The following is a 72,089-nucleotide window of genomic DNA, read 5'->3' on the forward strand; positions in this document are numbered from 1 at the left end:
TTTTTCCCTCCAAATTTTTGAGGGTTGTAAAAGTGAATGCCCTTTATAAATACGGTCACTTTCTCCCACAAAAGAACAAAATCTGACTAAAACCAAGTTCAATAAATACACCAAAATTTCTTCCTCAATTCAGCATTAAAGAACAAAAAAACAGGGGACTTAATGGCTTCAGATCAAGAGGATGACGATTTCCTCGGTTTTTCTGATGATGAAGGCGACGGCATTAACTCCGATTCTGACTCGGAGGAAGGTGATGATGCTGCTGACTTGGTACAAGCTTCTCAAAATACTGCTGCTGAATTTGGGGACATTGGGTTTAATGAAGATGTACCAAACAGCACTGAATATGTACAGCAAGTACCAGAAGGGGAAGGGGAAGGGCAGCAGCAAACTACCAACTTTCAAGAGGTACCATTTCTTTTTGATTTGAACTTTCCACCACCATCAGATAATGCATCACCAATTCATCATCAAACAGCAACACAAAGAACAGATCATCATAAGCCTAGGACTCCTAGAATAAATAATGAATTGAGGCTTGAAATTTTGGTGTACCTGCTGAATAGAAAAATTCTAGATTCAGAAACTCTGTTGTATAGGGCAATAAGGGATGCAGTCATAGAATATGGTTACACCAGAAAAACCATAGGCAAAATATGGGACAAAGCAAAGAAACAGAAGGCAGCAATGAATTCATATATTGTGCAAAGCCAATATCACAGATGTGGAAGGAAAAAGGTTCAAGTCTCCTATGACTCAATTACACAAATAGGCATGGGGGACAGAACATGCATCGTAGATCTTGCAAGAATGCTGAATTTGGGACCAACAACAGTATGGAGGCTCATCAAGAGGAAAATTATAAAGCCACACTCAAGTCCCTTGCATCCAGGCATTTCAGAAGCATGCAAAATGGCAAGGATAAGGTGGGCAATCAGACTGATAATGGACTACACTATACCACAAGAACCAACATATTACAGCATGTATGACTTCATTCATATTGATGAGAAGTGGTTTTATTTGACTCAAAAAAACCAGAGAGTTTATCTTGCAAACAATGAACCCTATCCACACAGAAGTGCAAGTTCAAGAACCAAGATACCAAAATTCATGTTCATGGCAGCAGTAGCCAGACCAAGGTGGGGTGAAAATGGGGAATGTGAATTTGATGGTAAAATAGGCATATTTCCATTCACAATTGCAATTGCAGCCAAGAGGACATCAAAAAACAGACTCAAGGGGACCATTGAAACAAAGCCAGTGGAGTCTGTAAATCAAATAGAGACAAGGGCAATGATGATCAACAAGCTACTTCCAGCAATCAAGGCTAAGTGGCCACCACATGAAGGGGAAAAGGTCATCTATATCATTCAAGATAATGCAAAGGCACATATATTGCAAAATGATCCTGAATGGCAACTACACTACAAACAAGATGGGTTCACTTTTGTGTTGACTCAACAGCCAGCAAACAGTCCAGATTACAACATCTTGGACTTGGGATTTTTCAGGTCAATACAATCACTTATGCACAAGAAAATGCCTAAAACTGTGGAGGACTTAAGTGGAGCAGTGTATGATTCTTTTAATGAGTTGCATCCTAAGACATTGTCTAATGTGTGGATGACATTACAGTTTGTTTCTAATGAGATTCTAAAACACAAAGGCAACAATGATTACCAACTTCCACACAACAAGAAGAAGATTTTAGAAGATGAAGGCAGACTGCCAGAGCAAGTCAAGGCACCTATATGGGCAGTTAATGAATGCATGCAACTCTATGATGAATGGAAAGCAAACCAGTGAAGCAAAGTGAAAACAATTAGATAACTTTTTGTGTTTTGGGGACATGTTTTTAAATTGACAAGTAAAACCAATGTGTCACTTTTGTAAGCTTAAATGCAAGCATAACATGTAGGCAAAACATTTTGTAAGCATATCTTTTGGAAGCATCAATGAATGAATCTCATGTTTAAGTTTAGTAAAGTTTTTTTTCATCATTCTTATTCACATCAATATAGAGTAATCAAGGCAAGGCAATAAACAAGGAAGAAGTACATAACAAGAACAAGGCAGCATTGGCAGAAAAAGAACAAGGCACAAGAGGTAAGGCAGCATTGGCAACACTATAAACAAGGCAGCATTGGGTTATTAAGAACAAGGCAGCATTTGCAATATCACAACTCTAAACACATCGGCTTCAAAATGGAAATAAATAATAATATTACATCATTTTCAGATGGAAATTATTCCCATTTTGAAACCGATGCGTCAAAAGATGTAATTTTGACAAAAACAATCAATTCATCATTGGTAACACATGGAATATGCCTCACATAAACAAAGAATCATAATTATCTCAGAATGTCCCCAAAAATCATTGAATCAAACCCTTTCCAATTAAACTTAGCTCCTGAAAAACATCATGGATGCTAATGGTGCATGAGTTTGATTGAAAAACATAGGGTTTGACACTCATAAAATGAAGACTCATCACAGATCACAAGGCATAAGTACACAACTTTAACACATCACATCTCTAAACACATCGGCATCCAAATGGAAAGAATGCATATCACATCATTTTCAGATGGAAATTCTTCCCAATTGGATGCCGATGTGCCAAAAGATGTAATGGACAAGGAAACAAGAACAAAGCAGCAAAAACAAGGAAGCAATGAACAAGGCAACATCATTGAATCTCAGTTAAGTTGTTTTACATCATTGACAGATTTGTTTCTAAATGATTTACAACCTCACCACCAATTCACCAAAGGGGATACTAGATCAATCAATGATGTGACATGATCTGTATTCCCTTTGGTAATTGGTGATGAAGGACATGTTTAGAATCAAATATCTCAGGTTATCAACACATACATCACAGAATATCAACACTAACATCATTGAATATCAGAAACACATTATACATGTTTTGCAAGACATGAATTGCCTCTCCTGTCTAACATGACATAAGATCTCAGAATGTCCCCAAGCATCATTGACACAAACCCTATCCCCTAACACTTAGCTCCGGAAGAGCATCAATGATGCTAATGGTGCACAAGTGTTATTGGAACATTGGGTTTTAGTCTCAGCAAATGAAAGACTCATCACAGATCAAGCATAACAATAACAATCAACAATGCATCAGATCACCATGAACTGATCAAAACATAGGGTTTGAACCTCATCAAATGAAAGACTCATCACAGACCTCCACTGATTCATGGGACATGAAGCATTAAATAGATCATTAACATGTAGGGTTTCATTTCTCAGACATATTGACACACATCATTGATCAAGTAGTTTCAATACTATCATATCTTTAACGTTCTTCTGCCCATTGGAATGATTGATATTCACATTTCATTGTGTGAAATGACATTCGCTCCGTTGGACAAAAGAAGTTAAAGGACAATTATCAAAACAAAGATCTCAGAATATCAACAATCACATCATTGAAGATCACAAACCTCCTAATATTGATCTCAGAATGTCCCCAAGCATCATTAAAACAACTCCAAACCACAAACACTTAGCGCCCGAGAAATATCATTACTGATACTAATGGCAGCACGAGCATTTGTGGTTAGTAAGACTTGTTCCTCAGCATTAAAAAGACTCATCATCGATCACAATAAATAAAGGGACATTACTGTATCCTAAAGGGACATGCTTGGACATTAAGCATTCAACACAAGGCCACACTGAGAGGACTGAAATAACTCAAACCCTATCCCCAAATTATATTCATTTCATGCCTTTACTAATCCAAAACATAGTTATACTGATCAAATCTCATACTCACCAAAGCATCATATTTATCATACACAAAACATACAATAAAACAGGGGACATTAAGCCATCAAATCATGTTCATCACACAGACAACATTCCACAAAATTTCATAACCATATGGAAACACCATCATCCAATCATCATTATCAATATCAATATCATAACATCATTATCTAACATCAACATCCATACAACTAATCACAACATCATCATCCAAACAACATCACCCCTGGCCAACAACATATCACAGTTGTTGGCATCCACCTTATGACTCCACAGCTAGCCATCATTCAATAAAATGAAAAAAGGGAGAAAGGAGACAGACTTATCTAAGCATCATCAGATGCTGAAGCCGATTTTTTCCCCTTTTCTCCTTTCTTTGAGGAGGGATAACCAGATGAAAGTTGCCCTGGAGACCCAACAGCATCACCATTCTCATTTTCACACTCTCCAACATACACCAGATCAAATGAATCAGACCCACTTGGTTCCTTGCAATCAATAGGGGACAAACAACATGATTAGTGCCATCATAAAATAACAGGGGACCATGAACTAAAATCAGATTTAATCAAACAACACAAAATAAAGTTCCAAATAATTTCAGATCACCATGGTTACCACATGCAATGAGATAAATGAGAGCAAATCACACAATAATTCCATTAAAATCCAACTAATTTTCCGAATACATCCAGATCCCATTTTTACCCAAAAAATGTCAAATAATATCCCAAATACATCCAGATCCCATTTTTAACCACATGCAATGGGAAAACAGATCAACAAAACACATGAATATTCCGATTTTCTTCAAATAATTTCCAAATATCTCCAAATAAAATCAGAACTCAATTTTAACAACATGCAATGAAAAAACAGAGCACAAAATAAAATCAGAACTCAATTTTAACAACATGCAATGAGAAAACAGAGCAAAGAATAACATAAAAAGCCCGATTGAATCCAACAAATCTCCAAAAAATTCCCAAAAAATTCGAAATAAAATCAGATCTGCATTTTTAACACATGCAATGGGAAATCAGAGCAACTTATCCAATAAATAATCCGAGTTTAATGAACAATACTCCAAATAAATCCAACATTTATCAAATCCCACTTTTTTAGACATGCAAACAATCATCAAACCATTTTAATAAAACCGACATCAATAACCCTAAATAAATCGCAAAAAATCAAAAGTAATACCTCATCGGAATCTCCTTCACCGAAAAAACGCAGATCTGAGGGAGTGGGTTTCCGATCGTCATATTTTGACTCAACCTCCTCTCCTGGCTCCACTTCTCTCTTCCGAAACCATTCTTCCAAATAGTTTCGAGTACTCGTATTTTCTTTTTGGGCCAAATACAGATTGTTTTTATATTCGGCGGAGTAGGAATGCTCGTTATTGGGACAGTTGCACTTGGATCCCCAATCATAGTTGGAATCGGGGATTCTTTGACCAGAAGTTCCCACCCCAGAATCACCTCGAGTTCTAGACAAAGAAGAACCCATAACGTACCAGAAAAACAAAGATCAGCGACGATTAGGGACAAAAAAGGGGACAAAAATAGAGGGGATCTGATCGGAAAATGAATCCGAGTAATTTTTATGAAAGTTTTTCGGCGAAAACGTTTCAGATTTGTGAGATTTGGAGAGGAAAACCCAGAACAGAGGCGGAAAACCTAGGGTTTTCTCAAGAACAGGGGAGGGATTTTAAGAGAGAGAGAGAGTGAAATAAGAGAGAGAGAGAGATCCGAAGAGGCGAGAGAGAGAAATCAGAATGAGGGATGAGAGTGAAAAGTGAGAAAGGGACGGGTTATAAAGGGAGGGGGGTGGGGTTAGGTTAAATAATTAAATAAGGTGGGTGGGGTAAAAGTGGGTGGGAAAGGGTAGAATCTTAGGGTATTTTTGGTAAATAGTGGGGAATCTTAGGGTAAATTGGTAAAAAAACTATGGCCAAAAATAGTAAAGATTCAGTAGGGGAACAACAAAAAGAAACGCCAAAAAAGGAAATGGGAACAACAAAAAGGAATGGAGGGAGTAATAATTAATAATTAATAATTAATAATTAATAATTAATAAATAATAAATAATAATTAATAATTAATAATTAATAATTAATAATTAATAATTAATAATTAATAATTAATAATTAATAATTAATAATTAATAATTATTAATTAATAATTAATAATTAATAAGTAATACTACCTCCGTTCCTAAATGATCTTTACGGTTACTATTTGCACGGTAATTAAGGAATTTTGGTGAACATGTGATGATGGGGTAACAAATAAAAAATGAGTGGCTATAAATTGTCCAACAATGTGAGTGGGTGGAAACTAATATTAAAGTATTGTGAGTGGGTAATTTATGGTGGGCCAAATAGGAGTAAAAATGGAATAAAGTAGGAGTGTAAAGAACTTTCAGGAACGGACTAAAACGGAAAGCGTAAAGAACTTTTAGGAACGGAGGTAGTAAGTAATAATAAATAATTAATAATTAATAATTAATAATTAGTAATTAATAATTAAAAATTAATAATTAAAAATTAAAAATTAATAATTAAAAATTAAAAATTAAAAAATAAAAAATAAAAAATAAAATTAAAAATAAAAAATAAAAAATAAAAAATTAAAAATTAAAAAAATTAAAAATTAAAAAATAAAAATAAAAATTTAATAATTAAAAAATAATAATTAAAAAAAAATAATTAATAATTAAAATTAAAAAATAATAATTAAAAAAATAATAATTAATAATTAAAATTAAAAAATAAAAATTAAAAAATAATAATTAATAATAAATAATTGACAATAAATAATTAATAATTAATAATTAATAGTAATTAATACTTTATAATTAATAGTTAATAATTAAAAATTAATAATTAATAATTAATAATTAATAATTAATAATTAATAATTAATAATTAATAATTAATAGTTAACAATTAATAATTAATAATTAATAATTAATAATTAATAATTAATAATTAATAATTAATAATTAATTATTAATAATTAATAATTAATAATTAATCAGTAATAATTAATAATTAATAATTAATAATTAATAATTAATAATTAATAATTAATAATTAATAATAAATAATAAATAATAAAAAATAAATAATAAATAATAAATAATAAATAATAAATAAGAAATAATAAATAAATAATAAATAATAAATAAGAAATAATAAATAATAAATAAATAATAAATAATAAATAATAAATAATAAATAATAAATAATAAATAATAAATAATAAATACTCCCTCCATTTCTAAATGTTGTATCCATTTGGAATCTTGGGGGGTTTTTAAGAAAAATAGAATCTTGGTTTGTATGGGTATAAGTGTAATGATTGGGTGTAAGAGAAATGATTGTGTGTAAGAATGTGTAAGAGATTCTTTTTTAAAGATTAAAGTAAGGAGAGAGAAAATATTAAAGAATTATGGGAAAGGGGATATTTTCATTTAATTAATCAAAAATCAGAAAAAATCTGATTGAAGTGGGGACCAAAGTACATGAGGTGGATTTATTTCATCCAATGAGATTACAGCAACAGAAAAAAACGGAGGGAAAACTTCCCAAATTGGGAAAGTCCACTTCCCTTTTTACACTTCCCTCCAAAAACAGAAATTTACCAAAAAGTTTTCCCTCCAAACTTTTTCCCTCCAAACTTTATACATTTACCACCCTTTATAAATAGGGGACAATTTCTACCCAAAAACCCTCATAAATTCCAACTGTTTTAATATCAGTTACAAGAACAAAAAACCAAAGGCAATAAATGCACTACAATTAATCAGCAAGGGGACATTAATGGCTTCAGATCAAGAGGAGGACGAGTTCCTCGGTTTTTCCGATGATGAAGGAGACGGGACGAACTCTGATTCAGATTATGATGATGATGAAGCAACCCAAAATGCTGTAAGTGAAGTAAATGCTCATCAAATAGGGGACTTTGAGCAAAATCAACAATTGCCAGATCTGAATGAAGTGGGACAAGAATATGCACAAGAATGTGAAGTGGGACCACAACATACATCAGGTATATCAGATAACCACTCAGTTCCATTTTTGTTTGATTTGAACATGCCAACACAACAAGAGTTCCCACCATCTCCAATTCATCAAACAGAAACAGAGCAAAATCATCATAAGCCTAGAACCCCAAGGATTAACAACGAATTAAGGTTGGAAATCTTGTTGTTCCTTCTCTTAAGAAAAGAAAAGCATTCAGATGAACTCATTCATGGGACAAATAGGCAGGCTGTTATAAAGTTTGGTTACACAAGGAAGACAATTAGACTAATATGGCAGAGAGCATTGGCACATAAGGCAGCCATGGATTCGTATTTCTATGATAGCAAATATCACAACTGTGGGAGAAAGAGAATTCAAGTAACATATGAGTCTATAGCCTCCATAGCCATGGGGGATAGAACAACCATTATTGATCTAGCAAGGATGCTCAATTTGAGTCCCACAACAGTTTGGAGAATGGTGAAAAGAAAACAGATAAAACCACATTCAAGTCCATTGAATCCAGGCATTTCAGAAGAATGCAAGATGGCAAGGATGAAGTGGGTACTTGGTCTCTTAATGGACTACTCAATACCAAATGATCCCACATATTACAGCATGTATGATTTCATTCACATCGATGAGAAATGGTTCTATCTTACACAAAAAAGTCAAAGAGTTTATTTAGCAAACAATGAACCATTTCCACACAGGAAGGGAAAATCAAGAACTAAGATTCCAAAGTTCATGTTTATGGCAGCAGTAGCAAGGCCAAGGTGGGGACAAGATGGGCAGTGTGAGTGGGATGGGAAACTTGGTATATTTCCATTCACAGATGCAGTGGCAGCAAAGAGAACATCCAAAAATAGAGTCAAGGGGACAATTGAGACTAAACCAATCAAGTCAGTTAATCAGATTGCAACTAGGGCCATGCTAATCAACTACCTAATCCCAGCAATTAAAGAGAAATGGCCACCACATGAGGGGGAAAGGGTGATATACATCATTCAAGACAATGCAAAGGCACACATTTTGCAAAATGATCAAGAATGGCAGCAACATTACAAGCAAGATGGCTTCACATTGATATTGACTCAGCAGCCAGCAAACAGTCCAGATTGTAACATATTAGACTTGGGGTTCTTTAGGTCAATTCAATCACTAATGCACAAAAAGATGCCTAAAACAGTTGAAGATTTAAGTGGTGCTGTGACTGAGGCATATAATGAACTGCATGCAAAGACTCTATCTAATGTGTGGATGTCACTTCAATATGTTGGAAATGAAATTTTGAAACACAAGGGGGACAATGACTACCAACTCCCACACAACAAGAAAAAGATTTTAGAAGATGAGGGGAATCTGCCAGAACAAGTTAAGGCCCCAAGGTGGGCTGTGAATGAATGCAAACAACTTGTTGATGAATGGAGAGCAAATCAGTGAAGTATAGAGCAAGAACGAGAGATTACTTTTTGTGTTTTGGGAACATGTTTTAAAAATTACAAGAGCAAACAAAATGTCACTTTTGTAAGCTTGAATGAAAGCATCACATGTATTTAAAACATTTTGGAAGCAACATATCAACTGGAAGAATGAATGAATCAATTTGTTGTTGTTAATCTTTAGTTTTTGTTCATCATACTCACATATTTGTAGTTATTCATGTACATTGCATATTAACATATGATTTCAGGATTATTCAAAATCATAAGGGAACATGTACATTGCATATTAACATATGATTTCAGGATAAGTCAAAATCATAAGGCAACAATGCACCAATTTAATGAGTCAGCCATTCCTTAAACCATTAAGGGGACAACTTTATGTTTTCAAGGCAACACATGAATTCATTTTCAAGGCAAGGCAAAGCATGGGGACATGTTGTTCTCAGTTTGTATGTGTTCATCATCATTGAATCCTAAACTTTAATATCCTCCTCCCAAATGGAGTGAATGACTAACACAAACAGAAATGGGATAGAAAAGTCACTCCATTTGACAGAGGATACTAAAAGTGTAGGAAACTCAGGACATGCAAAATCACAACTCTAAACACATCAGCTTCAAAATGGAAAGAATGAATATCACATCATTTTCAGATGGAATTTATTCCCATTTTGAAACCGATGCGTCAAAAGATGTAATATTCGAGTTACTAAATCATTTCATCATTGAACAACTCAAAAAAACAAGGCCATGAGCAAGGCAGCAAAGGCAAGGTATTTACTTACAACATACTTAGAAAGTCATATGCAAAATCACTTCTCTAAACACATCGGCATCTAAGTGGAAAGAATGCATATCACATCATTTTCAGATGGAAAATCTTACCACCTAGATACCGATGCGTCAACAAAAGTAAAATTCGATATGCTTAAACCAATTCATCATTGAACAAAGCATGAAGAAGAAGGCATCAAGTACATAGAAGCAAGTACACACAACCATCTCAGAATGTCCCCAAGCATCCCTCACACAAACCCCATCCACCAACACTTAGCTCCCGAGAAGCATTATTCATGCTAATGGCGCATGAGTGTTAATGGAATATAGGGTTTGAGTGTCAGCAAATGAAAACTCATCATAGATGACTCAAAACAAATAACAAGGCAGCAATGGACAAGGCACAACAATCTCAGTTAGGTTGATTTATCCCCTTTTGTAAAAGGGGACGAGGGAATATGTTAGAAACCAAAATCTAAGATAATCAACAATTACATCACAGATCACAATGATCAAACTCACACATGGGACATTAGCAAACATTAGGGTTCCAATCTCAGAGTTGTTGAATAGCATCATTGATCTATTGTATCAATATTTTCTCAACTTTAACATCCTTTTGCCGAATGGAATGATTGATATTCACTACTGATCATGTGAAATGACAATCACTCCATTAGACAAAAGGAGTTAAAGGACAAGTATTGAAACATAAATCTCAGGATATCAACCTTTAACATCATTGATTATCATTAACACCACAATCAAACATGTTGTTTAAGTGTCATGGTGGTCCTTCCAAAGGGAATTGACAAATTGTGAACTATCGCATTGGATATTTAAAAATAAGTCAATCCCCTTTGAAGGACCACCTAACTAACAAAAGTAAAACATGCATGACATCAAAATTCATCTCAGATGTCCCCAAGCATCATTGAAACAAATTCAACCTACACACACTTAGCGCCTGAGAAGCATCATCACTGATACTAATGGCAGCACGAGTGAGTGTAGGTAACTTGAATTGTTTCTCAGCATATGAAAGACTCATCATCGATGTAACTTGAAAAAACACATCAGCATATGAAAGACTCTGCATATGAAAGACTCATCATCATGTTAAATTTGGTCTCAGATGTCCCCAAGCTTCATTGAACCACACCATGTTCACAAACCATTAGCACACAAAAGCCTCATACAGCCTACGGCTGGATGCTAATGGCGCACTGTGGTTTATGAAACATGGATAGTTTCTCAGCACTGAAAGACTCATCATAGACCTCATTCAAACCCTAACATCACAGACCAAGCATTCAGGAAAGACAAACAATAAGAGGGGACTTTAATGAAACTGTTTTTTTCCAATCACATGTTAAAATTTTATTCATAAACCCATCCCATATGCTTTCACCCCTCTCAAGGCAACACTAATCAACCAGCAAACATATGACAGTTTCAACAGGCAACATTATTAAATCAGCAAGCACACAAGGCAACATTCATCAATCAACAAGGCAACATTCATCAATCAACAAGGCAACATTCATCAATCAACAAGGCAACATGTTTCAAGCAACAAGGCAATAATAGAGGACATGAATACACTCCAAACCCTATCACATCATCAACAAAACAACAACACCCCTTGCCAACAACAGATCACAGTTGTTGGCTACTCCACCTTATGTCTCCACAGCTAACCAGCAATCCAAATATAATTAAAAGAGGGTTTATAGAAGACACACTTATCTCTAAGCATCATCAACACCCTTAGGTGGCTTTTTTTTTATTTCATCTTCCTTCACGTTTGGGGACGAAACCGAACATTGCCCATCAGAAACCTCTGGACCAGCAGTTGTGTTCTCACACTCACCCACATAGTATAGGTCGAATGAATCAGAGTGATTGGGTTCCTTGCAATAAAGAGGGGACATAAAATATGTTTAATATATTTCACATCAACTTAACAAGATCAAAGAACAACATCATCAAAGTAATCATGGAATTGAACATCCAAATCAACCAAAACAGACCAACATTCATGGTATTCAACATGCAATTTAAATAAACTCATAAAAATCGAGAAAAATCAAGGGATCTCTAACATGCAATTCATGAACTTCATCATTTAACCAAAAAAATCAAGGGATCTCTGACATGCAATTCGAAAATTTATCATTTAACAAAATAAATCAAGGGATCTCTTACATGCAATTAGAAAACTTCATCATTTAACAAAAATTATCAACGAATCTCTGACATGCAATTCGAAAACTTCATCATTTAACACAAAAATCAAACATTTATGGGACATGCATGATCACAAAAAATGAACCAATGTTAAATCTAAAACAATTCACAAAAATCATCAACAAATGAAAAAAATTCATTAAAATTCACAAAAAATCTCAAAAAATCAGAACATGCAGAGTAACCCTAATTTTATTAGAAAACCTACGTTTCAACCAAAAATCACAGATTTTCTCCAAGAAACACAAAAAATCCCAAAAACAGAGTAAACCCTAATTAACTCGAAAAATCAGGAAAAAAACCCAAAAATAAGGAAATATACCTCATCAGATTCGTCTCCTCCAAAGAATCTCAGATCTGCTGGTGTGGGGACTCGATCGTCGTATTTGGACTCCACCTCTTCACCAGGCTCCACTTCCATTTTCTCAAACCAAGCTTTGAGATAATTTCGGGTACTCGTGTTCTCCTTCTGGGCCAACCTCAAATTATTCAGATACTCGCCAGAATACGAGTGCTCGTTGTTGGGACAAATGCATTTCGAGCCCCAATCACAGTTTGAGTCAGGAATTCGTTGCCCAGAAGTACCAACCGAATAAGTCGGAAGATATTTGGAGGAAGAGGATCCCATTAAGAAATTAATAAAACCCTAATAAAACTCCGATTTTATCCCCAAAAAAATTTCACCAGAGAATCGATTACCAACCGGGATTTGGGACGACAAAGGGGACAAAACTAGAGGGGATCTCACCGGAATGTCGTTCCGGTTAAAGTTTGAGAACAATTTTGAGCGAAAACCCCAAAGATCTGAGAGATCTCACCAAAAAAAACGAAGAACAGGGGCGGAGAAGGTTAGGGTTTTTAGAGAAACAGAGAGATTTCTTGAGGAGAGAGAGGGAGACAGGAGGAGAGAGGGATCCGAAGAGAATGAGGAGAGAGAGGGTGAGAGGGACGGGTTATAAGGAGAGAGAGGTGAGAGTGACGTTAGGGTTTTATTAATTTAATAAGGGAGGTGGGTGGGTTAAATGAATAAAATATTATGGGTGGGGAAAATTAGGTGGGAATATGGGTAGATTCTTTAGGTTTTTTGGTTATTAGATTGAAATATAAGGGTATTTTAGGAAAAAAAGTATGTCCAAAAATGGAAAGATTCTAAGTGGATACAACATTATGAAACGACTAAAAAGGAAACGGATACAACAAAAAGAAACGGAGGGAGTAATAAATAATAAATAATAAATAATAAATAATAAATAATAAATAATAAATAATAAATAATGAATAATAAATAATAAATAATAAATAATAAATAATAAATAATAATATTAATATTGGAACTTATTGGAACTTATTGAAACTTATCTGATCTTATCTGAACTTATTGGGACTTATCTGAACTTATCTGAACTTATTGAAACTTATTGGAACTTATCTGAATTTATCTGAACTCATTGGAACTGAAACTTATTTTTTTAAGGTGAACAGAACGCACCCTCAGTGTGAAGATATTGTCTACCTTCTCTAGCACGAATGCTCCTAATTTGCAAATCTCGATATTCACATTGGTCACGCAACATGGTTCAAATATTCCGAAATATCGCAACATATGGATTTACACTGTCAATCATTTTTTGTAATCCTTCTATATATGATATGGGGCTTATCATAGAACCATCTAAATAATTACTATTTAAAATTATGAAATAACTGTCGCATTACAATTACTCCGTATTTATGTTGCGCTAGTCCATGCTTAGTTAGCGTGGACCACGTTTATATTAGTGTAAATAAAAATCAATAGGAGGAAAAACCTCAGTAGGGTTTATCAAAAGCTAGAGGGGTTTAACTTAACCTCAAAGCTCAGAAAGCTCCATTAGAAATGGCGAGATCAGCAAGATCCTCAGCTTCTCGCCTTCTCTACACGCTCTTCACTTCATCCCCCTCACTCCCAACTCAATCTCCGGCGTCTCCCTTCCTCCTCCACCGTCATTTCCGGTTGTTCTCCACCGGAAGCGCTGCCCGTGTCAAAGAAGACAAAGGCACTCAATTGCAGGATTCATTACAGAAGGTCCGAAACATCGGAATTTCTGCTCATATTGATTCGGGGAAGACGACGTTGACTGAGCGAGTTCTGTTTTACACTGGACGAATTCACGAGATCCACGAGGTTAGAGGAAGAGATGGCGTTGGTGCGAAGATGGATTCCATGGATTTGGAGAGAGAAAAGGGGATTACCATTCAGTCTGCTGCTACTTACTGTAGCTGGAAGGGGTATCAGGTATTCATGAATTGTACAATCCGATTATGTTTTTTCATTTTTTGCTATAGGTTGAGATCAATGAAGTATTTAGTAGAGATGCGATATAGTTTTATGTTGCAATTTGATTTGATTCGTTTGGGAAAGTCTATGTGATTTGTTAATGAAATGCCATTTCTGATCAAGAGAAAGAAATAACCGTGAATAGGGGTGTGCAAAAATTGGTCCGTACCGAAAAATTGACCGGACCAGACCGACCCAGACCGGACCGGACCGGACCTAAGGCAATCGGTCCGGTCTTCGGGTCAAGAAATATCAATTTTCGGTCTTCGGTCTGGTCCGGTCCGGTCCGGTCAAAAACCCGATTTTGGACCGGACCGATTTTTCCTTAAAAAAATAAAATATATTCTATTTAAAAATGTAACTCTCTCCTTTAATATGTTGTAAATATTACTATATTGTTATATATTTTATTTTAGCTTCCGAAAAAGGCCTTAAACAATTGGCTTTTTATATATATTTTTTTCTTTTTTACCATAATTTTTAGAAAAAATAAAAAATATATAGAAATAGGTCTACAACCGGTCCAAACCGGTCCGGTCCGGGTTTTGGACCGATTTTTTCGGTCTGGTCCGGGTTCGGTCCAAGCATAATCGGTCCGGTCTTCGGGTCTTGAATTATCAAAATTCGGTCTTCGGTCCGGTTCGGGTCGGTCCGGTCCGTTCCGGGTTTGGACCGATGAACATCCCTAACCGTGAAACCTTTAGTTGTTTTGTGAAGTGGGTTAAGTTTGTCATCATTAATTTCTGGAATTACGAGCTTACCGAAATAGGAGCCAGTGAGCTTCCGGAAGTGCGGGTGATCTCATTCCCAACTCTGGATGTAGGCAAAGGCAACCTTCAAATAAAGGAAAAAGAAAAAAAATGTGAACTTTTTGTGCTCTTGTATTGTATAGTGGGTTAAAATTTGGCTGTTCCATAGGTTGAAATAGCTGACTCCGTCGGGTTACGATTGAGAACATGGTCAGCAAACCGCACGACCAAACCACGATGATAGGTGATAGCTTACATCACCAAGTACAATTGGATGATTATAATGTTCAACAATTATCATAAATACATGAAGCCTAACTACATAGTCAAGGATCTTTTTAGGTTTACCTAACAACCTATCCTTGTCCGATTTAGGAAAGGCATAGGTTAAGTAAAACACATCTGTACTAATATGGCTTGTCACTCTTGCTTTGCCCTTGTGTTGTGGCGCGTAGCATAGCTTCGCTTCCAAGCTTGGCCCATGCACTTATTTGGTTCAATCTGTACTTACGCGTGCGACCCTATATGATTAGTTAATATTAAGCTGCAAGCCCAATTATATTAACCGTCAATCTGTGACTTATCCTATTAACTATTGTTTAGAGTATAATGCACATTGATTGAACGACATACTTCCAACACCAATAACACCATCACTTTTATTATCACCTATGCTTGATATCATTCCTGTACTATTTCCCTATTCTCCCGAGTTCCAACTAACGTTTCCCCTTTTTATATGCTAATTGTCTTAAAGATTAGCCTATTTGAAGTGAGTAAACATATGACTTCTATGGAGGCTTGAAGTGGTCCTTTCTCCCTAAAAAATGTGTTCCAAGTTATCTAAGAAATTGAGTTCTTTTTTCACAATGGAGAGAAAACAACAAAATTTTGTACAGTAGTTGTTTGAATGTTCGGCTCCTGATTTGTGTATCCATAGTACTGCTGAGTTACACTTGTGGTAAAAGTGAGAAAGGGGGAGAGAGAATGTTTTATTCTTCTTTCGTTGATATTTTCCTTGTGACTTTGCCGTTAGATGAGTAGATGCATGGTTCTTTTGGGTTTTAGATATACCTGGGACTAAAAATGTTATACTAAGATCATTGTCTTCTTCCAATGGGTTATGTTTGATTCTGAAGAATCCAGGTTTACATAAGTTGATTCATGGTAGATATATAGGTGCCCTTGGGGATGGAAGGATCTTTTTGACTTTTTTTCTTAATGTTATAACATGCAAATTTATACTTAGGGTATGAGATACTTATATGTAACTATTGGTGCATGAAAAGGGAAAGATATATTCATAAACTTCTCAATTATTGACTGTATGAAGGCATCATGGGGCTCCATCTGTTCAACTAGATCCTAGTGTACGTCCGTAGGTAGTAGCCTCCTCCACTATTGGATGGTAAATGGGACCTATCATTGAAATAACTGGTTAGATTTATGGATTTTAGTCTTGTAACGGGTGTGACAAGCCATTGACCAATTACTTGGTGGAAAAAAAGGAAAGGAGCTGCTTTTCAAATTACAAAGCAAACGTTCCTTGAGTGGTTTTATGACACTATAAATGCATCTTTGATCAACTGGATCTGATTGGAAATGTGTTTACTATGATTATATATTTCCACATGAAAATTTAAGGCAGTTTCCCTTTGCTCACAAATTCAAGCCTTGTCTTTGTGATAGGTTGCATTCTGGAGTTGAATTCTGATGTTAGTCGTCTTTGATATCTTTTAGCTTTTAAGTTGAAAATTTATATGATTCTTATGGCAACTCCCACTTAACTTCACGATGTTAATTATTTGTGTTACGTGAATCTTAGATGTCGTTGTATTTATCACAGTTTGTTGAGAGTAGTCCTCTTTTCCTACATTTAAAACTTTATATCACAGGTCAATATCATTGATACTCCTGGTCATGTGGACTTTACCATTGAAGTAGAGCGCGCCTTGCGTGTTCTTGATGGTGCCATTCTCGTCCTTTGTAGTGTTGGTGGTGTCCAGAGCCAATCAATAACTGTTGATCGGCAAATGAGGAGGTATGAAGTTCCGAGGGTTGCATTCATCAACAAATTGGACCGAATGGGAGCTGATCCATGGAAGGTTCTCAACCAGGTATGTTATATGTCTCATCATTTGAGGTACAGTTGTCTTTCATCTGTTGTCCATTGCTACTATGATGTGGGTACTCTTTGTTTGCGATAGGCTTCTTAGAGTTCATGCTACTGAATTGCCTCAAATTTTTACATTCAATGATTCTGTTACTCCCTTCATTTTTAAGCGTCTATTAAGGTTACACTGTTCGCACATATTAGAAGCTGTTAGTAATTTTTATTAATATGCTAAGCCAACAGCTAATATAGCTGGTATTGTAAATTGACAAGTAGGAATGCATCAACAATTTAGTTGATAGAAGATATTGAATATTAACATTTAGTCATGCAGACAAATAGTATGGATTGAAGAGGGTAATAGTTGACTGTAGGCTGCACTGCTGTAGGGTGCTGGGGATGCTCTTCAATAATCTTGTAGAGATTCTCCTTTGGGAAGTGTTTATCTGATTTGAACTTCATATACAGAGAAGATAAACTTCTGCGTCATCCCGTATTGCCTTGCAGCATATCAGAAGATATTGTTATAAAAACTAGAAAAAACCATTTGCTACTGCCTACTTAGAATTGGAATTTATAGGCATAAAATCCTGGCCTCTTTCATTGCGCGCTTCACTCAACTATGTGATTGCCCTTATTTGCTTTCCGTGCTTTTTAGCAGATTGTAGTGCTGATACCTTTGCCATACATGTATATATTGGTTAATGGACCTTTTTGGCCTGTCATATAGGATTTGGAATTTAGAAGGAGACAAAAGACTTTTGTGAAGAGGGAAAACGCTAAATATGCCTCGGTTAATAGAAAAATTGCCATAGTAATAATGTATGTGGTCCAACATTATACTTGATAAGTCTTGGGTAGTCTTCCATAGCATGTTTTGATATTTTGACAGGTGGTGGTTCTACTTGCTCGAGACCAAAAAGGTCTTATATTGTTGTATTTTAAGCTATCTCACCCGGACTCGGATACCCATATCGGACATAGTTACATGTCCAAGTCCGACACGGCTATTTTGTAAGAAAATTGCATGATCCAAAATAAAGTGTAGAAGTGTCCATACCCTCGAGTGACAAGGATCCGATGCAGGTATTCAACATAAAAGAAGAATCCATGTAACATAGCTTTTAGGCTAGCTGCACTATTTCATTTTTAGAACCATCAAAAGAAGAGAAGGGAAAACGCTAAATAGCCTACATTTAATGCATCAACAATACTTTAACTTTTCAGAGAAGTTTTTTTGCCTCTTTTTTTTGGGTGTGTGCGCTAGTGAGAGAACAATATTATTAGACAAAAAGATGATGGCAGTTACTTGGGAGTCTGGGACAGTAGATATGTCATGTGTCACCAGAGTCGAGAGGTTCAGGTGTTTTTAGCTTTCGTCACTCGACCTATACTGATTTATTCTTTTCTGGACTTAAACTTTACTAATTAAAGAATAAGCTATTCTTGTAAGGTGAAGAAGAGAGCTGGACTTTACTTTGTCATGTGATGTATGCTACTGTTACTGTCACATTTGTAGGCCATTTGCCGTCATGTTGAGCACCATTATGCCCATCATATTTGTCATGGGATTTCGGCACTTTATGCTATTGCCGACCACAAATCCGTCCCGATTTGACTTTTGAGCAAATGATATAAGCAGTGAGATTTACACGAGGTAAGCTTGTTAAGTGATGAGTAAGCATCAAGGGTTAATGTGTTAGGGAGGGTGGACAAGAAATTTGGGGTTGAAATCACCAACTTGTATAAATGAATTTGATCCTGTGATCCTCCAACAAATGTAAAGACAGAGTAAATTTCAAGAACACATGTTTGAGTCAATAATTAGTTTCACTCGTTAAGGGCTGAATTTTGATGAGTACTAGACCCCCTTTATAGCGAAGGTACTAATTGCAAAAAAGGAAACTAGGTAAGAAAAAATAATTCCTTTTGGATTTAGTCTTGACTCTAGACTCTCTTGAATCCAAATATATGTATATCCTTAAAATATAAACCATTGATGAAAAATAACGGCAAAACACATTTGAAAATTTCTTAAGTAAAACAACACTTTGGTTTTGTCTAGCTAAAAGAATGTTACAAGGGACATTCTTATTCGGTCCAACCAAATGATGAAAGAATCTGAATTTTGAGAAATTCGTCCAGATCTCGAACAAATTGAGTGTCAGACTAGAACTCGCCTATGATAATGTTCATGCTAACTTCGGCACTGAGCATCCTAAACACTTTCAGATTTGTTACCTTGGATGCCAAGGCCAATTTATGCAATCTCATGCCTATTCCAAAACGTGGAAGCCCCATTGATTTCTTCTAATATTTTCCCCTTGGTTGAACGGAATGAGGTAGGTTATAGCATCTTTGTTCTCATGATACATGTTTTTGTTTCAGCAGTACTGCTTCCAAGAGAGTGAGGAAAGGTTTAAGTTTTTATTTTCTTCTGTGTGTGTGTGTTTGTTGGGGGGAGGGGCGTAGACAGGATCTGGCCCATCTAAATCTCAGGAGGATATTTCCATTGACTGCTGTTAGGAATTTGGTTGTTCACTTGGTTGTAAAGAATATATGTACTACTTGTGGAGAGGGAAGATGGACTTCTCGATGAAAATGAACTTGCAAGTTTTAATGGAGGCGATAATTTTAATGATAGAAAAGAGAAGAAGAAAGAGAAAGAAACAGGTTGACAAAACAGATAAAATATGGCCAAGCAGACTGATTGTTTGAAAAGCAGAGGTTGCCCTAAGGCATAATTTCAATTATTAATTTTTGAATGAAAATGTCATATTGATTCTTGAGGAGTTGAAATGCGTCGATAAAGAAGAAAAGAAAAGCTATGTCTCTGTTTTCCTTTTGTTTTAGTCGATGTACCTGTGATAGATCATAGATGTTCATTGTGTTTGCAAGACAAAGTCGATGTACTTGTATTAATAACTTGATGTACCTGTATTGTTAGCTAAATAAATAATTGGAACAACTTAACTGGATAATGCGTATGCACGAACTGAACACTTTGTCGCGCCGTGGCCGAACCACTGCTCTAAATGACAATTCTGCGCTACCTTCGACGCAGTAGAACACTTGCGGTTGCCCTCCAGGGTTAACACGACACCAAGGTTTGTGTGCACTCACAAGCCTCGGTTGGAGACTAGAATACTTGCCCAGAAGAACAGAATAGTGTTTGAGAATTTGAGAGAGAATGCTTGAAACGATTTCTGTGAATGTATTTGGAAAAACGGAAGAGATCAATTTATAGGGAAAATTGTAACAGCCATAAACGACTAGTAGTGGAATAGTGGGTGGTTACCACACTTACTGGGTGATTAACCGGCAATAAGTGGGGATTAATGGGACAGTTACGAAATTAGTGGTTGATTAATTCTTTTTGCCCGTTAGAATTAATTAAACCCACTGCTGACCAAAAAGAATATCCCGGCCCACAAAACCACCCACGTCCGCGAACCGCATTCACCAAGTACCAAGGCCCACGACCCATGGCCCGGCCCGCGCGCGTGTGTGTTGTGTGTCCACCCATGCCACTCTCATGCTTTCTTAAACAAATGATTCCCTCAAGTCCCTAAATATAAACAGTAAATGTAGTTTGTGTTTTTTCCATGTGGGACTTTTCATATTCCCACATGTTCCCATTTCCCACTCATTTTCTTTTGTACTCACTAGGATTTCCAACATGTATTTCTCACGCTTCTCACGTTTAGTGTACTTCTCACTGGATCCCGACCCAATATATATATATATATATATATATATATATATATATATATATATATATATATATATATATATATATATATATATATAGGGGAGGGATCCGGTGAGAACACCTCCTTATGTGAGAACACTTCTTATGGTGAGAACACTTTTACACTCTCTATGTTCTATATTTGTTCAACAATGTTCTAAATTTTCAAACTCATGTTCTAAATTTATTCAACCATGTTCTAAACTTATTTAACTATATTCTAAATTGGTTCAGCCATGTTCTAAATTTATTCAAGCATGTTTTAATTTTATTCAACCATGTTCTAAATTTGTAAGCTCATGTTCTAAATTTATTTAAGCATGTTCTAAATTTATTCAAGCATGTTCTAAATTTATTCAAGCATGTTCTAAATTTATTCAACGATGTTCTAAATTTTCAAAATGATGTTCTAAATTTATTCAACCATGTTCTAAACTTATTTAACAATGTTCTAAATTGGTTCAGCCATGTTCTAAATTTATTCAAGCATGTTTTAATTTTATTCAACCATGTTCTAAATTTTTAACCTCATGTTCTAGATTAATTCAAGCATGTTCTAAAATTATTCAACCATGTTCTAAATTTGTAAGCTCATGTTCTAAATTTATTCAAGCATGTTCTAAATTTATTCAAGCATGTTCTAAATTTATTCAACGATGTTCTAAATTTGTTCAACCATGTTCTAAATTTGTAAGCTCATGTTCTAAATTTATTCAAGCATGTTCTAAATTTATTCAACGATGTTCTAAATTTGTCCAACCATGTTCTAAATTTGTTCAACCATGTTCTAAATTTGTAAGCTCATGTTCTAAAATTATTCAATCATGTTCTAAATTTTTAAGCTCATGTTCTAAATTTATTCAAGCATGTTCTAAATTTATTCAAGCATGTTCTAAATTTATTCACGATGTTCTAAATTTGTTCAACCATGTTCTAAATTTATTCAAGCATGTTCTAAATTTATTCAAACATGTTCTAAATTTATTATATGCTTTCCTAGCACAATAAAAGCGGTACAAGTTAATTATCAAGAGATTCAATCAAATTATAATGCGAATTGAAAAAGTAAATTAACCACATAAATCACTAAAATAAGTTATTGAAATTACAAAATTGATAACTAAAATCAAAATTCGGAATAATACATTTGAAACAAATCTAAGAAGATATTACAAAATTAAAATCAACCAAAATCTTTAAAATCTATCCTCTTGAATTAATTCGGTCCATCTCCACCGTCGCCTCTTAGTCTCTCTCCACCAGAAATCACAAGCACATCACCACAACCACAGATATATTTTGCAGCCACCAAATTGAACTCGATTTTAATTTTTGGAATTGAGAAATCGATTGAAATCGATTTTAATTGTTGAATTCAGAATTGGAAAATCGATTGAGAATGCCGATTAAAATTCGATTTTGAAACCTCCTAACAATCAATTGAGATGTCGATTGAAAAATCGATTTCGAAAAATCGATTGAAAATCTCTAATTGAAATTGATTGCGAATTGAGTAGTGTTGAGTGAGGAATCGGAGGACGCAAAAGTTCTTACCGGATAATAGCGGCGGCGAGTGGCGAGCTGCGGCGAGAGATGAGCAGCGGTGCAGGAAACCGGCGGCGATTTCGACCACCAGCGATTTCGATTTCAAACAACAGCGCTGCGACCGGCGGCGATTTAATTGTTGTGACCGGCGGCGGCGAAAGGAGAACAGAGGCGGTGGAGAGAGGCGAGAAGCGGCGGCCAGATTGTGGTGGCTACGAACGACCGGTGACCGTTGTTCAAATGCCGATTTGCGTTTGAACCACAACCACTACCGAGAGCAGCGACCGGCGAGCGTTGGTGGCGACCGGCGAGCGTTGGTGGAGACCGACGGCGAGAGAATTGGAGAGAGAGTGGAATCTGAAACTGAATCTGAAATGAAAAATAAATGCCGTGAAAATAAAAATCGGGTGTATTTGTTAATAATAATTACAAAAATGTCATTATTAAAAAGTGTTCTCACCGTAAGGAAGTGTTCTCACGAGAGCTTTCCTCTATATATATATATATATATATATGTACAATTTGAGTTATCAACTTTCTAAATTTCAACCTTTTATAATTTTTAGTTATGCACAATTTGAGATATTAATTGTTAAATTTGTGTGTTGGAAAGTGTAAAAGTTAGCATGGTGCAATATTATTAGAACGGAGGAAGTGTATAATTTTTTTAAGGGGTTGAGATATTTGGCTTAAGCCCTCCTTTTGTGTACGGGTGACACCCCCTTGGCGTCTTTTTGATACTCGCATGTCTTCAGTACTTAAAAAAACAGATTAGCAGGATTTGTTTTGCTGTATTAATGTTCTAGTTTGTCCTTTATTGTTATCTGAGATTGAGAGCTTGCATGATGGGCTTGTTGTTGATGTATTTCCCCCTTCACAGGCTAGGTCAAAGCTTCGGCATCACAGTGCTGCTGTGCAAGTACCAATCGGTCTTGAAGAACATTTTCAGGGTTTAGTGGATCTAGTGCAATTAAAGACTTATCTTTTCGAAGGATCAAATGGGTGTGCATGTTGTGCTTTTACACTGCTTGTGACATTGCAATATATAGACTTGTTATATAATCAATGTTTAATTTTTCAGGGAAAAAGTTGTCACTGCGGAAGTTCCTGCGGATATGGAAGCTTTAGTGGCGGAAAAGCGGCATGAGCTAATAGAGACAGTCTCTGAAGTTGATGATAAATTGGCCGAGTTGTTTCTGGCTGATGAACCCATATCATCTTCGGATCTTGAGGTTAGTTGGTGATATTAAATTCTAATGAACTAGGTGCAAACTGTAAAGTAGTTTAAGTATGAATGATCTCATTAGCATTTTGATGTTCTACGTACGTGTAGATCTCAACTAAAGTTGTTGTACTATGCATATGTGCCATGTCAAGATTGTTGTAAAGCTCTCTTAGGCAACAGCAGAAAGCTTTTAACAAATCTCAGGATCCTTTGTTGATAACTGATGATTATAAACCTTTATCTAAATCGTATTCCTTTACATGTTGAGGCTTTGTCAGTATTGGCACTAAATACTTCAGCTTTCTATGTTTAAGATCATTATCTGTTCGGGTAATTGGAATACTGATTTTCATTGGCCTAAAGAAGAAAAAGAAAAAAGAAATTAGTAACAGTTTGGGGGGTGCGTTGCTTCATGAATGGGAAACATGTAATCCTTCTTGCTCTTAGTCAAAGGCTTTAATTCCTTTTTTTTCCTCCTTGTTTATTTTCATGGGAGAAGAGAGAGTTATACTTAATAGAACTTATGACGATACAGTGGATTGTAGAATTATGAAACTAGGTAGCTGCCTTCAAGTACAAAGTACAAAAGAGTACATGAATCTCACTGCTAATTTGTAACTAAGTCATCCGGCAACTCGAGTCAAACCTTCATGAAGCACAGAGTCAATTTTGGCACTTCTGATTTAGGACTATTATCACTGCTTCCTAGGTACGAGCACCAAAATGACCTTCAAAAGAATTTCTTCAGAGATTATTCATGGATTTTCCTCCCAACTAACAAACAAGTTTTAGGTGCCTCTTGTGTTTTTCATTCTCAACTCAGCAGAATTGCAGTATATATTCATGTCATTTCTTGTTCTGGGAGCTGAAGCTTCAAGCTTCTATGTTTCCATTCAGATGATCTTGGTGTTCCAAAGATCTCTTTTTATTGGGATTAACATCCTCGTAGGCTTCTTCCCATCGACTGAGACACAGTGAGTTATAGATAAAAAAAAATTTGACGATATTAACACATGAATGAACAAACAAAATACCTTTGATATTTCGTTAGGAACACTGACAAGAGGGGGGTGAATTGTTTCTAGGAACAATGATCAAATAAAAACCAAGAATATGAAAACTGAGGAAACTTCTTGACACTAATCAAGAAGGAAAACCTCAAACTCTTTTTTATATTGTAATCCCTCGAATACAACACACTCAATAACCCGAGTTCCTCTTGAATACGAGTTCCTCACAGCAATCCTCGTTGATTACTATGCTGCTCCTTTCACACTCTCTCACTGACTTAACTCTAAGTCACTCTAAGGATCACTCAACCCTTAAACCCCAAAATACAACTCGATGTATAAAAACTCTAGTAATTAATAAAGCTTATGTATAATAAAGGAACTTGAGGAACACGTTCTTTTTGTAAATTGGCTTTTATGAAGACTCTTAAGCTCTTTAGAAATATTGTACGCTGTCAGCTGTAATTTGAGTAATGAAAACACTTCTCCTTTTATAGAGGAGCTTCCCTAGGTTAGTTTCCCATGTTCCCCTCAACTGCCACTAACAGGGTTAGTGGCAGTAACATGCACGTAACTTTGAGAGAAATAAGGAGGCTACTTCAAACCACTTTTAACACGTTTAGTCAGAGAAAATAGTGGGAACTGTTTTAGAAACAAGTAAAACTTTTTTCTTGGAAAACAAGGAATTCTAAAACAGAATTAACGTTTATTTTTATGAATTTATTTTTATTTATTTTCCAAAGATTTTCCTTAAACTTTATTTTATTTACAATTTATATTTTCTCAAAAACATATTAAAATACACGTGTTCCTTTTATTCCATATGTGCATAAACATTATTAAAATACTTACATAAAATCTAAACATAAACTCATATGTTGTAGCTTTCATGTTGGCACCTATGGAAGCTTCGTTTGAACGCTTCTCGCATTGTTCCTTCTCCGGAACATCGAGGATCCTCATAATATATGAGGAACTCGCTTAGGAACTTGCTTAGGATCTTGCTGAGGATCTTCGCCGAGGATCTCCGTTGAGGATCACCCGTTGAGGATCTCCCGTTTCCAACTTTTGCAAATTGATTGATTCTTCACAGTAGCTCCTTATATTGTTTGTTATTTGTTCCACATGCTTAGTTTGTCCAACGCAGGCACTCCCTAACTTAGCATTGTCCATCAAAGGATCTTGAGTCCTTACAATAACACACTTAAACAATAATCAGAAAGTTTGCGTTGTCATCATCAAAACTAAGGATAAAAAACCTTGATCCACGTCCATGGTTAATTTAAGCTACAAGCCGGCTCCGCATTCAAAAGCCTTCTTGTATTCTGTATAGTCTAATTGAAGTCTGACTACTTGTCATAGCTTCAGGATGGGCCTTCAAGCTAGCTCTTGCCTTCTTCAGGTTGCTGCTGACAACATTAAAATGATTGATTAATGTTAAGTAACCATGGCATGGTCATTGCTAGATTCTGATTTTCATTTTTTCTTGAAAAAAAACCTATGGTAATTTTCCTAGCACCCCATTAGAGATTGGAGAGTTTTTGCAGTGCTCATAGTAGCATGGCATCTACAGAACTAGCAGGAGATTTTTGTTTATCTTCCTGAACTTTGTCTCCTTCGGAAACCTGGATGAGTAGTCGCAAAGCATGCTGAAATACCAGAAAATGTTACTTTTCCACCCCCTCCCCCCAGACCTATCTTGTTGTGAGCAAGCAATGAATGGACATGCTGGAAGAGTGGGACTGTTTGAGGCAATCTTCCTGGTAGGCTGAGCTGAACTTTCCTGTAGTTGCACAAACTTTTTGTTGTGAGTAGGGGTGTGAATCAGGCAAGTCGAGCTCGAGCTTGATACGGTCTAGGAAGGCTTGGGTCAAGCTCAGTGTTACCTAATTCCCTAATCACCCCCACAAACCAAGAACCGAAAAGGCGAATTATAACATGAAAATGGTACTTTTTGGTCTAATTTAGCAAATTATGGAGCGAATTGCGGATCCATACTCAATCTCATACTAATGAATCAGGTAACAATACTCAAGCTCGAAACTCATTGAGCTTAGAAACCCGAGCTCAGCTCGAAGCTCAAATGGCTGGGAAGTATGTTCGGCTTGGTACGAATATGCTTCAAGCTTGAACTAAAAAAACTTGTATGCTTTGGCTCAAGTTTGCGTAACTGAGGCCCAAACTCTTTGAAAAAATCCTAATAAGTCAAAGTTTCATTTATGTCTCTCTTTTTCAGCACCCCATTCTTATTTCTGATGTGGGACTATCATCATCATCCTAGAGCTAACTAAGTAAATATTTTGTGGTGTTCCCATTCAAGAATGAAAATTGCAGCTATATAGTAAGACTTTATTTTGGTCTAGGGAACATTCTATCAAATTGCCCTAAATGAATTATAGAATAGTAATGAAGCATTTTTTGTGCAGGACATGGTTGGTATCAAGTTATCAACCCATGACAACGACCCACTGTCTAACAGTATAAGCTCCTCCTCTTTTACTGTTATGTTACAGTTTGACCTTTTTTCTGTTTATGTACGCTTAAATGTGCTCTAAGTAACTCTTGGAAACTCTAATTTGCTTTACCGCAGGTAAGTAAGGGAAAAAGATGGTCAACTATGGAACAGTAGACGTGTGCCTCTCCACTAGCCAATTACTGTGTTAGCTTAATTGGTCCATATTTATTGTTCTCTATATCCCTGTGTTTACTTTATTTCTTTCCCACTCGACATTTGATATTTATTCTTTCTAGGACTTCTAACTCACAAGGGCCTGTCGAGAAGAGCTTGGGCTTGCTCGGCTTGACTGGTGAAGGTCTTGAGCGAACCTGAACCTGAGCCGAGCTCGAATAGTTTGTGAGCCAGCTTGGCTCATTGTCACCCTCAGTTATGACTTATGACGGATATCGTTCTTGGCATTTGTTGTTGTGTGTTTAGTGGATAGAAGTCTATTGACTGGCTACCTCTTCTGTTTATCTGACATCAAACTTCACACATTAGCCAACATAAAAATCAAATATAAATTGACAAAGACGAAATTTCATGTGTGATGTTTTTTTTCTTTTTCTTTTTTCTTGTCTTAATTTGTCAATGAACTGTCATGTTTTCAGTTGAAGAGAGATTTTTTCGTTTCAAATGTATCCAATCCATGCTAGGCCTGCAGTAGAGGACCTTTGTGCAATGTGACATTGACCTTCCTTGTAATGCTGTGAATTGGTAAAATTGATCTTTCATGTACTTATTATGGGTTTTTGTTTCTGAATAGGAAGCGATACGCAGGGCTACTATAGCACAGAAGTTTGTTCCTGTATTCATGGGCACTGCTTTTAAGAACAAGGTATCTTGATCTATGTCCTTTTCCCCCCTCTTTCTCCTGTTGCTGTTTAGTGTGAGTTTGTAATACTTGTTACTCCCCCGTCCCATATTTGTAGTTCTGTTTGACTAAAAACACGGGTTTTAAGAAGAGTGAAATATAGTATAGGAGAAAGTGGAATATAGTATGGGAGAAAGTGGAATATAGTACATTGGTAATGTGTTTGCATGGGAAAGTGGAGCAAAGTATATAGGAAAGTTGAATTTAGTACATGGGAATGTGATGTATACTACATATTTTTGTTTTGTTGTGTTTTCAATGGATTTATAATTAATATAGTACATGGGAAAGTGAAGAATTTAATGGCCTAAAATCAGGGCCGGCTAAAGGGCGGTCCAAGCGGACCTACAACACCTTTGTTGGTTAAACCCCCAGTAACCAATATTATATATTTAAAGCTGCTTTATTAAGCATTATGTAATCTTTGTCCTAGTGGGTAAAGACTCACAAGTGTGGTATCATAGACCAGTGTTCGATTCTTCCCCAACCCCTTTTTTTATTTGCTTTTTTCATGTCCATCAAATTGTTTCATCAATTTCCTCAAACCAACACACATAAAACGTTAAACTATATTATTATTTTCATTCTATATTTTGTATAAATAAACAATATTAATATAATAATTACTCCCTCCGTCCCAGAATAGTCGTTACACTTACCTTTGCACAAAGTTTTAGGTGATAAGGGGTTGTTTGGTTATCAATTGTTATTTTATTGAAAAAGTAGATGTGATAGGAGTTAGTGGGGTACTTTTTTTAATTGAATGAGAGAGGGTGTGGGGACAAAAAAAATTAGTGGGAAGAGAGAGACAATATAATAATTGTGGGGTCATTCCTAATTTAGAAGTGTAACAACTAATCTGGGACGGACGAAAAAGGGAAGTGTAACAACTAATCTAGGACGGAGGGAGTATGTGTTTTACATTAAATAATTACCCGTAAAAAATTGTAGGGGCCCAATATCTGTATTTAGCACAAGGCCTCCAAATTGCCGGAGACGGCCCTGCCTAAAATTAAAAATTAAAACAGGACTATAATTGATGACGCCTGATTAGGAAAACAGGACTATAATTATTGGACGGAGGGAGTATAAGATATTTCTGCCCCTTTCTTGTTGTGGAACCCTTTCCTCTTTTACCTATGATGCACAGAAACGTCATTTTTTGAGTGGTAGCCGTGTCCAAAACGTTTCAAAACATCGAAACAACGACACACATTTCGAAATGCGGTGAAACTTATCTTTTTCGCCAGAAACATTTCGCAATTTTGAAGCCCAAAAATACGCACGCGCAACGTCTTTTTGGAAAATAAGAGACGCTTCTCTTATTAAAAACCCCAATGTTAGCACTTTCAAAACCTAGGTTCTGCAAATTTAATTTGTTTGTTCTGCCACTGTATTCCTTCTTCCTTCCTTTGACAGTGTTCACCGGAGATGGTAAGGTGTTCGTCGGCGCGGAGGTAAGACCGTATGATTTTCTATCCAATTTGTAAATGTTGTCCTATAAAGCAGTTAAACACTTAAACATCCCTTAATTTATACGGAATGAGTTTAATCTATACAAAAATGGGATTAATTTACACGAGTGTGGGTGAATTTGGTACACACTTGCGTTCAGATTATACGAAATTGAGTTAATATCTACGAAATTTGGGTTATATTCTACGAAATTGGGTTTTTGAGAAGTAAAAAAGGGGGTTTAATTTCAGTCCACCTATTACATCATTTGAATGTTGATTCTTTGATATTGTTGTATCATTGTATGGCCAACTTAGTTTAAAAAGGCGCAAGGCGCATAAGGGTCATGGAGCATAGGCGCAAGGCGCAAGGCTCATGCGCGCGCCTTTTGGATATGAGGCATACATAATTTCCTAATAAACTTTAAAATTCGGTATAGAACAAAATTAACACAATTTGTATTCAAAACAACATAATACTATTAGAGTTTCATATTTTCTTGCCGGTTCATAAGCGTCGCGTGATCACGTCGATGGAGTGTCAGAATTAGAACCTTCCATGGTAATTACAAGCTGGATATATAAAAATTAACTCATATTATGCTACTGCCACTATCTAAAAAGCTTAGGTTGTAGAAATATGACCATTTATAGGTCACATGGGGTGTGTTTATAGCATTAAGAAGAAAAAAGTAAATAAAAGGATCGACGTCACCCTATTGCGCCCGAAGACTGAAGGTGCACAAGGCGTTGCGCCTTGCGACTTACCTAAGGCGCAAAAAGGTGCGCGCCTAGTTGACATCAGTGAGCCTAGAGAGCTGAAGGCGCCGAAGGCTGCGCCTAGGTGAGCCTTGAGCCAAGGCGCGCTTTTTTAAACTAAGCTGGCCAGAGGCTAATATTAAGATTTTTGTCAATGCTTTGATTATTAAAGCTTTTGTGTCTGAAATTCTAGGTGTTATGAGCTTGCACTCCAAGTGTTCGTCACAAGGCCCAACTGAAAATGACCTTCCATATTAAAAGCTTGCACTCCTTTTTTCTATGCATTTTTATTATTTAAAGTTCGTGTCCCTGTTTCCTACCGTTTGAGAATTTCCCGTTTCCCCGTATCTCCGTATCCGTTTCCGTTTCACTTGTCCGTGCAACCTAGGTACCAACTTACCGTACTTGTTCTTGGACCCAGTTTTGTTGTTTCATATTGTTTCATAGAGACTCTTTCCTCCTTAGTGCTTTTTCTGCTATCAAGACATCAAGTTGGTGCCTCTGTGCTCTCTGTTTTGACAAGACTGATGTGAATCAAATTATTTTGTGCTCTCCCCTTTTTTTTTTTCCCTGCATCTTTCATTTTTTATATGTGTGGGATTTGGACTTGAAATATTTTTTTTTCTATATCGTCGGATGTTTTTTTCGAGTTAGGGATAGCTGTTAAGGTTTGTTCATGTCACCTGCGTAGTGTATGCGTTTTTCTTTGATCACTGGGATAATGATTCAGATGAGCAATATTTATTAAATGTTTGCTGATGCATGGAAAGTATGTCGATTATTATAATTTGATTGCTCGGTCTCTTATTTTCTTAATGTTCTATTGCCTGTTTTTATTCATGCTTGCATATAACAGGGTGTTCAGCCACTTCTTGATGGAGTTCTCACTTACTTGCCATGTCCAACTGAAGTCAGCAACTATGCTTTGGATCAAAACAATAAAGAAGAAAAGGTAAATGTCGGGTATATTAGTGTATTTAAGCTGTTGGCATAATTATAGTCGACTGGGTTACTCATAAGTCATAACCATGTATTTGTGTCCAGGTATTGTTAACTGGGTCTCCAACAGGACCTCTTGTAGCACTGGCTTTTAAATTAGAAGAAGGACGATTTGGTCAACTGACATTTTTGAGGTATTACTAATATATTTCTTTAGATAATTTTCTTGATGCTAGTTTATTTAGTTGAAGAAATGGTCATTTGAAATGTATCAAAGTTTCAAACCTCAGGCCACATTAGTTCTGCTCTGCTGGAAACTATCCATGTGCTCTCCGGGAATAAAACTATAGACATTCCATCTTCTAAACGTAGACCTTTAAGTATGACTGGTTGAACTTTGGTGCAGAATATATGAGGGTATCATCAAGAAAGGGGATTTCATACATAATATCAACACTGGCAAGAGACTTAAGGTATATGAACTACTTGCTAACTTGTGTATGACTTTCAGAATGAAATATGATTGCACCTGGTCTCCTTTTTTTTGTTTTTCTATGATCTCCTGTAGGAAGATCATTCTCTGAGTTTATATTCCTATTATTCTTGTTCTTGATATAATTTTCCTTAACTAAAATTCTGGGGGTTCTCTGTTTCTTCTCCTCTCCCTCTTCCTTTTGTGCTCTTGGGGTTGTTGAAAGAACATTGTTATTACCTTCATTAACGATTTTGACCTCTTTGAGATTGACATTTGGTTATTTTTGTCCCTCAATCCCTCATCCTTTTATGTCGATGTATGACGTCCCATCCCTGTTAATATTATTTTTTATTTAAAGAAAGACTGAAAATTTCAGTGTGCCACATATATATGTATATATGGCAGTGCCCTCAATTTGCTTAGAATCAGACACTGCACTTTAAAAAACTGAATTGCATGGACAGGGTTCCCTTATCTGAGTAATCCTTGTCCTTGAATTTTATTTGCTTACAGAATTTGTGTTACTGTTTCTGTTCATTAAGTGCTTGTTTTGTATAATTTTAGGAAAGGAAATGGAATAGATACAGATAAGGAGAAAAGGTAATATAAAGTGTTACCATTATTAACTAAGGAAGAAAAAGGAAATAGTCCCTTGTATCAAATTGAGGGTTGAGATTGAGGGTAATAGTTTTGTTACCGTAGGGTTGAGAGAGTTAACAAATGGGTGGTAGTGGTTACCCTTAGGAAATGGAGTGTGTTACTCACCTTTCATAGCAACCAATAGGTAATGAAACGATTAATTGATTCCATTTCCGACACCTAAAAACAATATACCAAACATGCTCAAAGACATGATATAAAGGACTACTGTTGATTAGAATACTTATTTAACCTTTTCTGCAATAACCACAGGTTCCTCGGCTTGTTCGGATGCATTCTAATGAGATGGAGGTTAGTGCTAGCGTTGTACAAGCCTCTATTACATTTAATCATTGAATTTTTCATCAACATAATGAATTATTGAATTTATTTAGCGACTTAAGCGGCTTAGCCTCTTTACCGAGTATTGATGCAGCCATTCTGCCGTCTATGCAGATAAAAAAAGTATAAGTTATTTCATAGTCCTTCCTTTTCTCACCAATTTGCTTGGAATATTTTTCATGGTATAGGATATTCAAGAGGCTCACGCTGGACAAATTGTTGCTGTATTTGGAGTTGATTGTGCTACAGGTTTATATATTTTTAAGAGTCCAAGACTGCTGTTATTTGAATATTATTATTTTTTCCTTGTATGAACGAATTAGGTGTCTGATAAGAAGTAAGTCATTAGTTGACGATACAATTTTTTGAGAAACACTTGCTTTTAAATGCTGTTTTAAAATTTCTTTGAGTCCCTATTGGTGCCAGAAGATGTTCAATGTTTGTTATATGCTTGAATTAACATATGCCTCGATGGCTTTAAGTAGCTGGAGTCAAGTGAAACATTCCAAGTGGCACTTTTTGTTCAGTTTTTGATAAAAAGGGCCCATCGATATTTTTGTCTCTAGTCTTTCGCTTGTACATGGATTGCATTCCCTTGATGTCTTATTTGTATACATAGTGCTTCTTTATAATTTCTCAAAATAAAAGGAAAAGAAGTCTGGAACTTTGAATTCAACTATTTAATCATTTTAGTGATATTGCGGTGTGTTCTCCTGCTCTCCTTTTATGGGTTTCTTTTATTTACTGTCAAGCTTCTTGCTAATTTTTAAATATAATTTTGTTCCCAGGCGACACTTTCACTGATGGAACAGTCAGGTACACTATGACTTCTATGAATGTTCCTGAGCCAGTAATGTCATTGGCTGTTGCACCAGTGTCTAAGGATTCTGGAGGGCAGGTGAGTAATAGAGAGTGGCAATTCTTATAATGCACATGTGATATTCTGTTGCCTTGTTTAACTGAAGCATATGCTATTGACAGTTTTCAAAAGCATTGAACCGTTTTCAGAAGGAGGATCCGACCTTCCGTGTTGGATTAGATCCAGAGAGTGGGCAGACTATTATATCTGGTATGGGAGAACTACATTTAGCCATTTATGTTGAGCGCATCCGAAGAGAGTACAAGGTACTAATGACAATGGAGCTCGTGATATTTAACAAATTGCATACATTATCAACTATTTGTATATTATCTGGATTTCACCTTTCCCTATGTAGGTTGAAGCACACACAGGGAAGCCTCGTGTTAATTTCAGAGAAGCTATTACTCAACGTGCTGAATTTGATTATTTGCATAAGAAGCAAAGTGGGGGTCAGGGGCAATACGGAAGAGTGTGCGGGTAAGAAGAATTACTCTTTAATTTCTTGACGCTGGAATCCTTGAAGTGGATCCTTTGAACCAGTAACTAAATTAGTTTTCCTTCCACTCCCTCCCTTAAAAACCGTAATGGAAAAGAAGGCAAATCCCATCTCTTAGAAAACTTGATATGAGAGAAGGCATGAAAAAGACGAACATACAAATGGGAAAAAGAAAGAAGCGAGGCTTTTTCTTTTACCATTTTTTTAACATCTTTTCTATGTAGTTTTAAGATATAAAATACATACCTAAACGGCTATGCTAGTCGAGTTGGAACACTACAAGAGGGGGGCAGGGTGAATGGTGAGTAAATAGAAATTTAAGTAAATTTTTTAGGAATATAAACGACTAAGGATTAGCAAATGAAAGTATGTACGAGACACATAATCTGAGAAAACTTCTTAAGCCCAATCAAGAAGGAGAAACCAAAGTTTCGCTTTAGCGAGTCAACTTAAGCGTTAAACTGTTTTGAATGCTAGGTGGTGTGGTACGTAGTGGGTTTAGTACGCTCCGCTTAAACGGCTCTGAAACAAACAAAAAGGTGTGTGCCGCACTCACGAGGGACTCTTCGCTTAAGGGACTTCATACTTCCTCTTCCTTTGTTCTTGCGCTTGCTACTATGCCTGAAGGAGCCTCGTCTCACTTTTCGTTCCATTAGCTTTTTGTGCTTGCTGCTTAATTGACAGTTTGCTTTCATGGAAATGAGTGGAACCCCCCACCAGACCAGTTATGACTCAGGACAGATCCCTGATCTTACCTCCAGCTTGCATTCTTAGATGAGGAATGGTCCCGCCAAACTCTTAATGGAAGAATATACTAATGTAGCTTTCGCCAGGAGAGTGAGGCTGGAGGCTATATACCCTAGAGCAGTGTTTAAAAAAGCGCGCTTAAAGCTCGCTTAAGCGCTGAAGCTCGAAGCTCTAGGGCAAAGGGCTTAATTAGGTATGAACGAAGCGTTTGTGAAAAAGCGCACCGAAGCGCACTTAAGCGCATGAAGCGCAAAAAGCGTATGAAGTGCACTTTTTTGAGCTTCATTGATATTCTTTTTTTTTTTCAATTTTTCACGTTAAAAGCTTTTTTTTATATGTTGTTATTGTCTATTGGACCACATCCTATTAATCCTTAACAATAGAAAGTGGGCCAAGAGTCCAAAAGAAAAGAAAAAAGAAGATGAAAAGAAGATGACATATCCTTTTGAAAATAGCATAGTATATTGGTTTCCTAGTGGATATTACATGATAAACATTATGTTATATGCTTCATTTTGTTAAAACAAGGAGCAATAGGGAAGAAAATCTGATGTTTATGTGTTTCTGTGGTTATTTTAGTAAGATATATATCCATAATGGTAAAGAAACCTTGAATTCTTAAAAAGTGCGCTTCACTGCGATGAAGCTCGCGCTTTGCGCTTGCGCTTGCGCTTTACGCTTAAGCTCTAGGACTCATATCGCTTTAGTGCGCTTTGCGCTTTTTTAAACACTGTCCTAGAGAGTGCTACTTCTTTAATATAGGGCAATAACTCTATTACAGCTTATATTCTAACTCGACTTCCACTTGAACTCAATTTCCCCACTGTTTAATCACAATTGGCCTTTAGAAAATTAGAATGGACAATTGTGTCTAAAAGTAAAAATCTATGTGTGGGAAGACATAATTCGTCTATTGATTGTTAATGACTCTATAGTGTTACTCAGGGGAAAACATGGGATGAAAGTGTTCCCCACTCGAAGAACAATTTCACCTTAACAATCCTTGACTCTACATTTTATTGGATTAAGCTCATCGTGATGTTGTCTTCAGCCTTGAAGCTGACAGTATGGGTGTCAAGTTGGGCTAATGAGTTCAGTTTAGACTTGAGGACTGGGATCAGCCTTGAAGTCTGGTTAACTCCCTTTTCCCTTTCCTTTAATGAAATTGAACAAGTTAAATGGATGGAAAATATGTGAAAACATAATTAAGAAACTAATAATCAAATCTGCTGTCCACAATAGATAGAATACAAAATAATAGACAAATCACAAATGTAAAGGGTATGAACCCTTCAACCCTGCGAGGGTTGACGAGTGAGTCATGAGAGAATATTTCTGATCTCATTCATTTATTCTTGTTTACCAGTAACAAGATATATTACCCTAGCACTCTTTGCATGCTCCACTGCCGATACAGCTAGCGATGACCTCAGCAGCTGGACACCTAAGCATGTGATATTTATGATAATAATCTAGCACAATTATCTTTCATATACCACTTGGAACAAAATAAAGAACTAGAAAATAATAAAAACACTAAGACAGCTTACACTAAGAAAAACAAAATACTTATGCTAATACTGAAATTAAGCAGTGGTATGTATGCTGAATATATCCTGCTCTAAAAGTAATCTAGCTGAGCTAATCAAGCCAAATCCTAGTACTGTTAAGCTGGCGAGACTGCCTAGGCCTAACTGCTGCCATCAATTGACTATAGTAGGGTCCAGGGAGTTGTGACTCGTGAAGAGTCCATACTAAGTCGCGCTTTACTCGGCTCAGTTACCACGCTAGCTTCTACTCTCGTGACACCACTTATTCTACAGTGGTTGTCATGAATGCTTTGGAGTGGTTCCCAATGGATCTGATATGATGGAAATAAATTTCCTCTTATTTCAACTTAAACTGCTTAACACCCTAAACAGTTATTGTGGAAAGTGCTCCTTGAATGTGCCCTACGAAAGTTGGCAAAAGGCCAAAAGGAAAATGCCTTGTTTAAAATCTCTAAAGGATCTGTGTAACTGCTAGTTTTACTTCTTTTTTTATTCTTCAAGCTGATCTGTGGTACTCTTTATTTTGCTTTTTTGGCAGTTATGTTGAACCACTTCCCATGGGATCAGCAACAAAGTTTGAATTTGAAAATCTGATAGTAGGACAAGCTATTCCTTCAAACTTCATACCAGCAATTGAGAAAGGATTTAGAGAAGCAGCAAACTCGTGAGTCCTCATCTGTTTGATTTGTCGTTTTAAAATATAGTATTTCCACAATCTTTTGGAAAGCTTAGAGCTCGTTCGGTTTCATTTTTTGTTTCCAGTTTTCTGTTTTTTACAAAACTAAAATTAAAATATGAAAACCACAAAAAGTAGTTTCCAGTTTTTTGTTGTCAGTTTTCAAAATTAACATGATTACAATTGGTAAGACTATTTTTTAGTTTATAATTCAATCTAAATCATATGAGTTATAAAACCAAAAAACCAAAAACTGGAAATCGACAGTGATACCGAACGGGCCAAGTTAGCTTATATTTTGTTTTATTTATTTTTGTTTTGCTTCTTCTTGGCAATAGTTTGTTTATCTAGAAGTTAACTTTCTTGTGTAGGGGTTCCCTTATTGGACATCCGGTGGAGTATGTTCGTGTTTGTTTAACAGATGGTGCATCCCACGCTGTGGATTCTAGTGAACTTGCGTTCAAGTTGGCTTCAATATATGCCTTTAGACAGGTTCTTTTCATGTCCCTCCGATTCTCCTTCCATTGCCATTTTTGGCAAATTAAAAAAATTTGCAACATGCTAAATTTGATGAAACTTCTTATTTTGCATGAAAATAACTAACCAAGAGAAGAGTGTCGTATGAAATTCTTTCGCAAACATAAGGTTGTATGATTAGAGATATCCCAAAGTCAAGCGTCACATTGTCTTTGTAATTCCAAAACACTGATTTTGTTTTCGCATTTGACGAAGTTACTCTGGTTACACCATTGTAAAGAGGAGCCTGTTTGATGAGCGTGTAGAATTGGATCTTTGAATAGAGTCGTAAGATTCTACTCCCTCCGCCCCAGTTTATTGTTTATGTTTTCCGTTTCTAGCGTCCCACTTTTTCTTTACACTTAAAATCTTTCCTTTTATATTGTAGCATAAAAGCCTCTAATATTCTGTCAAAAATCGTGTCAAATGATTATTTCAACCAATCAAATTCACTGGGCCATTTTAACCATTAAACCTATTACACTTTCCCATTGGAACATTAAATCTTTCTCATTTCTCCAATGTCAATTTTTTGCTAAAAGTGAAAATATTATTAATAAACATAATTTGCATTACTTAAGATAAACAAAAGAGAAATCTTTATCCACATTAAGTATTTGTTAAATCTTGTGCATAATACAAAACGTAAAGAATAAAAAGGGACGGAGGCAGTACGTATTTGCTAAGATATAGTAATAGTGTATCGGTATTCGACGCCCGCAATTTTAACGTGAAATGACGGTGTTGCCCTTATACTCAAAACCCCCTTCATTTTCACCCCAATTATCATCCTTCCCTCCTCCGCCCAAGCCAACTCCGGCACTCCGGCAGATTTTAGCAACCTCCGGCGAGCCACCATCACCATTGCTCCTTCACCATCACTACTGCCCCACCATAACCTCCTGGCACCATCACCGTTGCTCCACCATCACCATTAACTCCGTCCTTTCGTGCCTCTTGCCCCACATTGAAAAAGTAACCCGATCGTAGTTCCACCATCACATTAACTCCAGCAAGAACAGACAAAGAACATAGCATTGATGCACCACCATCAATTTTTTTTTTTTGAACTCGTGGTGCCGCACGCAATTTGCGGCTGAAACCATGGCCGGGCGCACAAGATCTGAGGCAGAGCCATGGTCGCCGCCGCAAATCTTGTGTGGCGGTTTAAGCTGCAAATTTTTTGCGGCACCTGATATATATATATATATATATATGTTTTAAAAGAATCTAGCAATTATTATTTTCAGAATTTGTGAGCTGGAGAAACTATAATCGGCTGTATTGCATTTTAGTTGTCACTTACGTTAACTGATACATCGGCCAATTTCTTTTGCTGAAATTCATAAATCAGGAAAATTCGTACAACAACAACAACAAAGCCTTAGTCCCAAATTGATTTGGGGTCGGCTAACATCAATCGTCATAGGAAATCGTCTTTGTGATCAAATCAAACCAGAAAGGAGCGAGAAGTTAAAAGCATAAACAAGGAAGAGGAAGATAGTGGAATATATATATATATATATATATATATATATATATATATATATATATATATATATATATATATATATAATATATATATATATATATATATATATATATATATATATATATATATATATATATATATATATATATATATATATATATATATATATATATATATATATATATGAGAGTAGTTAAAGTAAGAGTCAAAATGGAAGATGTACAAGTCAAATGAAGTCATCGACGTATATTCTCTTCCTCTACTTGTCCTATCCAACATCACATTCTCCTCAATCCCAAGTATATCGTGCTCAATCACCTTCCTCCAAGTTTTCTTAGGCCTTCCCCTATCCCTTGCAATTCTATCACTTTACCACCCTTCTAGCCTCCTAACCGGGGCATCACTTGATCTTCTGCTTACATGTCCAAACCATCTTAAACGATTTTCCATCATCTTAAACTCAATCTGTGCAACCCCTACTTTCTTCCTAATAATCTCATTCCTCAAACGTTCCTTTCTTGTATGCCCACGCATCCAACGTAACATGCGCATCTCCGCCACATTCATCTTATGCACGTGACAGTGTTTCATTGCCCAGCATTTCGTGCCATATAACAACGCCATCGAATTGTCGTTCGGTAGAATTTTCCCTTCAATCTTTGGGGCATGCCTGGAACCCCTTGGCGCTTTTCCACTTTAACCAACCTGCTTTGATTCTATGAGTCACATCGCCATCAAATTCCCCATCCTTTTGGATAATAGATCCTAAATAACGGAACATTTCAGAACCTTGGACAATTTCCCATCTAAGGTAATCACCCCTATCTCTTTGTCTTGGACTCCACTAAACTTACACTCCATATATTCCGTCTTGTTTCTACTCAGCCTAAAACCCCGAGATTCGAAAGTTTGGCTCCATAACTGCAACTTACTTTCCACTCCTTCTTTGGTTTCATCAATCAATACAATATCATCTGCAAACATCATGCACCAGGGTATACCATCTTGAATTGACCTCGTCAGTTCGTCCATGACTATAGCAAAAAGAAACGGACTAAGTGCGGAACCTTGATGCACTCCAATCCTAATGGGGAATTTTTTGGTCTTACCAACACTAGTAGCACACTCGTGCTAACTCCATCATACATGTCCTTGATGATATCAATATACTTTCTCGGAATTCCTTTCCTACTCAGCCTAAAATTGTAAAAATAACTGCGTAGTATATTATCATATTTCACAGGTGAACAGATAAGTTAACAGCGTTAACAGCAGTTATCAGAACATATAAATGTTATTTTTCTATCGCACGGTTAATTGAAAAAAAAAAATTAAATTTATCCCACGGTTTTTTTTTGGCCGGTGGCTCGTGGGTGGTGGTTGGAGGGTTGGCCGGAATATGAGAGAGGCAGAGATGAAGATTGGGAGAGGTGAAGTGGGGAAGGGGTGATTTCTTTTAAAGGGCATAAACGTCCTTTCATCATAAATACGCGGACGTTTTTAGCAAACGCGGGCGTCGACTAAAAAACCCCATAGTAATACCATTGTAAAATTGGTATAGTTACTCATAAAAATGAAGTTTAAAGTACTACAGATTCATAATTTTTTTATATCTCAAGCTATAACAAAGTATACACTAAATGTTTTTGATAGCTTGAATTATGTTAATCCAAAAGTTATTATAAAAGTTACAAATATTTGCATCTAATTGGTGAATAAAAACATATAAGATATCGCATCAAGTTATCATTTTTGGACTAGATCGTTGGATCGCAAAATCGTATTATGATTCTATCACTTTAAATATTTATTTTGATAGAATCGTAAGATTTTACAATTTTAAGATTTCACTTATGTTTCGAATTGGTCACGTATTTTTGGATATACTTCTAAGATTCGAATCGCGATTTTAACCACCATGGATGGAAAAGCATATTTGCCAAATAAAGTAATGTTTCAATTAATTTAGGAATGGAGGCAGTATAATGGTAACTTAATTGCATGTCAATGTCTCCTCCATGTTGTGCTCATGAGTCATGACAAGTTTGGGTTTCCCACAAGTGACTATATTGGGATGACTGGGTTTATTAATCTGGAATCTGTTAACTCTTTTGTTGGATTCTCTTATTGTCTTTTTTTGTTGTCATTATTTGTTACGGAGTAGTTTGGAAGATTTTTCTACTGTTCTGAAATTGGTAGAAAATGATGGAAATCATGCATAATATACAATTTTTTAAAAAATTGTTTGGATAAGCAAGATGTCAAGTAAACCCTAAGATAATTGGACAATAACTCAATTGTGATAGTAGTATTTATCTTGTGGTGTTGTTGAGTTGTTTCACCTTATTTTACTTCCAGTGCTATACAAAAGCAAAGCCTGTAGTACTGGAACCAATAATGTTGGTGGACGTGAAAGTACCATCTGAGTTTCAGGGTTCTGTGACTGGTGATATCAACAAGTAAGTGATTTTCCCCTAATCTATCATCTAAATTTTATGAAGACCTTATTTATTTGTAGCCTAATGTATTCCTCTTGCATGTTAATAGGAGAAAAGGTCTGATTATTGGTAATGACCAGGATGGTGACGACTCTGCTATTATTGCACATGTGAGTACAAAACTTCTCACGTCAAAAACAGTACAACTCTTTAATTATCCGTATGGTAAATTGTTTGTAGAATTGCTCTGTTGTTGTCACATTACTGAAACGGGAAAGAAGAGCTGAGAATAATGTGGTTAGCGTCAGCGGCCTCAGTGCAAATGCCCATTGCAGATTTTTCCATTTATATGTCTAATTTATTCAGGATATGGATATTTGAGGTTCTTAGTAATAATGTTTCATATCGGTGTCAATTTTATACGAAGTACGAAGTATAATTTTTGTTGACTGAGAAGAGGAATCAAGTGGTATTATCATTCTTTTTGGGGATGGCTTATAACAGAAATTGTGGCTTTGAATGTGTGAACTAGGTTTATACGAGTGGACTAAGTATTCATCTAAACTAATTCTACTGTAGCAATAGAAGGCAATGTTTATTTTGGCCTTATGGGTGAGGGAGAATTTAGTTCATATTAGATAGTTACTTAGCATCACATGCTAGTTATCACTTATAACTGCATGTAAGTTATCCCTCTGAACAAGATTTTAGGTAAGTTCATCTTTTCTTCTGTCTTGTTTGCAGATCCCTCTGAACAAGATGTTTGGATATTCCACAGACCTGCGCTCAATGACACAGGTAGATTTGTTTTTTTCAACTAAATATATAGCATTATACTAAATCTGTGATTTCTGCTCGTTATTGTGATCTAACCTTTTTTCTCATCATCAATACAGGGAAAAGGTGAATTTACAATGGAATACAAAGAGCATTCTGCAGTTCCTAATGACGTGCAGGCGGAATTGATGAATGATTACAAGGCCACAAAGGCAGCTGAGCAGTGATAGATAGTTCACAGAAAGGAAAACTTTAGATGATTCACATTTTTGGATGTTTAGAGAATAATCATTCAGTTAGAATGTAGGTGAGAATCATAGCCGGAATAATATGCCGATTATACCCTAAAGTCCTCTGATACTTGAGGGAAATGAGTCATTCCTCTAAAATTGTACTCCGTAGATGATTTTCTTTGTATAGTTTGGTTGTATTTTTTTGTCATTTACTTTAGTTGAAGCTGTATTTTCGGCTTAGAAACATGAAAACCTAAGTATTTTCCCCTATACTCCCGTTTGTGCCCTATAATTCCTAACCAATTTGTGAATTTTTGTCTCGTTAATAAGTATTGTGCTGTATTCTCTCTAGGAATTGTAGAGCATGGACCTGGTTAATTCATACTGCTGATTAAGCCTATGGACAACAAAAACAAAGTTATAGTCATTAGTTTGGTTCATTATTTGCTGTGCTTAAAGAGCGTGATATTCTAATGTACTCCGTACTTCGTATGATGCAATGCAACTATTAGTCTACGTACTTGTGGACATCAACTAGTTTAGTTGTTGCCTTTGTGGTTCTCTAGATACCAAAAAGTAGTAAACGGGCTAAATATAAGTTAAGCTTTATATTAGTTGCCTATTCATAGAAAGGTACCTAGAATAATAAAAGTTGTACAAATTACCCGTTGAACAATCAATACAAATTACTGAAACTAACTTAATATTGAAATTACTTGGGGTAGTGTTTGAAACTTGAATTTCATTTCAATTCCTTCATTTCAAATGTGGGAATAGAAATGTTGAAATTCAATTCCGATGGGGACCTGGCAAATGTCGCTCGGTGGGGTTCGCTTTGTAGTGGTATTTTTTGAGATTAATTCCCCCGGTCGGGCAATGGTGCCCAGTGGTCATCGGGTGCGTGTTTGATTGTTCTCGTGGAAATCTTTTCCTTCTCCAAGGCTCAAGTCTGACTCTTAGGGCCCAAGCGTAAGCTTTGCAAGCTCCTTGGAGTCGATTAGGATAATCCTGAGCTAGCTCGTGATCGTGTATGGTTTGGATAACATGAAACAGGCCTAGAACAACCAATTTCCCTCTAAATGACCCGAAATCTCAAAACTCACTACACAACGCATATTAGTACTAAACTAGCTAATGTACGAAGGGGTGGGCCAAAAACTCTATATTAAAACCGATATATCATTATTTGTAGAACCATGTACTCGTTCGAGATATGACACAAATAGTAAACCATATCGGTTTTAGAAAAAAAATCTCTTTTAGAAAATGACTCAAACCTATTCATTACAAATCGAAATTGAGTTTATGATATGTAGATGGAAAGTTTATTTGAAGGATTATCCAACCCTGAAAGATTCATTGGCTAGTCAATAGCTTATGGATGGAATGAAACTCGATTGTGGTTATATCGTGCTTGTCTGAAGCTTGATTGAGGCCACTTTAGGGCTTAGTAGCTAGACTGGGCCCAAATGAGTGGTTTGAAAGGGTTTTTTGCCCTTTTTTGTGAGTATGGACCCATATAATTAAGGTCAAACCAAATAAGCAACTTTGACCTTGATTAACTTCGATCCTATGACACTTTGGGGAGATAATTCTTAGGTGCCTACACTCACATTGTAGCAAGGTGAGATACTCGTGGTAATTTAGAGGTCGTATGCATTGATTCGTTTCCATAAAGTATCATACTTTAGAGAAAATTGATTTGACGAATAAAAATGCTTGAGTTATCTTCCCCTCGGAGAAAAAAATCACTCAGTGCACCTTGAATTTCTGTTTCTCTACTTATAGCATGTTTATCAAACACCAACTTTTGGTGTTCAAGAGAGAGAATTGAATTAAAAACAATAAAATAGGTAGAGAGATGAGAGAGAGAGAGAGAGAGAGAGAGAGAGAGAGAGAGAGAGAGAGAGAGAGAGATTTAAGAATTGATGTTCATGAACACCAAATGGAAAACGAATTTCATGCATGGAAGACCATTTAAGAATTGAGTGTTCATGTACACCAAATGGAAAACGAATTTCATGCATGGAAGACTTGACATGTGGCAATATGGGGGACCAAACAATATTGCTTGTTTTCTTTAAATGCAAAGCGACATTTTAGAGATGGTGTTTTAATTGCAAAGTGACATTTTAGTGATGGTGTATTATAAATGTTGTTAAATATTGTTGATGTTGAGTTCGGTGTTGGGGAGAGATAAAAGATAAAATATTTTATTTTATTGGGTTGAAGTCCAAATTCTTGGTGTTTGATAAACATGCTCTTACTAAAGAATAAAAAAAATGTTAAAACTTACAAGTACTCAAAATGGGAAATTGAAAATCAATAACTGCCATTTGTGAATAGTGCAAATCACATGACATTTTCATAAGTAAATAGGTAAAAAAAAAGGATGGAAAAAAATATATACTATAGGATAAAATTTGAGTTTAAATGGATAAAATTTAAGCTTAAATGTATAACTTGGTACAACTTGAAGTTCAATTTATTTACAATTATGGCATGTGATTTCTAATATTCAATTAATTTAAATTACAATTATGCCATATATAACTTGGTTCACTTGCCTTTGGATGTTTTTGTTTAAATGCATTACTTGTCTTTAGTAAAGAGTAATTTCCTTCAATATTGCTGGAAGATGCACTAATTCTCAAAATACGCCACATTATAATTTATTTCACACTCTACCGTTCCGTCATTGTTAAAACCGGTCTAATTTTTTTTAATCAATCAGCGTAAAACTGCCAACTTAAATAGCGGTTGAACAAGTAAACCGCTATTTCAATTAGCGGTTTTTCTTTTAAATAAACCGCCATTTAAGTTGGCGGTTCACTTTATACATTATACTAAATTGAATTTGAATTCCCAAAATTAAGGAACAATTTTTCTGAAAACGGAGAACAAAGCCAAGGAAGAAAGAAAAAGAATCTGAAAATTTTGTGTTTGAATCCCTAGAATCGAAAAGACTAATCTCAAATTCGAACTTTGATTTTGCGTTGCTCTCCTGTCTATTCGCTTCTCTCCTCTTCCAACATAATTCTGGGCTGCGAAAAACAAAAAATAATAGAAAGAAAAACAATGAAGAACAAAATCTGAAGAAACTAACTCCAAATCTCAGCTACTAATTTCAGTTTCTCATCTTCTCCCCTCTAATTCTAACTAATGTTGTATAGTTTTTTCCCCTAATTGCTCGCTGATGCCATCTATTCTACATAAATCTTAGCTCAAATATCGAAGAAAGAATGAAATCTGGAAAAAAAACAAAAACGAAAATCTAGATTCTCAAATTCGGTATCTAATTGCTCTCTAATCTAATTCTAATGCCTCCGCTGCCTTTTCTTTTCCTATGCTATGCGCTGCTCGTTTCTATCTCAAAGGAAACCACCAACTCAAACGTCGGTTCAGTTTCAGGCTAAACCGCCATTTGAGTTGGCGATTTAGTCCACTTAAATGCCAATTCAAATGACGGTTTAGCCTTAAATCAAACCGCCATTTGAGTTGGCGCTTCAAATTTGAATCGGAAAAAAATATTTTTCTTTTTGTCTTGCTGATGTGGACAGTGGAGTGGGAATGAATTATAATGTGGCGTATTTTGGGAATTAATGCATCTTCCAGCATTATTGAAGGAAATCGCTCTGTTTTTGTTTGAATGCATCATTTTATATTTGGTAACTTTCTACCATATTTTATCATTTCTCTCTCTCTTTTATTAATCTCCACTCAAAATATTTTATTATTTCTCTCACTTATGGTTCCCACTTAAATAATTACAAAAATCACCCTGTCCCACATGTCGATCACTATCATGGTGTTCATTATTATTTTTCTTTAATAAATAAATTATCTAGTTGATGACTTGTAATATTTAATAATAAATTTACATATGCCTCCCAAAACTATAGTTCCGTTTAGTTGTCGTAAAACGTTTCCAGTGAAAATTAATGAAAAATATTTTTCGAGTAAAAATACAATTCTAAATTAATTTTCATTTGTTTTTAAATCATACTCCGAATGTCAAACCAAACAACGAAAAATGATTGCGAGGAGTAAAATTATTTTTCACCTAACAGAGCATATGGGTCAATGCAGGGGATGCATTAAGAAAAACAAAGAAGGGATTAACCGTGAATGATTTTGAAGCTCCCAACAATATGGATTAGGCCAAAGGCTTTGGCTGAAAATGGGTGGTCGATATCCCCAATCTTCACCTACGTGGCTAAATGGAACGAACCACAAGAACAACAAATGGCCCAAGAACCAACAATGGCATTTCCATTAACACCAAACCAATTCCATGGCCAACTTGTTCACCCTTTCTCCGGCTTCCACGCCATCATTCTTCCGCAAAATAACACCAGTTTCAGTTCCAATTTCCAAAATCCCAAAACTTCTGGGACAATCCCATTTTTCGAGTGCTAGAAGTACTCATTCATCAAGCTTCGCCATGGCTGCTGCTGCTACTGATACTACAAAGAATAGAGTTGTTCCCGCCATTATTGTTGGTGGTGGAAGAGTTGGGAGAGCTTTACAAGACATGGGTAACGGTGATGATTTGTTGATTAAAAGAGGGGATTCTGTACCTCTTGATTTTGATGGGCCCATCTTAGTTTGTACTAGGAATGATGATCTTGAGGGTGTTCTTCAACTTACTCCTCAATCGCGTTGGACCGGTTAGGGTTCTAATTTTGGTTCAATCGTTATTTATGCCTTTTGATTGATTATTATCTGGGTTTGTTTTTGTTTTTGTGTTTGTTTTTGTATTTGTAACTTGTGCTTATTATGTGATTAACATGGAGTTTGAGGAAATATTATTGGGTTTTGATTGCCAATAATATTTTGAAGGGGTTTATTGAGGTCAATTTGATATTAGTGGTGTGCAAGAATTAAGATGATGCGCTGTATTCCCACCAATTTTATGCCCTGATGGACGAAAATTTAGAAACAATTTGGTTTATGTTTGTGATAAATTTTGTGCTTTATGATGCTGATTAATGTTGCGAATTCGGGAACTTATCATTGGGTTTATTGGTTTGATTAGCATTTGAAGGTGTAGACAATTTGTTTTTTTGCTGGGGTAAATTTATCCTGATGTTACTTGTGCAAGATGATGATGAGCATTAAGATTTGTCCTAGTGTGTTGAGAAAACTTATGTTGAACAAGGGGTTGAACTTAATGAAGTTTGAGCACCTATAAACCGACTTGGGTTGTATCTCAAAACCAATTGCTAATCCGTATACTAGGCTGATACTTTTATGCAGGATCAAGGCTTTATACCATTAAAATTATTCATACTTCAGTCCGGTAGAGTATCTGGATATGCTAAATATAGACTTCTTATTCTAACTACCAACGCTATAACTAACACCTCTTTAAATTTATGCATTACTTTACACGACGGTTATGCTGGAGTGAATGGAACACTTCACGCTTTTTTCATTTTTTATGGCTACTTGTTTTACTGACATTGGAAAAGTCCCTCTTGGCATTGGACTGAAGAGAACCCAACAATCGCCATTAAGGAGATATGTATTCCCCCCCCCCCCCCCCCCCCCCCCCCGCCTCCCCTAATGATCAACCTATTATTACTTCAATACATTGATAGTTGAATTGATCAAGATTAATATCGAGTGATTTATTTATTGTAGTTAGAGCCTTAGAGGTGAGATTTCAAGTGATGTATGACATACAAGAACCTGTTGCCGAATGACAATCACCTTACAAACCACATTGTGAAGGACTAATCTTGTGCCTTGTTCTCTAATTCTATGTTACATATTGGATGTAGATTGACATGCATGTGTTTGGAAATTATCTCTTTTGATCATGTTCATGATGGTTATATCCCACTCACAATCTGGCAGATTTGGTCTTTTTCCAGAATGGGATGTTGGAACCATGGTTTCACAATAAAGGTCTTGGTGAAGTTGACCAGGTTTTGGCATATTTTGCGGTGGCAAAGCTTGGAGAAGCACCAATTGATGGTAAGACCGACACTAATCCAGAAGGCCTGACAGCAGCATTTGGCAAATGGGCGTCTGCTATAGCAGAAAGATTACGTGTTGGAGGCCTCGCTTGTAAGGTAAAAACTATGGGTTTGCAATATGGTGTGTACAAGCATTATGTTACACTTAATTCCTTGCAATTGCAATGGACCTAGGTACAGTTGTGTTGTTGTCGAATTGATTAATAAAAGAGAATATTGAATAAGTCAAAATTCCTGATTGTTAATGACTAAACAGGTACTCGATAAGGAAGCATTTCAGAAGCAGATGTTAGAGAAGCTGATATGGATATCAGCATTTATGCTTGTTGGAGCCCGTCATCCTGGAGCAACTGTGGGTATTGTAGAGAAGGAATATCGATCCGAGGTATGGTTAATGATATGAAATTTGGCTGTTAAGATGAACATTGTAACTTATAAACCTCTGTTGTGTTGGATGCCTTAAAAGCTCCAGAATATAATCGTAGCCCCTGATTTCCAAAGGCATTAACAACCTCGTATGTCGACGTGTTTTCAGGTGTCAGATCTCATCGCTGAACTTGCATCTGCAGCTGCAGCAGAAAAGGGCCTTGCTTTTGAAGAAGGATTAGAAGAAAGATTATGTGCTTATTCTCGTGCTGTTGCACATTTCCCCACAGCAGTGAAAGAGGTTAATCTCGTATCTTTTAAAAGAATGATTTCTGACATTTATTATATATATCTATCCCAAAACACTTCAAAGTATATAAGTGGAATTCAGAGAAAATGCTAGATTTCTGGGCAATATTAGACATTTTCAAATATGAACTGAGATATATGTCCAGTATGTTATTGTTTTTCAAATCTGTTCTTGCAGTTTAAATGGAGAAACGGCTGGTTCTATTCACTATCTGAGAAGGCAACTTCTGAAAGCAAACCAGATCCGTGCCCCCTTCACACCGCATGGCTAAAAGAATCGAAGATTGTGTGAAGAAATAGACTTGATATGCAGGTGCACGTCGAAAGAGCGTCTCCAATCAAATTGTCTTGTGTACTTTCCAGTGCAAAGCTAATAAAAAAAATTGGGCCTTGGCCATGGGCGGCTGCGATGCATGCGGTTTTTGGCCCGTGCTTCCAGCTCATAGTATGGGTCTCTAATTGACGATTCGTTTTCCGACCTCGATAATATTTCAGTGCGACTTTCGGTCTGCTAAATTAATTCCGATTTTTCTTTTGACATTTATGTTCGCTCCCACTGAGCCCAACACCCGTTATTTCCGAACACTTACGTTCCTTGGAATATTTACTGAGTACTCCGTAGTATTTACTCGTCAAAATATTTAATTTGTTCATGTGCTATTTGTGTGACCTTATGGCTTCAGTTAAGATTAAACCGTTTAATTAATTAAAGATTAATTTCACGGATCGAAATCGGCCTCCAACTAGATATTCCGATCACTTGATTTCACTCAATAATTTACTCGTTAATTAATCTGAACCGCATTTATTACATTTCGTATAAATACGTTAACAAGGTATTGAATGAAAGACAAAAAAACTCTAAATCTATTACTATATTACTTTACTATATACTAAAAGAGACACCACGAATGACATGTGTCAATTTCTTGTGCGATTTTTTCCCGCCAAAAACCACTTCCCAAAAAAGTGTATCTCTTTTATTTTATTTTTATTCTCTACCTTTTTTTTTAATAAACTACTCCTTATTTATGTATTGGAAACAAATTTTAGCTTATAAATTATGGCAATAATAGATACGACGTAATAATAATTATTCTAAATTGGTAATATTTTAGTCAAATCGCTATATTAATAATGGGAAATATATCACTCAATATTTTGGTCAAATTGTCATATTAGCATTTTAAATATGCATATTAGATGAATAAATTTAAACGAGTATGTTAAAAATGTTATAACTATGCAGTAGTTTGGGAGATATTCAGTTAAATATTTTGTGAAAAAAAATATCAAAATCCGTGCGTGTATGGGATCTAATCTAGTGTAGAATAAGTTAATGACATTAAAAAAAGTTAAAAGACGGAAATGCCCTTACTTATTAATCTCCGTCCCTTGAACTCCTTTTCGTTTGTTCTTTTCCAACTTTCTTTCCTCTTCAACAAACACTATCAATCCAACATTCAATCTCTCCTTGCTAAGGCAATATTTCTATGGCTTAATTATTTTATTTTGTTCTTTAACTGTTGATCAATCTTTTCAAATTGTGTATAATATTTAAGAATTTCGATCTTTGATGATCCGAAGATGGAGTATGTTCAAGTGTACAGAGTGTTCCGGTATTGGAATCGGGTGGTGTGGTCGGATCTTCGTATCTTGAACGTGGAGGTGATTTCCTGCAAATGAAACCCCGAATTCGAGGGAGGTTCCCCGGATCGGGGCCTCCGACGCCCAACATTAGTAATATATCATAAAGAGATGGAGTACAGAGAAGAGGGAGTAGAGAGTGTAGAGAAGTTGTCCTCTTTACCTTCCCCCATAAATGAGTATTTATAGGGATTTTATGGATTATTAGGTCATGGATTGGGCCTTTGCCTTTATTACTCTCTGGGCCCAAAATACTAGAATATGGTATTCTGGTATAGAACTGGGCCTACGGGAGTATCCCGTACAACTAGCCCCCTCAGAGTAAGTACAACCGTCTTAGACTGTTGTGCTTGCTCTGAAAAAGTAATCACCCCGTACAACTAGCCCCCTTATCGGCAGAGGTTCGCAGAATGGGCGGATATCTTGATTCTGTGTTGATATTTGAAACTACTTCAGAACTGATATTACCTGCTCATGAGGCGAAGATATGCAGATAAAAATAATAATGTAATTTGTTTGCTCTGGCCGATTGGGCCCTTTAATTTTTTAGGACCACTAGCCCCCTTGATTTTTTAGGACGACTAGCGTATTTAATATTTAGGATTACTAGCCCCCTTTATTTTTTTAGGATGACTAGCCCCCTTGATTTTTTAGTACGACTAGCCCTTTGATTTTTTAGGATGACTAGCCCCCTTGATTTTTTTTTTTTTTTTTGACGACTAGCCCCTTTGAATTTTTAGGATGACTAGCCCCTTTGATTTTTTTAGGATGACTAGTCCCCTTGATTTTTTAGGACGACTAGCCCCCTTGATTTTTTAGGACGACTAGCCCCTTTGATTTTTTAGGACGACTAGCCCCTTGATTTTTGTAGGTTGACTAGCCTCCTTTGAATTTTTAGGACAACTAGCCCCTTTGATTTTTTAGGACGACTAGCCCCCTTTGATTTTTTAGGACGACTAGCCCCCTTTGATTTTTTAGGACGACTAGCCCCCTTGATTTTTTAGGATGACTAGCCCTTTGATTTTTTAGGATGACTATCCCCCTTGATTTTTTTTTTTTTTAGGACGACTAGCCCCTTTGATTTTTTTAGGATGACTAGCCTCCTTTTTGCATTGATATGTCTTGCCGGTCTTTTTTCAACACTATATTTCATATTTTATTTTATCATTGCTTTATTATGGACTGCTACGATTCACAGTGGAGTGCCCCTACGGCATTTATTTTCCCCAAAGTTACTGATCACATCCATACATTTCGTTGGACTGCTACGATTCACAATGGAGTGCCCTTAACGGCATTTATTTTCCCCAAAGCTACTGATCACATCCATTCCTTATGGACTGCTACGCTTCACAATGGAGTGCCCCTACGGCATTTATTTTCCCCAAAGCTACTGATCACATCCATACATTTCGTTGGACTGCTACGATTCACAATGGAGTGCCCTTAACGGCATTTATTTTCCCCAAAGCTACTGATCACATCCATTCCTTATGGACTGCTACGCTTCACAATGGAGTGCCCCTACGGCATTTATTTTCCCCAAAGCTACTGATCACATCCATACATTTCGTTGGATTGCTACGATTCACAATGGAGTGCCCTTAACGGCATTTATTTTCCCCAAAGCTACTGATCACATCCATTCCTTATGGACTGCTACGCTTCACAATGGAGTGCCCCTACGGCATTTATTTTCCCCAAAGCTACTGATCACATCCATACATTTTATTGGTTGCCATATTTCACCTTTGATATGCGATGTCGGCCTTTTACTTACTTCAAACACACCGGCTATTTAGCACCTGCAATCTTGTTGTGGAGAATATAAGGTGATAATTATAATTAACCAAATCAATGCATATGTGAGATTATACAATGTCCTTAAGCATTAAGTATTTAAGCATTTAGCATACTGCATACTCATTCACATTCTCAAAGCTATTAAATTTGCTTATTATATGCATCTCAAAAACCAGTAACGATAGTTGATTGATAAAAGAGTTAACTTTATGTTATATTCTTGCTCGACAATATTGATCGTGAAACTTAAAGGTAGCATATGCATTTAGGTAGGCGATGGTATTTTAACACAATGACATACTAGCATGGTGCCATAATATCTTGCGTGAAGCTTACACTTCTATCTTTTTGGTATGATACTTATTAGTATGAGCATTATCTTAGCAAATATTTATGTGTATGTACAGACATATGAATGAGTGTTTGAATAGTTGAATCCCGACTAATCAATTTGTAGTCACCTTCTAGAAATCGTTAGAAAACCTAGGTTTGTAGTTTAAGTACTTATCAATAGAATACAATCTGGCAACACTTTAAATGGTCGACTAGAAGGACAACAATACGATTTGACACATGGCTTTATCGCAACTACATGAAATTGTTCTACTATTCTTCTTATGAGCCCATGACAATCTGAATGACACTTAAGGATTGCACACATCATTAGTTTTTACTCTAGTACACTAACTAGCTCCTTCGAAGACTTACATTGAGTTTATGGTCGACTTAAGAACTAAAATTATTTTGCATATGAGCAGTATTACTGTCACTCGTTGTCCTCTTTCTTATGTAAAGACGTTTATTCATACAAACACACATTCAACTACTTTAATAGCATGGCTAAAACCCACTAAACAATGACACATTCGAAGTTGTGACGCGGTCGGCTTACAAGAGACTTCTTTTATTATACGTGGGCCATTTTACCACAAACTAATTAAGTGGTGAATTTGAACATTGGTAACAAGAGACTCAAAACACTTCTTTTTAGTCTTGTCACTTATTCATTAGTCCCTCAAGTTGTTTGTTACATACGTTGATAAGGAGAATTCCAAGACTCTTTATTCAAGGAAGAAAATAGATTTTTAAACAATCTCTAACCATGAACTACTTACCACACGCAAATAGTGGTGTGGAAGTTACTGGGATTTCTTTGATTTAAGGTGTTGATGATGCTATGATTATTCTAACTTTGTAGTCTTGCTTTTCATTTTCAATCAATATTTTAATGGCGGTACGAAGCCCCCTTAAAGTCTTCCTACTTGTATAAAACTATTAGGGCTAATACTGGTTGAACCTTCGTAATGATACTAATTTACTAATTACCAACATTTACAATAGGAGACTTTAGGTAATTATTGAACCCAAACTAGGATAACATTGTGAAAGACTCATCAAACATATAGTGTTTAGGCAACGCTTCTTTTACTCAATTTTTATTGGCCGTATGACTAATTTTACGTGTTTGGCACTTAGACATGTCAATCTTAATAAACTTATTCCAAAACGACCGCCAAGTTAGTCAACAACAGAGAGAATTTGGCTCGATTGCTAGGACCTTAACCTAATTAGTAGTGCCTGTAAAGGCCAACCATTAGGGAAATTTGATACCTCTATGTTTGAGTCGCTGTAACGCACACCATGATTGGTACCAGCTAACATAGTACTAGTTGGAACAAAATAACACCTAAATATCATAGTGCTATCCTGTTTCTTTTTAGGCTGATTTTGTGCCTTAGGAATGGCATGCAGCCACACACCACACACTTCATGTGAGTGTAATGAATAATTATACGACATTTCCTTTCTCATGCATATAATCACGTATAACCATACTTAACATCAAGCATATGCAACAAGGATTTAGGGAGACTTTCCTGACTTTTATCGTAATTGCTGCAAGCTTATCTTTTTCAGAGTTTTCCTGCTCAGCGCACGATGAAGTGTTGTAATTGTTGCACGCTTATCCCTTTTACAGAATTTTTCTGCTTACGTCCGTAAATGATGAAATGTCTTCCATAGGTTATCATGGGATTGACTAGACTTCAACTCGAAAAATGCGAGGCAATGGTTGGATTAAACACCTATGTCATACATATCAAACGAATTACATACAAACTGAAGTTGGCCACTTTCCGCTTTCAAATGGGATTGTATACAATGAGACTCTTAATAACTTTTAACCGTCATATGAATGCACTATGCTTTTGAATCTGTAAAAAACTTGATATCATGACTAGCAAATGGGTATAAGATTCTAAATTTTATTACTATCAGCAATATTTAAAATAGGTACGCTACTACTACCCTTTACCAACACAACTTGTAGCAATATACCATGATATTCAGACTTTAGTTGCGACCCTTGTATAATTCACAAACTAGAGTGCTTAATACTATCCTTGACGGTGAGTGAGCTAAGCCCTTGGTAATCGACATATTTACGGGACCGGCAAGAAATAGGCCGGTTGCAAATTATATGGTAAGAATATCCTTTTTTCCAAAACATTTTTATGTAATAAATTCGATGACAAGAGCTATTACCCAACAATTGTATTATGAGAAGCTCCTGCAAACAATAAATTTTCTTATTAACTTCAACCTGACACTTGGGAAACATAAATTATTCCTCAATAAAAATATAGACTAAGTCTGACTTCATCAACACTTATGGTATGACAGGGAGATTGTGATTGACACTTATGTTTAGGTGTGGTACAAAGCTGCTTGGTACAAGGTATGGCCTTGCAGAGTTGCAGACTGCTAGCAATTTAGACTGGAAGCAAGACTTTTTATTTTATTTTATTTTAAATTTATTTCTAGTACAATCACCGATTAAATTAGAAGGTATGGGCACTACCACTCTTGGACCGACATCCCTTTAGACAGTAGCACATAGTCTCAATAAATGGTATGCGTGTGATTTTTCAAAAACTTCTATACTATGATTTGCATTTCTAAGCCCGGCAAGGATTTCGCTGGCAGAAAATTTTCATACTTGGACAGAAATCACAAATGATTGCTCGATCTTACAATTAAATCATAAATTAGCTTTACTCTGGCTATTGAACTTATGAGTCTTACCAAACACCATCTAATAACTTAGGCTGTTTAAAATGCCGGTTGCAAATAAAATGGTTGCATCTTCCTATTACCACTTAATTAAGAATATACATACTCGACTTTTTAAGAAATAAAAATAGTAATTGGTAGCAAAGTAGGCGACCCTTGGTATTCATTATTACAAGATGGTGCATAATATACACTCAACAAACACTTGGGAACTTACAAGACAGTTGGAGTACTTAAACTCTTGATAACAACAAATGAATTAAGTCGATGCCGCTTAAAAAAATCGGTATGGACTTTGATTTTGTAAAAAAGACTGGTAGAAAACTACCGGTAGTAAATTAAATGGTACTAGATTATGAATTTTGGAAAACTCTCACAACATGACTCGCTCCCCCGAGTCTGGCGGGGATTTGGTCGGTAGACAATTCATGTCTGGACGGATTGCTGATTGCATGACTGGCATCGAATTAAGAGACATCGCATTTGGCAACAAATAAAACATAAAGGGGTATGGGCCCATTGGGCATTTCTTTAAATACGATGGCATGCCATCCGGCATAACTTTGAATAAGGCCGGTTGCAAATATAGCTCCTCAAATTAGGCTGATACCTATTTATACGACGGCAATTTAGACGGGTACAAGAGACTTGTTCAACTTGTTAATTATGCAAAAAAGAGGTTCACTATTATGCATCGGTTAATTAGTTTATTAGTATGGCAACAGTTACCGGGTAGCGAACCAAAAACAATAAAATTATGCACCAGCTAATAAGTTTGTTATTATGCGCCGGTAAGATGCGCACTCCGACGACGGGAGTCATTAACTATAAAGGATGAATCTTTAACACTGAAATTCAGCTACTCTTTGCCCATCAATTGAGAAAACTGCAGGTACGACTATACGAGCAGCAAGCAAGTAGCATAAATATAAAAATAGAATGACTACCAATTTCCTTGAAAAATTTCCTCGAGATGATCTCATGCATTTGGCACATGAAATCTGCCGACAGAAAGTAACACTTTCCTTCCAAAAGGTTAGCTCAATACAAGCTCCATATTAGGCAGATATAAATTTTGCGATAAAAAGTACCAGATTAAACAATATTAAGCATGACTAGGCTGGTATGACATTGGCATGAGACTATGACATTGTGGATGTGGACCGGTAACAAACTTAGACCGGCTAGAGGTGTATACACTTAATTACTAATACACTGCCGACTGCATGACTGATAGTCTCTTGAGGACTGACAGATAAATAGCTGACAGACGCCTACAACAATCTCCAATGACACTAGACTATCAGTGGTGTAGATTTTCTCACCGACTAGCCACCTTTTACCTTCTTAAAAAGAATGGCAGAATATGCAAATGAAATAATGGAATGGGATTGGGCTGGTATTAAAATTTAGATCGGGTTCATGCCGGTAGCTGATTAAAATGTTTGTATGCAGCACATTGGTATGGGATTTCGAGAATACACATTTATGGCAATTTATGCACTCAGATCATCATAACAAAATATCTTACAGACAGAGCCGAGAACGAATTAGAGGGTATGCAGTATGACTTTTCAAACAGGCCGGTAGCGAGTATGACTCATCAAATCTAGCCGGCAGAAATCGTAGGCCGATAGCAGCCAGCAAGCAACCAAAACAAAACTTTCATAAGCAGAAGGGAAGATACACGAATTTCCCAACATTATTAAACCAATCACTCGAAACTTAATGCACTGAGAACACAGATTGGGTCACACTTCAGATGCGCAGAATAACTTTTATATTCCCGCACCTTCTTCTTTTTGCTCTTAAGGATACATCAAGCTTAGCTCGGTAGTAAATTTAGACCGGCAAGAATGTCGTATGAGTGCTCACCCAATGTTAAACTTTTCCTAATAGGTATTGAGAGGTTACTCTATAATTTGTAGATTATACTGTGATTTTTGTCAGTCGGTAAAAAATGGCTTCGGTTGGAACCGATTATTACCGGGAGGGTGCATGCTGACAGAACTAATCTCAGGTCAACTTGGGGTGGTGACAAATATCAGATTGAGATCTTAGAATCAGTTGTGTTTTTATTGATCTTCCCAGCAGTTGATAATTTGATATATAGCGTACAAATAAATAGAATCCTAAAGCTAGTTAAACTAGGAGACTAATATTGTAAAGCTACGTAAACTAATATTGCTATGTATACTGTTTTGAATCCTAGTATAACTCTAGCATAGTAGTCCTAATTGTACTACTATTCTATTCGCTAACAGGTGGGCTAATAAATAGTTATTAATACTTGTCGCAATCGGGCATAATTTTAAACACTTGCCGCAGTAGGCATAATCTTAACACTTACCTCAGCATAATTTTAGAGTCCGTAATTTTAGCCGGCAATAATGCAGGAATGCAATGGGTCAGGTAATTTTAGCCGGCAATAATGCAGTCGGCAATGGGTCAGGTAATTTTAGCCGACAATAACGCGATCGGCTATGGGTTAAGTAATTTTACGGGATGTTCTTAGCCAGGTAATCGTTACCGGCCATTTATACAGCCGGAAACTAATCAGGTAATCTTTACCAGCAATAATACAGTCGGCAATGGGTCAGGTCATTTCAAACGGCAAGTAATGGGTACGTTTATCATGGATTGGGCGTTCAATAGTCAAAACATCATCTTAATCACACAAATAAGGAGAGAGGAAGCATATCTTTGGTATCGGTGCTCTGGTAGCGTTGCCGTTAGCGGAGCAATTCAGCAACCAACACTTAGTCGGTGTTGCTATGTTTATGCCCAAATTATGCACTTCCCTTTACCCTTACTTTGATGCTTGCCTTTTCCTTTTCTTTTTCTTCTTTTAACTGAGTTTTTTAGATCTGACCCTTCTAAATTTATGAATTTGAGACTGAATTTGTTTTGGGGAGTAATTTGTTTTGGGTCATAGACTCTGCAATGGCTTTTTATTTTGGGTAATAGAGTCTGCAGTGGCTTTTTTTTTTTGTAAGCGGCACGTTGTGCTTGAGGAGAGAAATCAACATTGGTCTTTTCTTTATTTTGTTTTTATCTTTGCTTATTTGTGGATGTCGAATTGCGATGGGTTTATGTATTCTGTATACAGCTTTTAACCTGTTTCTTTGTAGATCTGAGAGGATGAAAATGGGATTTTATGTTCGGAGATTCTGGGCACAATGGTATGTTATTGTGCCCCTCCTTCTAGCGCCAATTGTTCCGGTATTGGAATCGGATGGTGTGGTCGGATCTTCGTATCTTGAACGTGGAGGTGATTTCCTGCAAATGAAACCCCGAATCCGAGGGAGGTTCCCCGGATCGGGGCCTCCGACGCCCAACATTAGTAATATATCATAAAGAGATGGAGTACAGAGAAGAGGGAGTAGAGAGTGTAGAGAAGTTGTCCTCTTTACCTTCCCCCTTTATAGGGATTTTATGGATTATTAGGTCATGGATTGGGCCTTTGCCTTTATTACTCTCTGGGCCCAAAATACTAGAATATGGTATTCTGGTATAGAACTGGGCCTACGGGAGTATCCCGTACAACTAGCCCCCTCAGAGTAAGTACAACCGTCTTAGACTGTTGTGCTTGCTCTGAAAAAGTAATCACCCCGTACACAGAGGTAGAGTTCGGGTGCCGGTTTGTTCTTCCGGAGGTAGAGTCCGGGTGCCGGAAATGTAAGCTGGAGGTATATTATAAAAGACTAATGGAAATGCAATTTTATCTTTTGACACTTAAAATCTATCTTGGTCAGATTTTATATTTAGCATCTACTTACCATAGCGGTTATTATTTTCGACAGTTAGTATAAATAGAAGTTTTGGGGCGATCTTTTCGGTCAGTTGCAAGGTGCTCGTTCGCTTGATCAAGAGAGCGTTGGACAAGTGGGTCATAGCTTCATCATCAAACTTTCCGCTTTGGGACGAAGGTCAAATGTGGCGTCTACAAAAAAAACATTGAATAACCTTTCATCTATCGAAGTAAATTTCATTGTCATTTGTCAACAAAATAGTATAATTTGGTTTACTTGATTCAGAATAAACACGAGTAAATTGAAACAGATTCATGTTAAATCGAGTTTGTTTAATCTCTCGTGGCTTTAGGTTATCGTGTCAATTTGTATCGGATTATTATTTCAGATTTCATGTATATTCCCTCCGTCCCTAAAATATTACCCAAATTTCCATTTTGGTTTGTCCCATACCATTTATAATATGTGTTCAGCACATGTTTCCCATACCATTTCTATTATTTAAATTAGCAAAATGACAAAGCTTATCAACCTTCCTGCTGTTCTTTTGCCTTCTTTTCTAATAAAGTGAAAAATATTATCTAGGGAAATCTTTTAAGGACATATATAGGGAGTAATTTAGACAACAATTCGATTGAGGTCGGATTTGGGTTGTGAAGAGTCAGGTTAAATCAGATATCATGTTTTATCGGTTCCAATTATTAAATCAGTTTTCATATTGTTATTATGCGACTTCAGTTCGGTTAAAAGTTATCTGGTGCAAATTGGGTTGTGGATCTCCTCTAGTTGCTAGAGATATAGGTTAGGAACTTGGATTAACGGGTTAAATTGGATTTCAAATCAACATCTAATCAAAACGTTTCAATTATGAAATCCCTATTTCTCAAATATATTTTGGTTCGTATATCGATTGATTACGGCCGATTGGTTTCCGTCAATTTCACTTTTTGACAGCGCTATGTCCAGGATAGAATTGCAAATTCTCTGATTCCTGAACAGTAAAAAGTCATTTCACCAAATTGTAGAATTTCATTTGGAGAACCTAGTATCGACACACACTATAAAAGCAAACAAATAAAAAAGGAAAATCTCAAAGAACTTATTATTTTGAGTTGTCACTACAATTTTAACTTATTACATTCCTGTCGATATAACTGCAAGTCAATAATGAGGTCTTTGCTCTTAAATCAGTTCTAGATAAAAACTAGATAATGAAACTTCAGAACCAAAAACCAAAACAGTGTCAATAACTCAAGTAAACCCGGTTTAAACTTCGTAGGGAGGGGGAACCAGTCAGGCTATCACTACTCTATAAACATATGACACGAAAACCAATTTAGTTGTCATCGAATCTAATCTCTTATCCTCGGTAAAAAGATACAAGTCCATCTTGTACAGACCAGTTTCCCCAGCATCTGAGACCTCTATAGATTAAATAGACATCGGGCCAAATAATCCAACTTGGTAGCTTCAAAAGATTAGTGCATTGTCATTGTGGACGCAATTTGACGTACTGATCTGCAGCTCTGGATAACGACTGTATTGATATCGGAAATCCCGGACCCATCTATGCACAGAGTAAAACATAAAAGACAGTTATATAAGGAAAAAGTTTAAAATAAACTCGTCAATTCAGTGATAACTTAACTGGATATAGGAACTGTGTGGGGGATATGGTATTCTTCCTAAAAGCAACTTACCCCATTGTCTAAAAACCTTAGGAACCATGTAACCCTTTGCGGATTCCACTAAACACACACTACTCAAACATGCACCACCGGAAAACCCACCCGAAAACAATTGAAAAAATAACTAAGCAAGCCCCGTAAGATAACTCAAAAAATCTATGTTACTTGGACACGGGTACAAATCTGAGTGTTTGTAATGAATCAAGTGTAAGGGAAGGGCATAATAGGTAGTGAGTAATATTAGGTAGAAGACGAATTAGGTAGATGTAGTAGAATGGTTATAAATAAGGAATAATTACTTTAAATAATCCAATCTTTGGACGATTTTCCGTTAATAATTCAACCTTCGGATTATTTTCTAATAATCCAACCTTTGCACCACATTAACTTTTATTGAACCCAAATGATGGGAAACCGGCTAAGTAAGGTCAAATATTTTATTTTTTAATTTCTTTTTTTACCTCCTTCCTCCCTCCTTTCTACTTCTTCCTCCCTCATTTCTAATCTCTGATATGAGTGATCTCACCTCACTCCCAAATTCCCAAAGTTTCTCCTCAATCAAAAACTTCTCCAATTTCAGACCCCTCCCTAACACTCTCACACAGGTCGCTTCTCCTCCCTCAACCAAACTCTATTCTATCTCATCGACCATCACCACTTCAGTGGCCACCCATGAACACCATATCCTGCCTCTTTGTTTTCTTCCCTCTTTCCTTGCAATACCAGAGGGTTTAACCCAACATTCTAGAATCTATCATACTAATTGATACTGTCTCTCCTTAACTTTAAGAACAACTCCCTAATTTTTGCATAAGTGTCGATCAAAAAATTCCAGCAAGAAGAAAATGGATTAATTATGATGGGGTCCTTAGATCACAGCGTCGCGATTTCTCACCGCCACTAAGAACATTCAGTGAGTGGTGCCCTTACCCATGAAATTGATTCTAATCCTTAAACTGAGTTCTACATCTTAACATGCTTTCAAAGATTTCGTGAATTACGAGGTGTTGATTTTTCCTGACTCATGACATTTTATTTCACATAAATCAGGATGATATCATTTTGTTGATTTTGATTATCAATTGATGATGATAATGGGGGATTTCGTTGATCAATAGATGATGATAAATTGATAATAGGGTTTCGAATTGAGGAAGAAAGGAAGGAACAAAAACAAAAGTACTCATTTGTTGATTTTGATTATCAATTAATGATGATAATGGGGGATTTTGTTAATTTTGATTATCAACATAGGATGATAAATTGATAATGGGTTTCGAATTGAGGAAGAAAGGAAGGAAAAAAGAAGAAGTAATGAAGTAATAGAATTTTTTTTATTTAAAATAGAATTATAACGAATGATTGCATGACACATGTACAGGGTACCTACTGTATCAGGTTGGTGACCGGTTGGGTGCAATAAAATTTAACGGGGTGCAAAGGTTGGATTATTACATAATAATCTAAAGGTTTTATTATTAACGGGAAATCGTCGAAAGGTTGGATTATTTAAAGCAATTTTTCCTATAAATAAAAGCATATTAGGTTATGAGAGGCATGTTGAGATTATGGTAAAGCTTAGGCTTTGGAGAGTAGTGACTTCAAGTCACTAAACTTGGAGTTGGTGTTGACTAAACTACTTTTGTATCCCATTTCGTGTTCGTTCATCCATCAATCAAATTATTACATATTCTGCCATCTGCTCAAAATTAGCAGTTCTTTACAGTGTCCCACACAGAAAATTTGAAAACATAAGATCGAGGACACCGTCATAAACTTGGACCGGGTAGCAGGGTTATGGCAATTTTAGTTCTTTTTTATTACTCTCTCCGTCCCTAAATAGTCGTCGTTACACTCTACTAGCACACAGTTTAATGCGATAAGTGGTAGTGTGGTTATCAATTTATTATATTATTAAAAAGTAGATGTAATGGAAGTTACTAGAGCATTTTAATATTAGAGGAAGGAGAATGTATGATATTTTTATATTGAAGGATAGAAGAGTTGAAATTAAAATATTTGTGTGGTGGGCCAAAGTAAGAAAGGGACATCTATTAAAATATAATAAAAACTTTCCTAAAATGGGTTGGAAAAAAAGTGTAACGAGTAATCTGAGACGGATGAAAAAGGAACGTGTAACGAGTATTCTGGGACGGAGGGAGTAATAATGTAAGTGTGTGTCTGTAAAATGGTGTAAGGGGGTGTTTGACCAAGCTTATAGAGCTTTTCTATGACTGAAACAGAAACTTGGCTAAACGGGGGTAAAAATAAAAGTAGAAACCAAATGCCAAGAAGCCCAAATCTGTTCCTAAAAGCTCTAGAAACAGAAGCTCGGATTTTGGGCTTCTGAAGCTGTTTCTCGGGGAGCTGTGGGTTTCATTTAATGAAATTTCCGCCCGGACTATAATACCACACGTTCACACCAATAATAAAAAGATGACCAGAATAACAGAATTGATCTTCCTCCCCGTCTCTCTCCTGAGTCTGCTCAACATGTTTCAGAAACTTTCCAATTTTCATACAATTGATCTCTCTCATCTATTCGCCTCTCCCATTACTCTCTAACCTCCATTTAGGACACAATAGAAAATATTTCAGTATGTCACCTCCACTATCACAATGGCGAGCAGTAATTTCGAAAATATTTTAGATTCTTTTTGTTATGAGCAGAACCTTAAATACTCTAAATTTCAACGAAAATGGGATCCTTGTCCTCCTCTTGACTACTTTGCTACATGGCAAAAAAATGCAGCAAATTAGGAGCTTTAATTGAACTTTTCTTTTATTCTGTAATGCAAATTAGGATGCATTTTTAATGTGTTTTTTTTTATTTATGGCTTCACAATCATTCCTTGGGCTCTGGCTATGTGGAGAGAAGCAAACAGAACTTTTGCTTATTTTGCAGTCAATTGTTGTTTGCGGTTATGGAGAATTCTGTCACTCAAACAAATGTTCAAGAGTTCATGGAATTTTTTTCTCTTTCTCCGGATTTCATACTTGTTTTTAATCGTCCTTTTCCCCAAATAGGTAGTATATTCCGTGGTTTTAAATATTAAAATAATACGGAAACCATAAGTAACCAATAGGCTAAACATAAATACTTCCTCCGTTCCTTAAATATCGCACCATGGTTGACTTTTACCCCTTTAATACATTACTTTCACTCTTAATATCTCAAATTGTGTGTAAGTAAAAATTATAAAAAATTGATATTTAGAAAATATATATCGATACGAATCTAACATGACCCCACATGACTACAATTTTCGTACGTAGAAATCACAAAAAATGACCAAAGTCGTAGTGTGAATAGTGTAAAAAACCAAATGGTGCGATATTACAGAACGGAGGAAGTATAATTATTTCTACTTCCCAAAAGCACTTCTAAATTATAATGGCCAAACACTTTTGTTTCTCCTGAGTGTTGCTAGAAACAATTTATAGAAAACTACTTCCAAAGAAACGGAAACTGTTTTTTAGAAACTAGGCCAAACACACCCTAAGACATTAGTCCCTTGAAAAACAGTATTACAAGTTTTAGTTGCAACCCACAAATAAGAGCTAATAATTGGCCCAACCCTAAAAACAAAGCCCAAACTCTAGAAGCCGTGTCTCATGTGAAGGGGAAAAAAAGGTAATAATATTATTTCACTAGCCGCACAATGAAGAGAGGAAAACTATCCAGCACATCACTGGAGAAGGCAACTGGAGCTCCGGCTATCTCAAGCGGCTCGCCTCTACCCATCGAACAAAACCCCACACATATTCTTAGTAGGGTGGAATCATCTCTGATTAACAATACATACGGTTTTCCTTTCAAACCCTAGATCTCAGAAGTTTCCAAGACCAATTACCACCCATACCTTCTTCCCTTCTATCTTATTTCTGGTTAGTATGGACAGCCACAACTAGGCATATCCGGACCGTATTCCGTATCCGGATCTTTGTCGGCTTCTCTCTAATTTCTGGTTACTGTGGGCAGCCGTATCCGAGGACAACTAGGCATATCCAGACCCCGAATCTTTTTCAGGTCGTGTCAACCTGGAAACGTCTGCCAAATTGCTGTGTCCGGAAACTCTTGTTTTGAAGCAAACAATTGAAAGTTATTCAAGGATAAGGGTTGGCCTAATCAACTAAAGTTTTCTTTGAATCTGTATCAATTAACTTCATATGACAAGTTTGATATAAAAATGAACTACAACAGAATTTCAACGAGGGGAGGGGTGGGGGGGGGGGGGTATACTAAGAAATGACTTGGAAATTTCATTTTGGGTAGCTTGAGAAGAAAGTAGAAAGAATCATTCAGAAGGGAGGGACAAAACAGAATGAGTGGGTTTAGATATAGAGGAGATTAGAGGGGGAAATCATGAAGAATATTATTAAGTATTTCCATTTGGCTTTAGTGCTTAGTTAGGAGAAAAACAAGCTTCTCAAAAGCTTGAATATCTTTTACTATTTTTGTAATTTTCTCATTAATCAAATTTCATCTTCTTCTTCCCTTCAATTCTGTTATCAAATTAGCAGAGGTAGAGTAGGAGATAGGACAATAAGTACGAAAAATCTGAAGTCTCAAACCTTTCCCCCACCCCTCCATATATGTGGATAGGCCAGTATAGGCAGGCAGTTAGGTGAGCATAGATGATATTTGTTAGGAGTGATAAGTAAATGCAGAGCATATGACATATTAAGCCACAATCAAATATTTGTGACAAGCAAAAATTTATGAAGAGTTGTTACAGTACAAATAGCATTAACTTACCGTACTACATAGATGGAAAGAATTCACGTAGCCAGCATACTTTGAAGCTGCAAAATACAATAGCATGGAAGTGTCAGTCAGACATGAAAACCTATGAGGAAATCTCCCACTCTAAATAAATCAAACATTAAAGTTACAAGAATTTAGTAGTCATGCAAAAACCCTCGACATCCTATGACATGCACATCAGTCACATCATAAATCAACCATACAGAAGACGAAGCACCCACGATGCTAAAACATCCAGAGATCATGAGATTTAAGATGGAATATGAAATGGCTAACTTGGGGAGAAGCGCAAAACTGTACATATTGTTCCTCACAAACCTTACATATTTCACATTTTAATGGTCTCCCTTGTAGCAATGTACAGGAATCTTATAACTCTAGGTTGTCTTCAGGAATTCAGGTGGCAGTCTAAGGAAGTAAGGAACGCATTCTTTCTTATTGTTTAAAAAAGGAGTCCAAGGATAGACATGGCAAGAAAATTAGAAGGAAAATACTCAATGGTAACCCTATGGTTTGTCTTTCTACATCTGGTAGCCTAAAAAAAAATCGAAATAGCCCCGTGATTGTGTATAACATTGTTCTGTGACATTGTAGACCATTTTCTTTAGTGAACTGTTAGTGGGGCGTGAAATTACACAAATGCCCCTTTTCTAAAGTTCCAATGCTTAAATTTAACCATATGTGGTCTATAATTATAGTTATAAATTTTCTTAATGGACAGGTAAATTTCTTTACTTCCACGGACTGTTTTATCTCCCTCCTTCTCTTGCTCAGATCTAACTTCCTTTGTTGGTGGTTGAGGCCATTGTTAAGGAGATGGCAGGTGGCTGTTGAGGCGGTGAGTGATTGGGGGAGTTATGGATTTGGGCATTTATAAATGAGGGACATGGTGGAGAAATGCAAGATTGAAAGTTGGTGATGAATGCTAAGACGATAGCTAACTGGCTATGGGTCGTGATGGTTGGAGGGAGCAGGGAGGGCAAAGATGGGTGGTAGGGGTGGACGTGGTAGCTGGTCAGAGGAAGTAGTGAGGCACTGTCATACGAGGAGGGAGGGAAGGGTTTGACTAAAAAATGAAATTCCTTTATCTGAAATAAAGTCAACAGAAATTTAACTGATTAGCTAAACGAGGTTATGGAACGTTTATTTCAAAAACAGAGGATCATTTGTGATAATATGGTTTTTTTTTTTGGTTACCATTTAAAGAGATAAAACGCAACGCCATGGTTGAGCATTTCTCTAAAAAAACTACCTTTTACGAACTACTCTTAGAAATGATTGTCCGTCAAGTATCCCTCTATATTTATTGTTGCCTATAACGAACCCAGGCCTTGCAAGTTGCAACTTATAACCTTGAGATAACAATCAGACAATTTTACCAGTCAAGGTTAGGGTAGTGGACAGGGTTATTTTAAAAGTTGAGAGTTCCTCCAAATTCTGTGCCCCCTGTTAATGTGGTGCTTGAAATAAAAATAAGCAAATTTCATCAGTAATGGTTAAAGTGGCAAATACGGTCATTTAGAAAGTTGAGAATTGGCGTACAAAATCAAAGAGGACAGCAGACCGGGTTTCATCCATTTAGTACTTCCTCGAGAAAAAATGATTTTAAAACAAAGTGATAAAGGGTCATAGAAACTGCAGAAGAAAGAATAGGACACTTTTGCTGCAAGAATATTCTCATGCAAACCTTTAAAAGTTGGCGGTGCTAAAAGTTCTAAGCAAAAAACAATATTTTGAACTCTTTTTTACATCTTTGGCTAATTCTTCCTTTTTGAGTTGTTTTGGTGAGGACTTCACTCTCTCTCTGAGAATTTCCACCTGATGCAGCTCACCAATCAATAGACAGCAAAGTGCTTTTCTGTTAACACCAAGGCTTTAATGGATAGGAAGTAAATACACAATATTTGAAACAGATTGTCATTCCAAATGTGAAAAATAAAGGGACAACGCAAATTTTATTATAGGTCAACAGGCGGTGGAGTTTATGCATTAGAGAATAAAACTAATTAAAAGAAGAGGACAAAATAGAAAAAAACTAGTAGGAGTATGACACATCACACTTTTATTTGAAGCTCAAAATTAATCATTCTTCAAAGGATTTTTTGTTAGAAAGGACCTTCCTTTTAAAGTCCAAAAATTGTGAGAAAGCACCTTATAAAAAATTTGTTATAAGATAGGACCTAAAATGGTTTTCTTGTTGTAAGATGGGACCTTTGCCCATTTTCCGACCTTTGACTCCAATTTTCCTGCGTTAACCAGCGTGTGCCGCTCACGCGCTTAGCTTTAAAAACCTAGGCGCAGCCTTTGGCGCCTTCAACTCTCTAGGCTCACTGATGTCAACCAGGCACGCGCCTTCGTGCGCCTTAGGTAAGGCGCAAGGCACAACGCCTTGTGCGCCTTCGGTCTTCATGGTGACATGGATCTTTTATTTACTTTTTTTTCTTTTTTAATGATATAAACACACCCCATGTGACTTGTCAGCGGTCATATCTCTACAACCTAAGCTTTTTAGGTAGTGGCAGACAGTAGCATAATATGAGTTAATTTTCGCATTTCCAACTTGTAATTACCTTGGAAAGTTCTAATTTTGGCACTTCATCGATGGGATCACGCGATGCTTATGAACTGGCACGAAAATATGGCACTCCAATAGTATTATGTTGTTTTGAGTAAAAATTGTGTTAGTTTTGTTCTATATCGAATTTTAAGGTTTATGAGCAAATTATGTGCGCCTCGTATCCAAAAGATGCGCGCCTTAGCCTTGTGCCTAGGCTCCATGACCCTTGTGCGCCTTGCACCTTTTTAAACTAAGATCACGTGTTCAATAAAAAAGCTTTTTTTTTCTTATTTTCCCCTCCATTTTCCTACAATTCTCTAACAAGCCTAAATACCTTAAAAAATATAAAAAAAACTTTGTTCTTCGACATTCTCTGTGTCTTCCCTCTTATCTTCTTCTCCTTGCATCAAACCTTAAAAAGAAAAAGAATCGTTGTTTCCCATTACAATTCGTGCACATTCGAACAAGGTAAGAGGAAAAGGACCAATTTCTTTCCAACAATTCGTCCAATTTGAGGTTCGTGGAAGTCAAGGTTCCTCAATTTTTTTTTACAGCTAACACAAATTCAACACCATCATGGTTGTTGCCGCATCATTTCTGCACATATTTCTGAGTAGATTATTTCAGATTCCTTCTTTAAGACCACTCACAAGCTCATTACAGAATACAGATGCTCATTACAGGTGCTGGCAGCCAATAGAAACCCTTGTTAACCATTTCTCGGTACCAAGCATATACCCCATCAAAGTCTTTCGGTATTCTTCAACTAGTATAGCGTAAGTATCATCTTTCACAAGATCCACCACTATTATGGTCTCCCAGTTTTAAATGCCCTAAAATCAAATTATTTTATGTCATATTGTCAAGCTCAATTTCCTTGCTCGCTATCTCATGACGCAAAGAGATTGCCTTTTCAATGTCACCATGCTCCACATATGCAAAATTAAGGCGATTATATACCATTCTATCATGAGTCAGATTGAAACCCACAATTTCTTGATAAATTAGATCTACTAGCAACAAGCCTTCTTCTTAGCTACTTATACCAATTAGTGAAGGATAGGTGATTAAGGTTGGTTTGATGTCCCTTTTCTTCATAAATTCATACAACTCCATGGATTCGTGATATTTCCAACACTAGAGCACCCACGTACCCACGAAACAGATGATTATAAGTGATCGCATCAGGAGCCAAGCCTCTAACAATAATTTGTGGAAGGAGATCTTTCGCTTCTTGTAATTTCACTTTTCTTTTTTTTAAGGTTTGATGCAAGGGTTGAGAAGAAGAGGAGAGGGAAGACGGAGAATGTCGAAGAACATAGGTTTTGTTTTGTTAGGTATTTAGGTTTGTTAGAGAACTGGAGGAAATGGAGGGGAAAATAAGAAGAGAAAAGGTTTTTTTATTAAACATGTGACCGGCATGAGCTGGACAACGCCGGAAAATTGGAGTCAAAGGTCAGAAAATGGATAAAGGTTCCGTCCTACTTAGGTTCTATCTTACAACGAACTTTTTATAAGCTCATTTCTCACCATCTTTGGACTTTAAAAGGTCCGTTCTGACAAAAGATCATTCTTTAAAATAAAAAATTGTTACTTTTATAAAGAAACTCGACATTTCACATGTCCGACACTTGGAACCACAAATAAAAGATTTGTAACAACCTCAAGGTACAATAATATATAATTTTATTGAACCTTATTCATAAAATAAAAGAAGATTATAGGACAAGTTGTCCTTAACTAGAGGCAGATGTTACAATTCACAATAAAAATCCAATTTCTCTATAATTGGATTAGTAATTTATTCACATAGAGAATAGAGAAATTAAAACAAAAGGTAGTGGGGCGTGAATAAGTGGGAGGAGAGAAAAATAATAAAAGAATAGGAAGTGTGATAAGTGGAAGGAGAGAGCAAGATGATTATAATGTTATTTAAAGTTGCCAAAAATGGAAGTATAGCTCTCAAGAAGGGCCTCTAAGAATCGGAAGGTAAAGTCGTATTGTAAAATCGTAAGAATCCACACATTTTGTGAAGATTGTACAATCATGTTAACTATTTAGTATTTACCCATTCTTTCAATAAACAACAATAAATACTTATTATTCCGTTGGTTTCACATGTACTTATACTTACTTTACCACAAATAAGGTAGAACGAAATATATTTTTAGAAGGATAGACCATACACATATTTTAAAGAATAATGCAATGTCAATATGTCATACATGCATGTACTTCGTAGTTCAAACAAGCATATTAACGGTCTTATCAATAATCATACCAAACCTCTCACATTGACAGTTGACACTATCATTTCTCAAATCCTCATAGCATCCAATGGCAGTTGAACATATTGATCAATTAAATCGTTCATTAGGAATGCCGTTAACTATTTTGAAAATTTATTGATGAATAAATTCAGAAACACTTTATCTATCTTTTTTTACTTGCACCGTTTGGATTGGGCACAAACATTAAGAAAGGAAGCAAATATCAAGAACGTCCATGTGATAACAAACAAATTAGGTAGAAAAGGTTAAGTACTAATGGTAAATATAAAATAAAAATGGGTATTTGGTGTATGAACACGCCAAAAAGCATGTGAATGCCTGCCATAAAAGGAAATGGTGCAAGTAAAAAAAAAAGAGGAAATATTTAATAAAAGTAAGGAATTTCACCCATTTTGGGTAACATTTTCAAATCCCATCAACTAGAAGAGAAAAAATCACGAGGAGAAGAAAAACAACAACAACAACAAAGCCTTAGTCCCAAAATGTTTTGGGGTCGGCTAACATGAATCGTCGTTGGAGAAGAAAAACACAAGCATAAGTTAAGTAAAAGATATGAAATTGTAGAAGAGAGGAGAGTTGGTTCATTTACTTTGTTTCATGAGATACCCCTCAGTTTTCACAAAATTCACCAAACACCCATCGAGTTTCCAAAATTCATCAAATACCCTCAAAAGCTTATCAAATACATAAAATACCCTTAATGACGTCATTAACTACTAATCAACCTGATTAATCACTAACCCCCCTAATTAACCCTGATTAACCCATTTCCTCCAATTCTCTCTCCTCTCTCCTAAAACCAGCAAGTGGAAAAAACCTATATTCGTTGCTTCGTTGTTGCTCGCCAGAAAAACCAGCAACCTCCACCACCGCTCCTACAATGAAGTGGTTTCGTAGTCCATCAACTCAGCGTCTTGCGACCATTGTTTCAGCTTAAATAAAGAATAAGGTAAATTCATGGTCGAAGTCCACCACAACAACAACTACGTTCCCGACTGTAGGAGCAACAATGGCTCAGATCCGACGGTGGAGATGGCTCTGGCACGCCTCGGTGGTTT

At 36.2% G+C, this 72,089-nt stretch overlaps 5 protein-coding genes across 5 annotated transcripts in view; 3 read left to right on the forward strand and 2 right to left on the reverse strand.

The window, feature by feature from the left end:
- Window positions 1-7,276: 7,276 nt before the first annotated feature.
- On the reverse strand, window positions 7,277-13,524 carry LOC130467971 (uncharacterized). Its single transcript, XM_056837195.1, has 3 exons — window positions 12,641-13,524; window positions 11,814-11,981; window positions 7,277-7,745 (listed from the first exon to the last, which is right to left on the reverse strand). Exons 1-2 carry the CDS (start codon window positions 12,944-12,946, stop codon window positions 11,820-11,822), a joined length of 468 nt encoding a protein of 155 aa, XP_056693173.1. The 5' UTR covers window positions 12,947-13,524; the 3' UTR covers window positions 7,277-7,745; window positions 11,814-11,819.
- Window positions 7,640-9,286, forward strand: LOC110799795 (uncharacterized). The gene has a single exon (XM_056836163.1). It carries the CDS (start codon window positions 7,640-7,642, stop codon window positions 9,284-9,286), a length of 1,647 nt encoding a protein of 548 aa, XP_056692141.1.
- A 590-nt stretch (window positions 13,525-14,114) lies between the features above and the next one.
- On the forward strand, window positions 14,115-43,105 carry LOC110798542 (elongation factor G-2, mitochondrial). The gene is made up of 19 exons (XM_022003727.2): window positions 14,115-14,593; window positions 17,280-17,501; window positions 23,674-23,795; window positions 23,875-24,025; window positions 28,292-28,363; window positions 31,469-31,564; window positions 31,657-31,745; window positions 31,958-32,024; window positions 32,939-32,977; window positions 33,196-33,256; window positions 33,796-33,905; window positions 33,989-34,132; window positions 34,225-34,346; window positions 37,201-37,326; window positions 37,710-37,830; window positions 41,705-41,805; window positions 41,894-41,954; window positions 42,529-42,582; window positions 42,681-43,105. Exons 1-19 carry the CDS (start codon window positions 14,195-14,197, stop codon window positions 42,786-42,788), a joined length of 2,265 nt encoding a protein of 754 aa, XP_021859419.1. The 5' UTR covers window positions 14,115-14,194; the 3' UTR covers window positions 42,789-43,105.
- A 3,830-nt stretch (window positions 43,106-46,935) lies between these two features.
- Window positions 46,936-50,106, forward strand: LOC110798553 (uncharacterized). The gene is made up of 5 exons (XM_022003742.2): window positions 46,936-47,464; window positions 48,657-48,874; window positions 49,035-49,163; window positions 49,314-49,445; window positions 49,632-50,106. Exons 1-5 carry the CDS (start codon window positions 47,089-47,091, stop codon window positions 49,743-49,745), a joined length of 969 nt encoding a protein of 322 aa, XP_021859434.1. The 5' UTR covers window positions 46,936-47,088; the 3' UTR covers window positions 49,746-50,106.
- A 10,696-nt stretch (window positions 50,107-60,802) lies between these two features.
- LOC110798543 (uncharacterized) overlaps window positions 60,803-72,089 on the reverse strand; it is a 21,279-nt gene continuing 9,992 nt past the window's right edge. The window contains exons 9-10 of the mRNA XM_022003728.2: window positions 66,175-66,221; window positions 60,803-61,294 (exon numbers count right to left, since the gene is read on the reverse strand). Coding sequence (XP_021859420.1) covers window positions 61,217-61,294; window positions 66,175-66,221 — 125 coding nt within the window. The 3' untranslated portion in view covers window positions 60,803-61,216. The remainder of the gene's footprint in view (window positions 61,295-66,174; window positions 66,222-72,089) is intronic.

The sequence above is a fragment of the Spinacia oleracea genome, chromosome 2 (assembly GCF_020520425.1).
Source record: "Spinacia oleracea cultivar Varoflay chromosome 2, BTI_SOV_V1, whole genome shotgun sequence".
NCBI lineage: Eukaryota > Viridiplantae > Streptophyta > Magnoliopsida > Caryophyllales > Amaranthaceae > Spinacia > Spinacia oleracea.

Excerpts from the sequence above, each read along its gene's own strand:
- LOC110798553 (XM_022003742.2), top strand. The coding sequence starts at position 47,089 with ATGGCCAACTTGTTCACCCTTTCTCCGGCTTCCACGCCATCATTCTTC. Across the intron at positions 49,164-49,313 it reads AGAAGGAATATCGATCCGAG|GTGTCAGATCTCATCGCTGA; the intron begins GTATGGTTAATG and ends ACGTGTTTTCAG. Across the intron at positions 49,446-49,631 it reads TCCCCACAGCAGTGAAAGAG|TTTAAATGGAGAAACGGCTG; the intron begins GTTAATCTCGTA and ends CTGTTCTTGCAG.
- LOC110798542 (XM_022003727.2), top strand. The coding sequence starts at position 14,195 with ATGGCGAGATCAGCAAGATCCTCAGCTTCTCGCCTTCTCTACACGCTC. Across the intron at positions 32,978-33,195 it reads TGCATTCTAATGAGATGGAG|GATATTCAAGAGGCTCACGC; the intron begins GTTAGTGCTAGC and ends TTCATGGTATAG. Across the intron at positions 42,583-42,680 it reads ACCTGCGCTCAATGACACAG|GGAAAAGGTGAATTTACAAT; the intron begins GTAGATTTGTTT and ends TCATCAATACAG.
- LOC130467971 (XM_056837195.1), bottom strand. The coding sequence starts at position 12,946 with ATGGGATCCTCTTCCTCCAAATATCTTCCGACTTATTCGGTTGGTACT. Across the intron at positions 11,982-12,640 it reads GAGGAGACGAATCTGATGAG|GAACCCAATCACTCTGATTC; the intron begins GTATATTTCCTT and ends CTTTATTGCAAG.
- LOC110799795 (XM_056836163.1), top strand. The coding sequence starts at position 7,640 with ATGGCTTCAGATCAAGAGGAGGACGAGTTCCTCGGTTTTTCCGATGAT.